Source organism: Lepisosteus oculatus, chromosome 2, assembly GCF_040954835.1.
Source record: "Lepisosteus oculatus isolate fLepOcu1 chromosome 2, fLepOcu1.hap2, whole genome shotgun sequence".
In the NCBI taxonomy this organism is placed as follows: Eukaryota; Metazoa; Chordata; class Actinopteri; order Semionotiformes; family Lepisosteidae; genus Lepisosteus; species Lepisosteus oculatus.
The window spans coordinates 37,539,249-37,611,337 of record NC_090697.1 but is presented as its reverse complement, the minus strand read 5'-3'; the positions used below and the strand labels follow the sequence as shown (position 1 = coordinate 37,611,337).

Below are 72,089 nucleotides of genomic sequence, written 5' to 3'. Positions count from 1 at the left end.
GGGAAAGAACCAGCTCGTACTTTGAAACGACTGTGGCTCCTGTGGCTGATCAATTCCTGTATACGTACTGTACATAATAAACTCACTGAGCCTTTCTCACAAACAAACCTGACAGAGAGTGTGGATTTTCTACACACAGAAGAATGAAAGTATTTGGGTACTAGAAGCACTCAAAACTAATCAATCTCCAGGGCCTAATGATGTCTTACCAATTATTGGGGATACCCTTAAGTATGTTGCTGATGTGACACCATGCATCATAGATCATTTGATTAAACAGTAAACAATGTAATGATGGAAACTGTACATTACGAATGCCTAAGGCTAGGTAACACCCACTGGTCAACACAACTAAAAGCTTCTTTTGATAGAACTGATTGATAGTTTTTTTTGTCTTTTGTGCAATCAATGTTGATATTGTTTGAGGCTGGAATTTTTAACTGTACATTGATGCTGTGAATTGATTTTCTGCAAAAAAAGGCCATTTGACAATTTGGCCTTGTGGGGCCTAATGAGGATGTCTGTGTAGTCCAGGGCACCTGTTACATTAGGAAATGCTGCAAAAAATGTTTAGATTATGACACATAGTTACAGATGTGAAATTGGGAAGGGATTTCCCACTGGGCACCACTAGAGGGCCCTCTAACTGTGCCCTCTCTAGCTAATTCTGCATAAGAACGTATATCAGCACCACCTGGGGTCTTTGTTAGAAAGCCTATATTACATTCTCATGCAATCTTCTGGTGTTCACCCTTAGAACCACGGCACCAGCTGAAAGGCTGCGGAAGCCCTTTACTTTATTTAGAGAATTCTCTACACTCATGTAGAATCTCACCATTCATTATTTCTTGCAGGCTGAAAGAACACAATGAGGAATTGTACTCCTAAGAAAAGATTATGAGTTTCTTTTAATGCTAAACTACGACAAGCAATATTAATGTACGAGCTTAAGAGATTGTGAATGTAAAGTGTACCCAGTCTCCTGAAATGCTACTGTATCTTTCAGATACAGATTATCAGCAAACTGTAAAGGGTTTTGGCTATCTCTAAACTTAATTATCTCTGTAAGGCTCTAATATCAACTGGATCTCTAGAGAAAAGTGATGTTTTCTTCATGGGATTGATTGGTGTGTGAATCTAGTTATCCATAAAGATTTAACTTACCCTGGAGCATAAGAATAGAGGATACAGTACTGTATGTTGCTGTAGTTACTTTATCCACAATTTACCTGCTTCAAGAAACCAAAAATCCAGACTTTTATGACATGTTTACTAATGTTATTCGGTTACTGAGTAATTTTGCTTTCTGAAACAGCCCCATGGTGTAATGAGATTTTCAGAAGACTTTTGAGAAAGTGTTGATAAACGACTTATTTTTTAAATTGGTAGGTGTTCAGGGAAACATGAGTGTTTGGTTTCAAAACCTGTTATTTAATAGAAAATAAAGGCTGCAGATAAGATGTGAATACTGAAATTGGGGTCATTACTAGCAAAGTAATGCAGGGACTGTACTGGGACATAATATAATTAACATAAAAAATCTGGATTTTAAAATAAGAATCATAAACTAGTCAAGTTTATCAATTTATTTATCAGTCAATTTAAGAGGATAAGCAAACTGTATAGAGGTAGCAAATTAAATTCAAAAAGATATCGAAAAAAACAAGACTATACAAACTCCTTTCAGATGACATTAAATGTAGACAACTGTAGGGTATTTGCATGCAGTTAATAATAATTAATAATATAGCACTTTTCTGGACACTCCACTCAAAGCACTTTACACTATCAATGTGCAGCACCCACCTGGATGATGCAATGGCAGCCATAGTGCGCCAGAACGCTCACACCAGCTATCAGTGGGGAGGAGAGCAGATTAATAAAGCCAATTCATAGATGAGGATTATTAGGAGGCCATGATTGGTAAGGGCCAATGGGAATTTGGCCAGGACGCCAGGGTTACACCCCTACTCTTTTCAAGAAACACCCTGGATTTTTAATGACCACAGAGAGTCAGGGTTTCACATCTCATCCGATGGACAGCACCTGTTTACAGTATAGTGTCCCCGTTACTATACTGGGGCATTAGAACCCACATGGACCGCAGGGTGAGCACCCCCTGCTGGCCCCACTAACACCTCTTCCAGCAGCAACCTTAGTTTTTCCCAGGAGGTCTCCCATCCAGGTACTGACCAGGCTCACACCTGCTTAGCTTCAGTGGGTTGCCAGTTGTGAGTTGCAGGGTGATATGGCTGCTGGTTTTCCAGTTAACTGGAAAGAGCTGCAAAGCTGAGTTAACAAAAGCTGCTTATGAAAAAGGCTTATTCTTTTACACCTACTAGTCAATGTCAAAAAAGAAATTAAAAAGGCAGCCATACTTCTAGGAAATATAGTTAAAATTGTATAATTTAAATAAAGGTTTTTTTTTGTTGAATTTGCAGAACACACTAGAAAGGCCTCATTTAGAATATTGTGTACAGTTTAGTCACCACATTGTAGAAGTCATATAGAATCAATCAAGGTAAAAATAATCACATACATTCTGAGGCTTAAGGGGATGTCCTATACTGACAGCCGGAATAAACTGAACCCTTTCAGTTTTGAACAAAGAAGGCTACAAGAGCATCTGATTATAATTCTTCAAAATAATCAAAGACATTGACACAGTCAATCTAGCAGGTTCAGAATGAATAGTGAAACATGAGCCAGTGGGCATAAGTAGAGGCATGTCTTTATTCAAAGTGTTGTGGGAGTATGAAACAAGGTGCCAAGCCATATGATATTGAAGCCGAAACCATTTTCTTTTAAGAAATGGCTGAATGAGATTATAGTATTAATTAACCATTACCTCCAACTGGGACAGATAAGCTAAATGGCATCCTCTCATTTTTTTAACATTTTTTATGTGTTTTCTTATGTTCTTATGACACAACTGGAGGGTACTGTGTCAAATGAGGATCGTTGAAAACAGGCTAGTCTGAAAGAGAGTGCTGTAGAATAAAATATTTTTAAAAAGATGAACAGTCAAGTGCTGATACAGCAGGACGTGCTCTACACAGGCTGATATATCCTGACAAATTATAAAACTGCAGCACAGTCCATTCATATGTACTGTATAATAACCTAAGTGGCCCTGACTTTGCAGTGTTTTCACTTGTTACTGTAAGTGTTGCATACTCAGTTACGCGTTCTCTTTCTCAGAATTTCCAGGAAGAGAATATCTATATGTCTAACTATATCTGAGTAGTTCATATCAGAGAAGAAATAAATCAATGGTAGAATGGAAACTCATATAAAAGTATCTATTTAAGTTTTCAGAAAAAAAAACAGAAAAAAACAATTAGGAAAGCTGCTTCATTTGTTTTTATAAATGTTTCAGGAGACTTTCAGAAACACATAAGCAAAATATTTTTAGAAATCAGTCACCAGCTAAACACTGCCCTACAGTGGTTCAAATCAATTACATCAAATGTGAATTATTTTCAGATTATGTGTTAATGAAATCACAAAAATATTATATTAAAAGAAAGAGAAGGAAAGAGGTATTTTAATCTTAATTTGCTGAAACTTGCATTCTTCAATAAGTAAGAAAATAAATAACAATACTTCAGAGATCTCAGTTAAATACCTGTGTATAGTTATAGAAAAAACATACTATTTTAATAGGTTACAGGGGTACAATTTGTATTTATATTGGTCAATGTTAAATACAGGATCAGTCAAAATGCTTTTGACAACTTTGACAGTTTATTACAAATTAATTACATGGGTCACTGTGACAAAAAAGGTTTCAAACGAAAGCATAAATATCGAAGTTTCTAACATGGCCCACAGTCGCGTCATCTGTGCAAGGATGACCTGTGCTTTTGCCCATGCAGATGCATACATGCCCCACAAACTGCCTGCACCACTTAATGATGGAGTCCTACATTGGTGGATGTTTGTGAAATTTAGTTTTGAATGATCGATGCATGGAAACACTTGATTTTGTTTCATGATAACAGAGAACACAAAATGATTTCTCCACAGGTGATGCTATTGTGTATACCGTGTGACTGTAGCACCACCTGTGGAGGAGAAAACAAAACTTAAACTTTAACTAAGTAAAATAATGGGCATTTATACTTGCCGATAACATGTTGACTAACCCTATATTATTTTATAGAAAGGTAATGTAAAATATAAAAGTAATTTTGCAGTACACAAGGTAATTTTTAAATATCACTGAATGGAGCTTATCCTATATTTTCATGACATTAGATATTTTAACAAATAAAATCATTTTGGAGTCCCTGAGTTTTTGGATTATTGTACACATTGTGTAGAATCTTGTGGAATACCAGACATAAAGTATTGGAAATGTATAGGTTGCAATAAGAACCTGTTTGAGTTTTTCCCCATTTTCTTTTTTTCAGATTTAATGTTTTATGTGATTAAAATTAAGATTACAATTACCACTAATGTTTGGCCCTACTTACCATTTTGTATGCTTTTAAATTACAAAAATAAGAGTCACCACTCAAGTGACAGCTCAAGTAGCACTCTACAGCAGAAAAGCACTGCAAAACCCTTTTTTAAACAAAAGTACAAGGAACAAACTTTCAACGTTTCTTTGCAAAAACATCTCCAAAGCTCAGTTTCTTGGACTGCCTAATAAAGACTCTATAAGAAATAATTTGCAGTCCAAGAAATTCAAACAGTATATTATTATTCATACAGTGTGCAATTACATTATTGTATTGAAAAATGTGGCACAAAGCACAAAAGTTCAAAATGTAATATCTGGTCAATGTTGTAATTCATTTTTCTTTAAGCTGCTGAACAGAACTTAATTAGAGGTCATATACTGTATGTTCAATGATTATAAAATATATAAATACTCTCAGACATTGAAGACACAATAACAGTTAAATTGTAGGTATAAAATTAATATGAACAACAACTGACATCTTAAGATACTGTAGCTGTGATGTAAGATCCTAAATGTTAATATCTCTTTAATTTCCTCCAGTACAGCTATTGGCACCACAACCAGTCCCATTTTTCTCTTTGGTAGGTAAAAGACAAAATTAATAATTAACATAGTATATGACCAATACAGTACTTCAAAAAAGTACAGTATATACTGTACAAGGGGAGCATAGTGGCACAGTGGTAATAGTGGCTACAGTGGGGCCCTGCATTCAGTTTCAGACTTAAGGTGCTATCTGCATGGAGTATGTTTATTCTCCATGTGTGTGCGCAGGTTTCCAACAGGTGCCCTGGTTTCTCCCCCCTGAGCAAAGACATATTAGTAGGTTAATTAGTTTCTGGGAACACTTGCCCTGGTGTAAGAGTGTGCACTTCCAGAGTACCCTGTGATGTCCTGCCCAGAGTGTATCCTGCTTGCAGGGCTTGGCTCTGGCTCCCCCACATCCCTGAATTGGATAAAGAGGTTAGAAAATGGATGGACATAAAGTATATATACATTTGAAGGTCAACCTATTAAGTCGGACTCATCATTTGTTCAATATATTAAGAAACACCAAGTAATTGCTTAAAAAATATTTTGTGATCTTTACCTAGTAGAAAGGTCATTGAACACGTTTGTATCATTGTTGTACAGTATATTGCCCCTTTCAGAAGTCACAGAAAAAAATATTGAACATAGATATACAGTATCGAGTGGCTAGGCATACTTTATAATAATGCGAAGAAACTATATTAAGCATAAATGCAACAAAAAGTTTATAACTGATGTAATCATCGGTTATTTCAATGTTGCAATCAACTGGTAACAGATAAAATATATCGGTTTTATTTAACTAGTTATTGTAAAAAAAACATTTGTAAATGACATGCCATGCTAGACGCAGCCCTACTTGTACTTTGTGTAGCTACAGTACGTGCACAGAAAACTTAATCTGCCGATTTTATTTTGCAGGTAGTACTAAAATTGATTAGATCTCTACACGACTCCAATGTGCTTTTATAAAGATATATTTCTTACATAATTAGAATTTATATTCACTGATTCGGAAAAAGTCTTAACTCTCCCTGCCTCGCTAAACCGTAATAATGTATTGCACCTCCAGTAGGAAATTATCAATTTAGACTTGTTTCTTGGGGGTTTGAGTTTTCTGTTACACAGGACCGGCGGAAATCTTGCGAACGTTTCAGGTTAGTAGAAGGTTGTTCAGAACACGTTATGACTATTACAATTGATATTAAAATATTCAAATTCCTGAGATATTTGACATCTAGTCATAAAGTATCCGGACGAATACAAGTACTTTCTACACAATCAGTTCATGAAGTTGCGAATTAAGATATCTCTTTTAGGAATATCGTACTACAATACTCTAAATGGAATGTACTTTAGCAAAAAAAGTAACACTTTATTCTTCTTTGTTGTCATAGTAAAAGTGTCGTGGAAGGAAAGTTATTGGAAAGGTTATTGTTCACTACTGCCCCATACTGTTTGATGGTAATTATACTGTACATTTATAGGTGTTCATGTTGTGCTCCATTCTGTATTTGTACGCCTATCAATTATGTACTATTTTGCAAAAACACATCCGTCATCTTGATTGTTTAGAGGGGCAAATCATGCTTTGCCCTTTTAAATATTTCATTTAGTTTTAATATTTCATATTTTTAGTTCACTTTTCATAAATTAATTGACAGCTGTGGCTGTGGCCCAGAGAGATGTACATTAATTCCTGCGTTCGTGAGCCTGAAGAAACAACAACAAAACGAATAATGGTCTTCAACTTCTTTAGACCTTGCCCTTTATCCCTGGCGGATAAGTGAGCCTCATATGAGAATATAAGGAGAAAGAAAGCAAATTAGAAAATGAAAAATGTTCTTTTGAAGAGAACACCATTCTGTTGAAAAAAAGTAGAATAAATTGCAAACACAAGTAAAAAAGATACTGCATTACAAAGGCCAAGAAATGGATAATAATTTGCAACAAAAGTATGTTTAGGCCAAAGGAAAAACAAATCTGTATAAACACATTACAGTACTATAAGTATTTAAGGTAAATGTCTAGATCCTTATGATATTCTACCACTTATAGTTAAGGAAGGTGTTATTTATGTTATTAACAAAATAGTCTGAGCAGTCAGTCAAGAACTTTGTAAAACACTTTGACAAAACCAAACCAAGGTATTATAGAGTAATTAGAAGAGTCTAATTTAATTGATACCTGGATATGCAGTTGTGTTGAAAAAAATAAGAGTACTTGTTTAGGATATTAATTAAAAGGCATGCAGGCTTATCCCTGTCATGATGTCTACAATTGTGGTAGTTGGGATTTCTTTCTTTACTATATATAAGTATCCTTCTCTGATATTATGTCTGATTCATTAAGATATCTAAAATAGAAAATATATAAAACTTTAGTAAAAGATACACGTGTACATGGAAGGTTAAGGAGCTGATAATACTCATGAAAACTTAACTCTTATACTGTAGATCATGTGTATTGTAATAGGTACACTAGATACAGTAGAGGTACGTCTTGCTTAACTACCTTGCCAGAGTCATTTGAACAAGAACAGCATTAATGCATACAAATAGTGCATGGTGTGGAATATTTTGATTTTGAAAAGGCTTTTGATAAGGTCCCTCAAAAATGTTTAATTCAAATAAAATAGGCAAATTGCAGATGATAGTCTGAAGTATGTCTTTGGATCAAGAATGGGTTAATGGATAGTAAACAGATAGATTAGTAGTGAATGCTCAGATTAAGGTGATATAATTATCGGAGATCTTCATTGGGCTCACTGCTCTTCCTAATTACAAAATTATTTAGATTATGGGATAATTAATTAACTATTTAAGATTGCAAAAATTACCATTATACAATGATTAGAAGGCACTGTAGAAACAGCTTAATAAATTCAAAAATAACTTTTCAAAACTGGTTATACTGTAGTTAGAAATAATTATGTAAAATAAGAAACTAAAAAATAATTTATGTTGAAATGTCATTTACATCTCTTGCTCTAGATAATGTGGGGAAGAAATTAAAACAGAAAATTAAATGGATTATGTGTTAAAAAATACAATTTACTAGTATGACTAAATTTAGAATATTGTGTCAAGTTTGATCATCATGTTACAAAAAATATTTCTGCTCTGTTCAAAGAAGGGTAACCAAATGCATTTCAGGATTAAAAAAAAAACACTAACAGGCTTAAATCCTGAACAGAGAATAATGCAAAGTGACCTTATTCTAATATTTAGAATACTCAAAATCATTGACCAAGTCAACGTAATTGGATTGATCAGCAGTAAAACAAATCAAAGGGCACAAGCGAAAACTACACGTAAGTGCATTTACAACTGAAACCAGAAGACTGATTTTTTCAATTGACTTTGACCCTGTCCTCTTTTAGAAATGATTTGACAAAATATCAAAATTGCAAATGAGCTAGATGGTATGAATGGATCTTTTTTTTTTAGTTTTGTTTTATGTTCTTATTGCATAGAAATACACAGATCAGTGGATTAGTGTTTGACATAAATCTATGTTGTTATTGCAGTAGTTTATGAGGTGCGGTTTAGGCCATTATTCAAACTTTACCTCTTATACACACACAAATTGCTCTCACATACACACAAAATGCTCTCACACTCTCCATTTTACTTCTCACATTCATATAAAATGCTCTTACACTCTCCATTTTACCTCTTACACACACATAAAATGCATCACATTCACTAGTTTTGCCGCTCGCGTTCACATTGTGAAGGAGTGTTTTATGTATATGTGCGAGGTGAAACTAGTGAATGTGAGAGTGTTTTATGTGTATGTAAGAGGTAAAACTAGAGAATGTGAGAGCTTTTTGTGTGTACGTGAGAGTAATATGTGTGTATATGAGAGGTAAAGTTTGAATAATGGCCTAAACGGCACCTCATAGTCTTTGCTGTTTGATTGAGCAAATTAAATACATTAAAATACTATTACAGTGATCACAAAAAGATAAGAAACAATCGGTAGGAGAAAAGGTATTTACTATCTTGTAGGCAATTCAAGGGACAATAATGAAACTAGTTTACCCCAGTTAATTAATGAATTGGTAAATCATTAAGAGTACAAACAGTCTAGAAACACAGACTAAAAGTTAGGCAGAAACGGGGAAAAGAGAGACAAGAAAGAGGAGAAGAGAAGAAGAAAGAAAGGGAGCAGAGAGAGAGAAGAATCAGAAGAATAACCTTGTTCTGATCAACCTTGAATCTAGCTATGTATTTGAACATTGAGAGCTTGCTGTCTTGTTTTAGAAAACTCTGATTTTCAAGTGAAATCACCAGACTAAAGACGTTCTCTCCTGGTTAGTGCATGCATTCCCATTCATATTGGAGCACCTGAATTTATAGGGTTCTTTAGCTTCAAAGGGTTTAAATTACAGGGTTAGCAATCTAGGTTTTCATGGAAAATAAGAAAGCAGGCCTCTGGGATGCCAATTTTGTAAATAGTGTTAGATTTAATTTTGTAAAATGATCAATGATGCTGTTACCTTTTTAAAATGTTCCAGAAGAACTGGGACTTAATATCCTAACTGTTAAGTTAGTAATGATTTAATCTTATAATGCATTTTGAATTTGGATCAGTTATATAAAACATAGTTTTTTTCATCACATTCTCCTCTCTAATATTAATTTATTATTTCAGAATGGCACTGCAGAATATTGGTATTCGCCTCCTTCAGAAAACACAGAATGTATTAGTAGTTTTTCAGAAAAGGAGCAAGGCCATCTACACAAATGCCAGTTGTTTTAATGAAGAAGAGATCAAAGAAAAGCTTCAGGCATTCCCTGGAGGATCAGTTGACCTCATCAAGCAGGACAGTGGCATTGCAGTTCTTACTATAAACAACCCCAATCACAAGAATGCATTCACAGGTATCAATGTTTTTGTTTGATCATTTCTCATTTAAAATTGTATTATAAATAAAGTTAATTTGCATTCTGTCAATTTATATTTCATTTTCTGTGACTTGTGTTTTTGATACATACTATAGAATATATATATTAAAAGTGAAGAAAAGTTAAGAGAAAATATTTTCATATTGAATTTAGTTACAGATTAACTAAAACAATTATGCATATTACACTAGTAAAATCATACAGTATAAAGGAGAGGACACTCAATGCTTTGTAGAGTTTTGGAACGTTTTGAGACTGTACAGTATAATACCATACATACTGCTTTTTTCATAAATACCCAGCAGTATGTATTGGAGAGATAAGGAATAAAGTGCTGATTTTGTGAGGCCTGTTCCAGTTAGTGCAGCAACTTCCAGGAATGAAAGATTTCAGAAACCATGTTCCTTACTTTGACAGGTACAATGATGATACAACTGAAGGACAGAATTGATCAACTTGAACAATGGACAGAGGGAAAAGGTCTTATTGTACAGGGAACAGCCAATACTTTCTGTTCAGGTTCAGATTTAAATGCAGTCAGAGCACTATCCAGTTGTCAGGTAGGACTTATTTTTTACATTCCTTGTGTAACAGTGCTTGTTGAACAATAGACAAAGCAATAAACAGTTTTTAGTTTATATTGTGCCTTACAGTTGTGAACATTATCTGAAAAATATTACAATATTAATATTTTTAATGTTAATATTTATTGCATTTATATAGCACTTTTCATCCCAAAAGATTCTAAAGCATTTTAATTATAGAACTGCGCCTACTTCATCCATCACTGAGCACCTGGGTGACACATGAGTGGTGTTATGCACCAACAGATCATGTAGAAAACTGAGAAATTGTTTCAACAATTTAGTTGTGGGAGCCTGGAACAAGTTACTCAAGCTGATGCCCTTTCCTGTTTCAATGAGTGATTACAGCCTCAGATCGATTAGCTAAGTGAGCTAGGTTGAATGTCAGTCAGTCATTGGTAATGTTTCTTATGGTTTTATGGATGTTAAAAAAGTCACAGGGCAGTGGTTTCATTTCTAATTTAAAATAATGTATATTTTTATTGTATCACATTTGCTAAAGTAATGTCTATCCATACAAAAGATCTAAAAAACATTATTAAAGGGTGGTAACATATAATTGTAGACTAATAAGCCTTGCTTCAAAGCCACAAGAATTAAAACTAATCAAGAGCAGGGGATCCAGCATGAACAAACTGAATGCTTTCAGCTAGGTTTAATTTGATTTTTTTATCATTAGGTTAAATGTGATTTTTACAAATCATTTTCAGCTCATAAACATGTAAAGATATTTCCTTTTAACTATTATATCATTGTTAATTTTTCATTTTCATGTTAAATTTAAACTAAAATGAAATTCCAGACTATTAAGTAGAAATAAAAACATGCAAATATTTCAATCAATCAACTTTTTAGTTCAATTAAGGCTTCAATCAGGTCATCAGGTTCAGCTGGAATGAAATCCAGCAGTTATGTGGTCCTTCTGGAGGATCATCTCTATGGAAATTGTAAATGTTTTCTTGTAAATATAACCAGTGCCTGACATTTTCTTCTCTAAATTGTCCCCTTCAGTATTTAAAATAAGTTTGTTTTAAAGCCATCCACACACTGTAGACCAGGGTTTGCCGGGAATGCCTTAGTCCAGTTATTCTTTAAATCAGTGGTTCTCAAACTTTTTGGACCAGGTACCACCCCTGATCAAACCAAAGCATCCAAGTACCACCTACAAGTCATCTTCTCATAGGAACCCCAGAAATTCTCAATGAGAAACATGAGCGCACGTGCGTGCACACACTCACATACACATATAATAAATATTATAGTAATAAACTTTATTTGATACAGCGCCTTTAAAGGTGGCTTCTCACAGCGCTTTACAGAAAAAAAACAGGAACAACAACAAATAAAAATAAACAATAAAAAAGCACCATTTCAGTGAGAGGGGTGAGCCTGTTTAGTCGAGCAAAGCAGATGTGAATTCATTTTTCAAGCCTTGATACAATTCACAACAGTCTAACAGATTTTAAATCACCTGCCATTTTCTTGACAGCAAAGGTCTCACGGTGGATGTTGCAATGCGTCCATTCATTTCTGGAGCAACTTCTCTAATTCATGCAACTGCACCACTGTGTCGGTTTGTCATCGCTCTAGCACCGTCCGTACAAACTCCGACACATTTTATCCAGTCTATGTCATTCTCTTTGATAAATTTATTCAGAAGCTGAAATATGTGGTCTCCTGTAGTTCCTGTTGGTACTACAGGAACAGAAAGTCCTCATTGGACGGACCCTCAAATTCGTACAGTATCTAACGTAAAACAAGCAAATTGGCCAAATCGACTACAGTCTCATCTAATTGTAGTGAAAAGCATCTGCTCATCTTAACGCACTCTACCAGTGTACTTTTGATATAATCCGCCATTTCAGTCATTCTGAGTGACTGTGTCTTTCAGAGGGGGCAGCAGGTCAAACGGGTCAAGCGCACACACCAAAGTTCCAGGGTCATATGGCGTACCAGCTGGCGGCGTTCCACGTACCACTCCTAGTACGCGTACCACAGTTTGAGAACCACTACTTTAAATCACCCTAAATCACTTCTTTAAGCATTTGATTAAACAAGTTATGTTTCAATGAAGGTGTAGTAGTATTTAACGTCTATTTAATATTCTGATTTTTATTCCAAATAATTTCTAAATTACTTAAGTGAACACATTACCTGCTAAATTGATCTTAGGCAAATAGGTGCAGGTCTCTCTAAATTGATAATTCAAAGGCTACCCAGAGAACCTTTACTAGGGCCTTCCAGACCCAGAGTTGGAGACGCCTGACAAAGAATCTGCAATATTAATCTTTTGAACATGTGGCTTGGGTTTATTTTATTTTTGCTGTCCACCAATCTTAACAAAGCAAGATGTTCTTTTTTCCTGCTGCTTTCTGGAGTTCTAGATGGAATGTTTAAGACAAATTACATTTTACATATGAAAGAAAACTGACATATTAAGCATTGCAAGAATTGAATTTTTTTCCTTAAAATCTTGTAGGATGGGATGAAGATGTGCATGTTCATGCAGAACACGTTGACACAACTTCTGAGGTAAAATACTGGGTTGCAAGTTTGGATAACAGTCTCTTTTAATTTTTTTTGCAAAAATACTTTTTCTGTTTTGATATTTTTGTAATCAAATCTTATGGAGTGCTGTAAAAGGACCAAACTTTATGCTATCACATTTTTACGCACAAATGTTCAGTTATAACAGATTCTGTAGTGCAAACACAGTTTATTTTCTACTTTAACACACTCTTTAAAATCATCATGTTCTGTTTTTACCTAGTAGAGTTTAGATGTTAAATTATTCAAAGCAGCAGAAGTGTTAAACGGGGAATAGATGTTTTTGGCCCTGTGTTCTTATCTTTGGGAAAACAGAAATCCATTTCAATGGGATGTAATTTTAATTTAACGTGAAGGAAAAACTGAATGAGAATTGATTGTAGGTAGGATGGAAGAAACAAGATAATATTGCCTAATCATTAATGTGACTGATTCAAGAAATGGTGTAATGTTTAACTATATTGTTCTACTGTATTTCAGTTAACATTTAATGAATTACATGCTACCAATATTTTTTTTCTAGTGCAGACTGCCTCTAATAAGTGTGGCTCTAGTGGAGGGAAAAGCATTAGGTGGTGGAGCAGAACTCACTACAGCCTGTGATTTTAGGTAAGACCAGGAGTCCCTTTTTACAAGTGTTACATAAAAAATACCTAAAGCTCCATCAACATGTACTGTATGATCTTGTCAAATCAACAGCTGAGGCTGGCCTGGTCATTACTGGTGTGGGAGACCTTTAAGGAGAATCAAGGTGCTTCAGTAATTGTTGCTGGTGTATCAATTTTCCAGTGTGGTGATCATGAATATTCTGATGTAAGAGATGTTGTCCTTAGGATGAGACATTAAACAGAGGTCTTAACTACTTGATCATTTAGGATCTCAAGGCAATTTTCTAAAGAGTACAGGTGTTTCACCAGATCTCTGATGTCCTGGCTAAATTACATCCTTTTCTTGTACAATCTGGCTTTCCTAAACTATCTTCTGGGTTCAATTAACAAAACATGTTCTTGTTTCTCTTCCTGAGCTGCTGTGTATTAGGCCTGTGGTTACATAATGGCTGCTAGACCGATCTCAATTCTTCATTCAATACAGGGTCATGGGGGAGGTGACGACTATTCTAGCAAGTCATAAGAACAAGGCAGTATACACCCTGGATGGAAAGACAGTCTATCACAGGGCACACACATTCACACACATACTCACACCGGGGCTAGTTTTCCCAGAAGCCAGTTAACCTACCAGTATGTGTTTGGACTGTGGGAGGAAACCAGAGAACTTGTCAGAAACCCACATGATCACAGGTATAACATAGAAGAGAGCAATGAGCACCCCAGGAATTGAACCCAGGGCCTGAGTACTATAAGGAGTGTCCTGTCCAGGGTGTACCCTGCCTTGCACCCATTGCTTGCCGGGATAGGCCCCAACTCCCCTACACCCTGAACTGGATGAAAGGGTTAGAAAATGGATGGATGCAAATAAGTCATGAGCTATGTCTCTTTTTAAGTGTTCTTCCTTGGTCTAATTCAGGTTTACCCGCTGAGGTGAAGAACAATAACCTGGTGAATCTGAGTGATTATTGAATAATCAGTAATTATACAGAAATATAGACAGACATTTTCTTTAAAAATGAGGCAAGAACAGTATACTAAAAATATCGCCGTTCATTGGTGAATAAAAAGAGAAACCATTATTTCTCCTGTAGCCTATTTAATAATTTATGGGATCATGCAGTGCCTTGGAAAAGTATTCACCTCCCTTGGACTTTTTCACATTTTGTGTTACAGCACGGAACCATGATATATTTAACTGAGACTTTTTGCAACTCATCAACAAAGTACTCTATAATGTCAAAGTGAAAAAAAAAATCCAGACATTTTACTATATTCATTAAAAATAAAAAACATATTGAAACAAATTGAATGCATAAGTATTCACCCCCTTGCTTTGACACACCTAAATTACCTCTGAAGTAACCAACTCTCTTTATATATACAGTTGAACACAAACTTTACAACTGTTTGGGCACCCCTGATCAAATTGCATGTTTCACCATAACTCTAAGTGAAAAGTAGTTAACATAACCTCTGCAGTGCACAAAAATGAAACGTCATATTTCTGCAAATTTTAATACACAATTACGATTTATTTGCTGAATTGAACAGATTGGAAAAAAAAGAGTGAATGTGGCATGTTCAAAAGTTTGGGCAAATCAGGTGTTATAAGTCAGACATTACTTAGTAACACCTCTTTGATGAAGTGTCTCAGAGATAATTATGGAAAGTTTTAGATATTGAGAAAGAAAAGGCTGATGTGTTAAATATTTCACTCATGAAATTTACGAAAGAAGATTTTGATAACACTTTCAGTCTATAGAAAGACAAAACTCTAACTTGCATAATATTTGCATTAGAGAGGCAGAGCTACTAGAAACACTTAAGATTAATTGATGATATTTTACCAATTAAACAAAAAATATATAAATATTTATAGACCATTAAAAAAACGTTCTTGCTAATATATATATTGATTTTTCTTATGCAACCAATGAACTAGTGAAGTGTGCAGATGAAACCAAAACAGGAGGATTAGCAAACACTGTAGAAGGTGCAATAGAAATTCAAAAATGCAAAATTTAAGACCAAGAAAACACCTGATGGATGTTTTAATTGTGGTTTAATATAGGCAGGCACAGAGTGTTACAAGAAGGTAGCACAAATATAAAATGGGAAACAGTGAATCCTTTTGAATTCCATTCTCATCAGCATTTCTATTGGAAAGTACGAGAAGTACTTTTAAAAATGAGAACAGGAGGCACTTTGATTGGTTAGTAGCACTTGCATGAACTTTAGTGAATCTTTGATTTTAAACTGTTATACTAGGTACTGTAAGGGTTTTTCACTGTTTCTAAAAAGTTTATTTGAACTTATCAAAAGAGAAATATTTCACAGAATTAAGTACTAATACTATAGTATAATTCTCATTAAGTGTCATCATATAGTGCTGCTCAATAGATAACTTTGTTTCTTGTGAATATCAGTAGTATTTGAAAATTAATGTGTGAATTTAGTTTATTTTGTACAGTAGAGTATAGTGCTAATATAGAAAATTAAAATATTGTTTTTTCTATTTTTTTTATAATGGACCTGATGTTTTCTTTCATAGGCTGATGGCACCCGGGAGTGAAATTCGATTTGTTCATAAGCACATGGGTTTAGTCCCTGGCTGGGGAGGAGGAGCTAGGTTAGTCCGCATTGTTGGAAGCCAAAATGCCCTAAAAATTTTGAGTACGGCATGTAAGGTGGATCCAGATTTGGCACTTCAGACAAGATTAGCAGATGATATTCTGGTATCTAATGAAGAGGGAAGACCCTTGGAAGATGCATTGAAGTGGTTAAGTGATTTCACCAAGGGACCAGCAGCTGTGATCAGATCAATTAAAAAAGTGGTGCTGTCTGGGAGAGAACTGACCAGTGATGAGGCCTTAAAAACAGAAAAAGAGGTCTTTGGAAGTGTGTGGGGTGGACCTGCCAACGTTGAAGCTTTAGCACAACGTCCAAAACACAAGTGACATGAACCAAATGATTAAAACCAGCTTGACAAATATTTAAGTGCTCTGGAATTGAATTTATTTTGGCTTTGATAAAGGAAATAATGTGTTGTAGTAAGGCAAATGATCTGATACCCATCTAGTTGAAATCATACAACACAACGGAAAACTCACCTGAAATGTGCTCTCTGTGTACCCTCTGTCTTCTCTGCTCTGTACTCTGTATCGGGAAAGTGGACCCGTGTCATTATTCAATGAAACCTACTGACCCTATCATTTGTATGCAGTATCTATATTGTTGTCAGCATACAGTGGTGCTAGAAAGTTTGTGAACCCTTTAGAATTTTCTGAATTTCTGCATAAATGTGACCTAAAATGTGATCAGATCTTCATCTAAGTCCTAAAAATAGATAAAGAGAACCCAATAAAACAAATTACACACAAAAGAAAATACTTTTTCATTCATTTATTGATCAAAATGATCCAACATTAAATGTCTTTGTCAGAAAAAGTATGTGAACCTGTGCTTTCAGTAACGGGTGTGACCCTTTTGAGCAGCAATGACTTCAACCAAACGTTTAAGGTAACTGTTGATCAGTCCTGCACATCAGCTTGGAGGAATTTTGTCCTCCTTTGGCATTCCTCCTTACAGCACTGCTTCAACTCAGTGATACTGGTGGGCTTTCTTGCATGAACTCCCCGCTTCAGATCCTGCCACAACATTTCTATTGGATCAATGTCTGGACTTTGACTTCTGCTTCAACCTTTCTTTGGTAGCCTGACTTGTGTGTTTAGGGTCGTTGTCTTGCTGCAAGACCCACCTTCTGTTGAGCTTCAGTTCACAGACGGATACTCTGACATTCTCCTGTAGAATGTGCTGGTACAATCCAGAATTCATAGTTCTGTCAATGATGGCAAGCCGTCCTGGTCCCATGGCAGCAAAACGGCCCCAAATCATGATACTGCCACCACCATGTTTCACAGTTGGGATGAGGTTCTTATGTTAGAATGTAGTATTTGGTTTTCTTGAAACATAACGTTTCTCATTTAAGCCAAAAGGTTCTATTTTCGACTCATCTGTCTATAGAACATTCTTCCAGTAGTCTTCTGGCTCATCCAGGTGGTCTTTAACAAACTTTATATGGTCAGCAATGTTCTTCTTTGGGAGTAGTGGCTTCCTCCTTGCTATCCTCCCATGCATATTGTTATTGTTCAGTGCCTGATGGTGGACCCTTGAACACCAACATTAGCCAGTGGAAGAGGCCTGCAGATCCTTAGACGTTACCCCAGTGTTCTTTGTGATCTCCCGGAATATTATACACCTTGCTCTTGGAGTGATTTGTGTTGGATGACCACTTCTGGGGAGAGTAATGAAGAAAGATGTGAAGACAGGGGTTTGAATTTAATCCTCTCTGTATGAGGTTTAGACTTCTAAGTCACAAGCTGGGGTTTATGGCAGGAAAGGGGGTTAACTGATAAGGATTGCAGATGCAAGCTAGGAACCCCCCTGGGTGTAATCTTAAACTGACCATTTGGCCAGGACATCGTAAACTGGCCAAATACCATGAACCCCCCTCTTTACCATCAGACCGAGTGACGTCAGAAACGGAGAAGAAAACACTATATAACCCAAAAGTTTGTACCAGTACGGCGAACAATACTTCGGTTTTGTTGTTTCTTGCGAGAAACAAGACTTCGGCTTTATTGTTCCTTGCATGCAATAAACTCATCTGTTTTACTTCATCTCGGGATCAAGAACCTTATTCCTTCTGTTACAACAGTAATAATAGTGTTAAATTTTCTCCATTTGTACACTATCTGCACTAGATTGAAAATACCTGTTTACAGGTACTTGACATGATTCTGACCGATTGGGAGACTTTTGTGGACTTGTTTGAATACAGTTTTCTAAAGCAGGGATTGGAAATTTGTTCCAAAAGTGTCCGAGGTAGGGTTAGGGTTAGTGTTGCAACAATACCCAGACATTTTCTAATGCATCTGCCATGCTTTAGGATGTATTTGCAGTGCAGGAAAGGTGTTGTTTTGTCCAACGACAGTGGATTGGTGAAGCCCAGAGTCTTTAGAAATTGTTTTGTAACCTTTTTCCAGCCTGATGAGCATCGACAACTTTCAGAAATTTCCTTTGATCGAGGCATGGCATGCGTTCACAAACCTGTGTGGTGAAGACCAGACTTTGAAATGAAGACAGGTTTATTTTTTTAAATAGGGCAGGGCCACCCAAACTCACACATGATTGTCATCCCATTAATTGACACTCCTGATTCTAATTATCCCCTTAACTGAACTGATCATTCTAGAGGTTCACATACTTTTTCAGACAAAAACATTTAATATGGTTCATTTTGATCAATAAATGAATGAAAAAGTATATCATTTTGTGTGTTATTTGTTTTATTGGGTTCTCTATTTTTATTACTTTGATGAAGATCTGATAACATTTTAGGTAAAATGTATGCAGAAATGCAGACAATTCTAAAGGATTCACAGACTTTCTAGCTCCACTGTAGATAACTTTCGCAATCAAGTATTAATGTTTCTGTGTAATGATTATTTAAATAATGATAAACTTTTGAAAACAACCAAAGTATATTAATGTTGATATTAATAAAGATGATGTATGTAGCTGTAAAAATCAATGTTGAAAGCATTTAATGAAACAACAGCTTCACCCTTTGAAGTTGACTGCCAACATTCATCAAAGGCTGTGAAAAACAGTGACTGCTCACAGCTCCTCAATATGCTTTCTCAAGATGTTTGATGAAGTTTATTCACTTTATTGGTAGTTGGCAGGACCTTGATGCAGATGTATTCATATTTTGCAATCTGTAATACAGAGTTAGAAACACTAATCAGCTGTTCCAACACATTTCTGATTATCTAGGCTTCTCATTTCAACCATAGAAGAGTATCTTCACAATGTGGTTCTTAAAATAATAATTAAGGAAAAAATATCAGATTAAAAACAGTTAAATGATGATCCTTATAATCAGTTGATATTAAATCTGTGTGCATTATGTGTATTTATTTAAATATGCAACATTGACACTGACTTTTCAATATTGTTACAACCCCAGGTGTCTAGGGTTTGGATGCAGGTGGGTTTCAGGTGAGGGACTTAGGAAGTGAGACAACAAAATTTCGGGGCAAAAGTGATTTATTTACAAAGTAAAAAAGTGAATAAGTGACTGGTACGTATAACAAGACACAAAGAACACACAAGGAAAAGAAAATTGAGTGGTGCCAAAGAAAAGAAAAATAACAAAACTGCACTAGCTAATACAGTGACGGTGAGATCTGACCTGTCTAACCAAAACCACAAAACAAAAGGTCTTCATATGCCCTAACTTCCCTACACTGACTAACCAGAACCAGAAAAAGACAAAGGTGGCACTCGCCCCTAAGCCAGTGTGTCAAGACAAAAATAAACCTTACTTGTACCTTTTCCCCTGGTGTACAACAAGTTCACAGTTAACAATAACACAACACAAGTGAAATAATTGCACAATTATGGCAAAATAATACAGAAGAAAATACACAAGCAAGGAATAGAGTAGCGCGTAGAAAGTGTGGTTTGAAAATTTGTATTTTGCTACCATTTTTTACAGGCACAAATAGTAAAAATACAAAATACAGTATGTCCAAATTTGTTTTTCGAGGAAACACTAAAACAATACCTTTCCTGCACTTAGAATACATCCTAAAGCACAGCAAATTCATTATAAAATGTGTAGGTGTTGTTCCAACACTAAACCTGTTACACAATGGCCAGAGGAAGGCCAAAGTAGGTACATTTTATAAAAGAATGCCTCCACTGCAAAGCACTCACGTATAATAAGTGCACCTTATTTACAGTGCTCACAGTCCCACACACCAGAAAAACAAAACCCCAAAAAGGAACAAAAATAATAATTCAAATAGACCAATCCTGTTTTTCTTATTGCTTTCTCATTGATTTAAGTCACACTACATGACTCACCAACCATCAACTCCCTCCAAGGCTGAGGAGCCAGTTTAAATAGCATGTAAACCCCTCCCCCTCTGGAACAAACCATTTCTCCAAATTTATAATTTCACAAATTATACATTCAAAATGAATTCCTTTCTAACCAAAAAACATCACATATCTTAACAACACAATGCTTTTGATCCTGGTTCAAATAAACAATACAAACAATAACATTTACCTCTCTTCACATGTATGTGGTTTTTCCCATCTCCATAAATAAACCTTGAGAAGTGGGGTTAGGTTTGGCCTTATGAGGCCTCCAGAGGCTAACCCAACCCAGAAGTACCAACACCAAACAAACAGTGAGAATTATCCATTTTGAGAGTGCTCTCCATTCACACTACAATACTCACTAATCCCCGTGTTAAAGAATGTGTTTTATGTATGTGAATGTATATGAAATTAAGTAATAGCAGTTACTAGTAAAGCCCTGAGTGTGCACCCTCAGGAGCTTATCTAGCAGCTGCTCAACAGAAGCTGCTTGAAAAGTATATTTCCTGTGCTACCTGTACCTTGTGACAGTCTACTCTGTCACAAACCCTAACCCTACCTCGGACACTTTTGTAACATATTTCCAAATCCCAGCTTTAAAAACTGTTAAAAAAAAGTAGACAAATGACTCCCGATTAGTCAGAACCTTAAAAATAAACAGAGTTTAACGACAGGAAATTTCAATTTTGTGGCATTGCTTTTTTTTCAACCAGCTTCTGAAATGATGTGTAAAATATGTAGTTATTGACTAGTTTTCAAGTGAGCATGACAATTACCTGTAAAGTTTGGCTAAACTTATTTCCTTTAGTTTTGAACACAGAAAAAAAGAAAGTTTAGCATGTAGACAGTGTGTTTTCAGAGTTTGGATTTTCTGGCCTTTTTGACGGCCGCACGGCTTAGTAAAAAAAATTGCTCACAATTTGTTTTTCGAGGAAACAACAAAACAACACCTTTCCTGCACTGCAAATAAATCCTAAGGCATGGCAGATGCATTAGAAAATGTCAGGGTGTTGTTGCAACACTAACCCTAACCCTACCTCGGACACTTTTGGAACAAATTTCCAATCCCTCCTTTAGAAAACTGTATTCAAACAAGTCCACAAAAGTCTCCCAATCGGTCAGAATCATGTCAAGTACCTGTTAACAGGTATTTTCAATGCATCTAGTGTGAATGGCTTTCAGTTTTGTGGCATTGCTTTTTTTTCAACCAGCTTCTGAAATAAGGTATAAAATATGCAATTATTGACTAGTTTTCACGTGAAAATTACCTGTAAAGTTTGGCTAAACTTATTTCCTTTATTTTGAACACAGAAAAAATAAAGTTTAGCATGTAGAAAGTGTGTTTTCAGAATTTGGATGTTCGGTCATTTTTGACAGCTGCGCTGTTTAGCAAAACCATCAAAATTTGTTTTTCCAGGAAACAACAAAACAACACCTTTCCTGCACTGCAAATAAATCCTAAAGCATGGCAGATGCATTAGAAACTGTGCGTGTTGTTGCAACACTAACCCTAACCCTACCTCGGACACTTTTGGAATAAATTTCCAATCCCTGCCTTCTGTATTCAAATGTATTCAAACAAGTCCACAAAAGTCTCCCAATTGGTCAGAATCATGTCAAGTACCTGTTAACAGGTATTTTCAATGCATCTAGTGTGAATGGCTTTCAATTTTGTGGCATTGCTTTTTTTTCAACCAGCTTCTGAAATGACATATAAATTATGCAATTATTGACTTGTTTTCATGTGAGCATTAAAATTTCCAGTATAGTTTGGTTAAACTTATTTTCTTTATTTTTAAACACAAAAATGAATATAGTTTAGTATGTAAAATGTATTTTCAAACTTTTACAATTCATTAATTCAGATATTAATAATATTACATGAGTAGGCATTGTTATAGGCTCAGGCAGATGAAAAAATGAATAAGAGATTAAAGGGAAAAAGATGTTCAGAGTAGATGAGATAGAGGAGAGAAACAATTGGAACACTTGGAACTTGAAGCTGGTCCTAGGCAAAAGTCCCTTCTTCATGATCGTCTAGAAAATCCAGATTGGAGTTATATACTTCCATCTTGCTAAGAGCTTGCTATTCTGCTGCTTTTAAGGAAGTTGGAGTTCATGAGTGAGGAATCCCTTGGTTTAAAACTGCAACTTCTGCTTTGTGGGTGCATTTTAAAATAGGGAGACAGGCTCCTATTCATTTAATGTCATCTGGGTTAGGGGGAGATTTAATTGTAGGTTGTATTCTATTTAGTTTGGAAGGCAACTTGTCTCTTTGGGCCTTATTTAATATCCAATTTCTTGGTAGGAGCCTGGGGTTTTCTGAGTGGTCTATATGTACTGTAGGTCCGTAAAACGCCTTTTCTGTTAACCTGTAAATACAGTAATTTGTGTGTTGTATGTTTGTTTTCTGTAGTGTAGTGTGTCAGTGTCTTTGTTAATAAATATTTGTTTAACCAAGTGTCTGAATAATTTTTTTCAACAAAGTTGTGGCAGAGAACAAAAAAATCACTTGCCTCTAACTACACCAACCATTTGGGTATATTCTTGGATATCTTTACAAGTTATGGATTATCATATGCAGTTGTAACATTTGAATGGATTTTAAATCTATTTAGCATACAAAGAAATCTTAATACAAAATGATTGTGCATACTGATTTAAAATCATGGCATTCATAATCAGCACTTTTATTTTGTGATTGCTAAAAGTCAACCATTTAATGCTCATTAATCATTACTTATGCATCTTGGATTGTCTGCAAAAAATAATTTGGATTGTTAGAGTAAAGCTACAGTTTTGAAGAACGTCTGCTCTTTTATCTGTCTTTCCAGCAGCAAAGGTCATTTAAGACCTTGGCAGCACATCAGGCACTAGTTCTGGAATAAATGAAAATGGCAATGAATGCAGTTTCTGTTGAACTGTACATGCCTGGAATACAAATTAAAAAGTGTACTAGGAAATACATCCATTCTAACTGTCCTGTTAGTAAATCTGGCAAGTTTCTAAAAAAATTGTAGTAAAACGGGACTGAATTGCATAATGCAGTCTATGCATATATGATTCAGATCTGTAGTGCCTACAACTATTATTCCGATCCTATGTTGTCCCATTTAATAAAATACCAAAATAATGTAAACACATTTTTAAACTATTCAAAACCTGAATGCTCAAACTAAAGATTTAAAAGAGCAAGAAGTGACAGTGTCAACAAAAGTTAAGTAGAATAAATGAAATATGTTGATTGTTTTAAAACCATGAGAACTCTATTTGAAGAATTTCAAGCTCTCTAAAGCTTGGGAATCGCTTATGGAAAGTGGTTTTTGTATAGTCTTTGCATAGATTCCCATTAGGATTTAAGTCAAGACTGACTGGGCCACTTAAGGACATTCTTTCTCATTCTAAAGCCACTCAAGGCAGCTTTGGCTTTATGGTTTGGATAATTTTCACCCCCGTTTCATGGGTACAGCAGACTGAAACTGAATTTCCTCTATTTACATAGCCCATTTTTTACTTCAATCTTAGCAAGCTTTCCTGCTTGATCATTAGAAGTCTTTGACCCCACAGTGGCATCCATCACCAGTTGCTGCCTTACCTGGCTTTTCAATCTGGAGTCACTAAGCAGTGTCTGGTTGGTACAATACACCTTCCATTACTTAATGATTAAGTAGGCTGTGCTCACGGGGATGTTCAGGGATGTTTGGATCCTTCTCCTGCTCTGTGCTTTTCAATGAATTCTCCCTGGCTTCCATTGCAAGCTCCTTAGTCTTCTTCATAGAGGTTTTGGAACCTCACAACCTTGTAATTTCAGAATAAAAACACTGCAAAGGGGCCCTCAAATAATTGTGTGGCCTACTGAAGTAACTTTGTATATCTAAATTTGTATTTACCACAGCAAATGGTTTGAGTAAGTACTGTACATAATCATGACTTTTCAATTTTTCTTAAATATAACCTATTATCCTGTTTTTTTTCTGAGTGTAATGTGCCATATATGAAGTAATGAGTAATGCCTGTATGTGAATGTTGTGCTGTGAAATAAGTTTAAAAAACCCTATGTGATCACTAAAGTTATAAAGGTGCAGAAAAGGTAACATAAGTAATTATAAGAAAGAGAATAAACAAACCGCAGGAGAGTGAAATGCTAGAATAGGAAGGGAGTAGCTACTGGTACCTCTCCATTCCCACCCACCCCATCTCCATCCAACAAAACGTCCTTTATGACCAACCCCTGAATGCAAGATGTCTCCAATTTTATTGTATGTGAAATAGTAATAATAATAAACTTTTTTATATAGCACCTTTAAAGGTGTCTTCTCAAAGCGCTTTACAGTATGACAATAACAATAAATAAGAAGAATACATAATTAAAACACAATTACAATATATAGAGGAGGCCGTGGATGCAGAGCAGAGGGGTGAAGAATGAAACCAGTTAAGTAAAGGCTTTTCTGAAGAAGAGGGTTTTGAGTCTGGATTTGAAGGAGTTTAGAGAAGGTGACTCTTTGATATCCTTGGGCAAAGAGTTCCAGAGCTTGGGGGCATAACAGGAGAAGGCCCTGTCACCAATACAATGTAGAGGGGCTTGGGGGACAGTAAGGAGGGCAGAATTTGAAGAGTGGAGGTTGCAAAGTGGGGAGTATGGGGATAATAGTTCAGACAGGTACTGAGGTGCCAAGCTCTGCAGAGCCTTATAGGTGAGCATGAGGATTAAGTCTACACGGAATTAGACCGGAAGCCAGTGCAAGGACTCCAGGATAGGAGTAATGTGAACACTTGCACTAGACCTGGTCAGGATTCTGGTTACTGAATTTTGGACATACTGCAGTTTGTTCAGAGTAGATTTAGATACCCCAGCGAGTGGAGCATTACAGTATACAACGATATTACAGGTCTTGCGATATTTTTAAGGTGAAAAAAAGATGTTCTGATAGTATGTTACACATGTGGGTCGAATGTTAAGCCAGAATCGAATATAACGATTTTCAAATTTGATTGAAGCTCAAGTACAGAGCCATCTACAGAAAGGGTTACAGGACTGGCTTTCTGAAGTTGATGGGGGGTGCCAATGAGCATGACTTTGGTCTTGTCGCAGTTGAGATGAAGGAAGTTTTGAGTCATCCAAATGTTTTTTTATGTCAGAGATGCAATTAGATAGAATAGAGACAGCCACATCAGTGTCAGGTTTGGTATGGATGTATATTTGAGTATCGTCAGCGTAAAAATGAAAGCTGAGGCCATGTGATCTTAAAAGCTGACCAAGAGGAAACATGTAAATGCTGAATAGCAAGGGACCCAGTATTGAGCCCTGAGGGCCACCAGACTTAACAAGACCAATTTCTGTACCATCAATTTACTTTCTTGTCTGTTATAACTGTGCTGGAATAATCTGTTACAATACAGTTGTGCTGCAGTTATATGCATTTATAGCAGCCATATAACCCCACAACTCAACTGAAAACCCAGTGAAGTTAAGCGTATTTGAGCCTGGTCAGTACCTGGATGAGAGACCTCTTAGGAAAAACTAAGGTTGCTGCCGAAAGTTGTATCGGAACGAGAAGGGCCGCTTATCATGAAGTCCCTGTGGGTCCTAATGCACCAGTACAGTCACAGGGAAACTATACTGTGAAAAGCCACCGCCCTTCGGATGAGATGTAAAACCAAGGTCCTGACTCTGTCGTCATTAAAAATCCCAGGGTGTTATCCTAGCATCCTGGCCAAATTTCCCCTTGGCCTTTACCAATCATGGCCTCCTTATAATTCCCATCTATTAACTGGCTTCATCTTCACTGCTGCACATTGGTGGCAGTGGAGGAGAGTCCCCATTACCTGTAAAGTGCTTTGAGTGTCCAGACCAACATGACTGACTTTTACATGACATTTTGTAACTTTTAGAATGGAAACTTTTGAGGACAGTTTAAAGATTTGAATTTTGCTTTAATGAACCACATATACAGTACATCATCCAGTATCAGAATTCTGCTGATTCTTAGTAACAAGTGCAACAACCTACAGTACAAGCACACGATGCAAGACGGGACTACACAATGGATGGGATGCTTATCCACTATAGCGCACACACCTGGTCCTCATGGGTCACTGCATGTGAAGGTTTTCATTTCAGCTCAGCTCTTAACCTATATTGTTACCACTTATTCAGGTAATAGTGTTTTTTAAGATCTGGAAAACCTGCAAGGCACAACAGCCCTCTAAGATCAGGATTGTATCCCTGGTACACACTGACAAAAGGACAATTGAGAGATGCCAATTAACCTAACAGCACGTCTTTGGGAAAAGGGAATATTTAGATCACCTATCAGCAAAAGTACAATATTTGTAATACAATGAATAAACAAAATAATTTTGGAAAATTATCTGAAAGAGGTAATGCAAGAGTCCAAAAATTGTGCTTCTTACCTCTAAGAGTATACTTCTAGTTGGTATAACTAACAAAACATCTGCAAAGTACTTTATCAGCAGCTTTCTTCATGAGGAATAAGTTTTACCTAATAAATGCAATATTTTTCACAATTTCTTATCCTTCTTGATTATAGCCCTACATATTTGTGGAAAAATACCATTGGGATTTAACACTTCACATACAAAATTTTCATTAGTCCATTCCTTATGTTGTTGAAATTAATTACATTATTCACTTGACATGCTGTGAAAAAGCTGATACCAGCCTTGACAAAAGTCTAGATAAACAGCATACACTCTACTTATAGGTATTATGTTAAAGAATTTATTAATGCCTTGGCACCCAAATGAAAGTGATGTTATGCTTATTACACTCTTAAATTACATCTTAAAGAGGCTAGAAATCTTTTATTTTGGGTTGATAAATTGACAAATACTTTATTTTTAACTTACAAATCCTGTAACAAATTACAGTAAAGCAAAATACAGCAAAAAATGTTAAGATTTTTAAAAGTTTTAAAAAGCAGAATGAAAGGGACACATGACAATGAAATATGATGAATGTAAAAATCATTACACTGAAATTTTCAAAATGCAAGAGACAACCCATAATGTTTCAGTTAAGCAGCCTGTACATGACATCTGACCTTGTCATTTTGCAAAAAAACAATCTGCTAGGTACACAAAAAGACTCCAATAAAGTTAACCAAACTAATTCTAAAACAAAAACTTTTCATCTTTCTGACATTAGTGTTTAGTACCCTCTCTTACAATAACACATGCACAAGTAATGGTAAAGACAAGCATATTATGATGAAATATGAATTTAACACTGAAAGACCATGCTCTGATTATGAAACACACCAATTTAGAATGCTTATTTGGGCCTGAACAAGTAATCAGGGAAATTCTTTTTTTCAGTGTTTTATAGAAAAAAAGCTGATAAAATCAGCCTTATTAATAACTTCTGTATTTTGTTGGGAGGTAAGCTACATCCAGACCAGGCCTCCAGATGTTTTTTTTCCCATTGCGAATTATGAGTGCCCTTCAAATTTACCAATAAAGATAGAAATGAGAAATGATCTAGTTCTGAGTGCAATATTGGCCGAGAACCTCAGCTCCCATTCCAGTACAAATGTTTAAAAAAAGCTCAGTTTAAACTTCAGTAACTGTACACTGTCCATCAGGCCTTCTTGATCTCACACTGTTGCTGCTACTGGCAGACTCACCTCCTGGAGACGGCCTCTCTGCCTGGCTCTCCCTAACCCGGTCATATGGAAGGAGTCTTTGCCTTGTACGTGACACGTACTGCAGCTGGTCACCAGTCACTTCTTCTGCATCATCCCCTCCTTCCTCCTCTTCCTCTTCACTACTGGATTCTGAGTCTGATTCATCCACAGATGTGTTTGGAGCAGATGAACCATGAGACAGTGCTGTATCCTCTTCCACCTCCTCCCCCTCTCCATTTTGCCCTCTGTCATCACTGCTTTGATGACTAATCTGCATTTGGGCAAAGGAGTTCTCTATAGAGCTGCTGGCATCAGGGGATGGGGTTGAAGGACTTGTTGGCTGGCCACCAAGAGATGTAGGAGGCCTCACAGAATTGGCTGTACGTATAGATGCAGATGCAGCCCCCTGAACAGCTGTTGTATCAGCCCCATCTGCTGAATTTTCACGAGCCACAGCCAAAGCACTGGAGTCAGTGTCCAACCGAAGTCCAGCAACACCCTTTTTGGGGATATCAGCAATGTCTCTTTTCATTTTTCTGCGGCGCCCATGCTCATTCCTTCTGTACTGAACCATATTCTCCAAGTCTGCCACATACAAAAATCCTGCTATGAGCATCTCGGTAGTCTTTTTACCTTTTGAAAAAGCATCTTCTAGCTCTCTGCTTGTGCGCTCATCATACTGCCACCAGCCATTCCTACCTTCATAGTACCAAGCATACTCTCCATTGCCTCTTCCTGCTGCTTTGAGCTCCTCTGGGGACAGCAGAGTAGGCTTTTCAAGAAAGTCTTCAGGAATTTCTTGTCGACACAGCGCACAGCGCTTACTTTGCCAAGATGCTCCTTTTACACAAAGATAACAAAAAATATGTCTACAAGGGAGTCGGACAGGATGAACACAGGTTTGTAAGCATATAGCACATTCAGGGACTGAGAGCGCAGGGGATGTACTTGAACAAGGCTCATTCACCTTCTTGTTAGAGGGAAGCATATTCAATGTATGGTCAACCTCACCACAGCTAGCCATTCTGCAGAAAAACAAAACAAAAAAAGACATAAAAGAGCACAGACACATTGAAAACTGTTTTCTCACGTATAAACAAAACTGAATAACAGGCATTTGTTATGAAGATTGATTCACTCTCATTTTCATCTAGATTTTCCGTTTAATTCTCAGTGATGAGAAAATAAAGCTTTGCGATAGACAGATGTTACAGGTGCCCTTCAAATGTATTTACATTTTAAAATAGGAATATATTTTTTGCATTACAGTCAAGCAATTGATATTTGTTATCATTGTACTAATACACACATTAGAAACAACATGTTTTATTTTTAGTAATTCAATATAAACATTTCATCATAAAGAACAATAACATATTTGGCATTCAACTCTATTTTGAGTTGATTGTACATACTGGAACACATTCAGTAAATCTTAAGAGAGAAGTGTCAGTACAAGACTGAATATCCTTTTGAGACAATAAATGCTTAATAATTTGCGACACATTGAGCTCACCAATAATGGTGTAATTATCTGAGATGCTTCATCACAGTAACTGCAAGTTCTTGAATATTCGTGGGATGTTTTTTTTATTCAGCATGTAAAATACATGCTGAAGTGGATCTTAATCTGGAGTTTGATTTGTCTAATCTATGATTTTCAATTCTTTTCCTAATAAACTTGGTTGCATTGGCCATATATTTTGGGTGACCATTAAACTGCATGGTAAAGTGCTGCTCCATTAAGTGTGTTTCTGTAAACTTCAGAATTCATTGTTTTTCTTATTAGATACATCAACGATACATTTCACTGAGCCGTTTTCAGAAGAGGAGGACATGTCTTCATCTCCACCACGCTTCACAGATAAGGTGATATTCTTTAAAACATTTGCAGTTCCTTTCTCCACACTTAACAGTTGAAAAGATTGAACTTGGTCCCACTATCTAAAAGTTAATGATGATTTCACTACCAGCTCTTGTAGGATTTTCTTATCCAGTACTGATCATTTTTGTGTTATCAGCTGCAGATGATTCCCTTGGCCAACCAGGTTTTGTCTTATTTGTAATTATGCCTGGTGTTTTCTTCTAATTAAATTCCAAATTGTTAATCTTGGAATCCCCAAATTAGAGTTCATATTTTATTTACCTCACAAATATATAAATATTTGCATATGTTTGGGGGCTTTCAATGCCATGGGTTAGGATGCTAAAAGTGATTAATAACTTTAATAATGTCAAAATTGTTTATTTTTATGTATTGAAACTAACTTGATTTCTATTTGTTCATTTCGTAATATGCACATTTTTTTACATATGAAGCAAGTTGTTGATTTTTTTCATGTAAAGAGCATAATATCCCATAAAATATGACTAAAGAAAGACAGATGCAGAACTTACGATATACACGGTAGTTACAGCACTTTCATCAAGAGGATATTTTTCTTCTTTAAGATTCTCCCTGATAAAAGAAAATGTTAAAACCTATAACATGAAACTGATTTTTCCATGCCTCCCACTAGTTAGACAACTTGAGACCTGCCCTCTAAACCCAGGGTAACTATATAAAGATATGAAATGCATGTATATACACAAATATAAACAATTATCAATCCACCCTTTTAAAATCCTCATCATCACATAAAAATGGTAGGCAAAACAATAATCAAACCTATCTACACCCATCTGAAACAAAAAAATCAAAATGAAAAAGTTTAGACAATTATCATGGTGTATCATGTTTAGAAACACATCGGTAAAGAAAACTAGCACCTTTCAATAATCTTTCAGGTTATTAATATTTTACATAAACTTGCAAATGATTCTTCATCAATCATCTCCCACTACTTAGCTCATGATATTAAACAAATTAGTTTTTTCCATTGCCTCCTGCTGTACATGCAAATTAACATCTGTCACATAGATATGAATACCTTGAATCCCTGGTCTTAAGTACGTTTATTTCTTACTAAACATTCCACATGTAGTGTCACTATCTCCAGTTTCTCTCAAGGTACTAGCCCACTTAAGAAAACGCTTTAAAAACCTACTAAAATAGGTCTTCCTTTGTTAGAAAAGAATTTACTTTGTTTCACCCAAGCATTAACCTACCATAACTTATTTAAATATACATTTATGTACTGATAAGGCCATACAATGTTTTGTTTTCTGCCCTGTATATTAACGCATTCTGTTGCGACTGTCTGCATGGTGTCATTTTCTTAATATATAACTACATTTTCTTCAAATTCGTGATGCCCGTTTTAGAGGACTTTACTTAATGTAGTAACAAAGAGGTCATAAACAGATGAACAAGTAAATCAATCTAATCACCACTATCAAACCTACTATATGATATATATATAAGAACTATAAGTTCTTCTTATGAGGAGGGAGAAAAGCATTCAGAGGAAATGTGAAACTGTTTAAACTGTTTTCTTCCTACAGAAATGAATTGTCTGTAACTTGATGCATTTATAAATTCGAATATTTCATATCTGAATATTAAATAAAACATGTTATCTTTATACACTCTATCAACAGAACATTAAAAACGTAATTCCCACAAAACATTAATTTTATCAATTATGTAGAATACTTAAAAGTACATACGTCACTGTTTCAACATTCTTTTTAAGTTGGTAAACCAAATCAGGTTCTTTCAAGTCCTCTTTATAAGGAATACTGTGTTTTGCAAATTAAGTTGTTTGGGATGAGCTCAACCACCTGTATTTTTAGTTCCTACACCAAACGGTAGCGGAGTTAATACCGCGTTCTCTAGCTATCAATTGGATATGTGCAGAATTATCTATCACTACTGTGCTGCTCCATTTCTTAATGTGTTCACACCCTACGGTAACGATGTGCATGTATACATACACACAGAATCGAGACTCAGGCTCAGCATTGTTATTAAAATGTAAACTATGCTGGTACAAACACAATCTTCACAGTAACGAGGTCTTCCTTAACAACAACGGATTTTCAACAGAACTCAGCCACCCAGTTCCGGACCGCTTGAAGGACCAAACTGCATTCTCTCTGAAGCCACTGCCCGTGAGACTCAAAGACTCGCCGACACTCTTCGTTTTTTAAGGTGGCTACAAAAGGACGTGAGGAAACCGTAGGCTGACCATTAAACACGACGGAGGCCCGACAGGTTAAACTTGAAATAATTACATTTCACGAGGCCTTCACGCAGGCGGGTAGTATCATCGAGAAGGCAGAAGTGGTTAAAAAGACAGGTGTCGTTTAGGATTGCTTGATTTCGTACAACGACCACTCCCAGGGCCCACCACAACAACAATAAGATATGTTGTCTGGTCAGGGTGATGACAGCCGCTGGTAATAGCCCGGCCAAGCAGCGCAGACCCCGGCCGCTTCCCAGACCGTAAATAAAAGGGCTTCTACTCATCGGCCGAACATTTCTGTCTAAAACAACGCCCCCACCATCTTATAACAAATTCGAAATTATCATTCGCCCTATTTACAGATTTCTCAAAATACTCACCAGCCCTTTTTTCTCCTCCAGCTCCTTCACAAGACGCCGAAGCCACCAACAATACGCATCATCCTCAGCGTGCTGACGATTAGGGCGTTTTGACGTCATTACGTAGATACGGAATGCGTAAAGGCGGAGCATCCGGGTGTTCCAGTCACCTGGAAATGAAATAAAATTAAAAGTCACCTGGAAATAAAAGGCAAAGGAAAGGTGTGCTTATTGGGTGGTAGTCTCTGAGATGTTTTAGTGTTTTATTTTTGGGGGGTTGAAACGCTTAAACATTTCGTGAGTTTGGTTTGGATATGTTTAATTAATGAGTTTTCTATTAACATCATTGATAACGTACAGGAAGCATTGTCCTGTTGTGCTTGATCCTTTACAGCCTACGCATACTAACGCAGCTACCCACCTGAACTACATAATCCATTATTTTTGTTCTCTTTCCCGTTTGCTATATACTTTTAAAGGTGAACACTGATCCATTTGATAAGTAAATAATGCTTATATACTGTTTGAATTAGTACTTATTTAAAAAAGCGAACGTTAATTTGTTTTATGGTTTAGTAATACGTTGATAAAAGTAACGATCGCAGCCTGTCGTATCTTAAATGTAATAAAAGAGTTCTGACGTAGGAATTATGTTTTCGACTTCAGTACGGTTTACTGTAATAACTGGAGTGGCGGGGCTCCCTGCAATAAAGTAAAACTACCAATTTCACGATTTGTACTGTGTAAATATCAAATCACATATCAAACACATTAGACCTTACCCTTACACTGTAGATCTTTTAGTTCTGCTTTTGTTATCATGAATACTATTTTATTTTGCCGGTCTTTGTTTGAGAATAATGCCTTGAAAATCAAGGATTCTGTGGTCTACTGACTTAACCAGTATGTTGTGGCCCGTAAGCACTTGCTGACATTTGGTAACCTGAATTTCTTGATCTAGAGATGAGCTGAACTGAGTTCTTATGATGGCGATCTACATTTACCTTCTCCAGTGCTGTCATTTAAGGATATTTAGGACTAATAGTTGTCTAATGAATTCAAAGGGAAATCATTGGCAAACTCTGGTTGTCGCAACTAAATTGCTTTTCTTTACTGCTGTTGTATCCTTAAGCAAAGTACTTCAATAAATTACTCCAGTAAAATGCCCTGTTGTAGAAATGGATGTAAATAAAAGTAACTTTGGACGGCTTAGGGTGTCATCTACATAAAGAATGAAATGAACATGTTTTATTAAAAAAATACTAATCTTGAATAAAAAGATAAAACCATTTTATATGATAAACATTTGTACTGCATATTATAGAGTTTGTCATCACGTTCATTCTCCTGTATGTTGAGTAAACAGAAGTGGGGTTTAGCTTTTCCAGAGCACTAAAAGGCTGTATTTTTAAACTACATTACAACAGTGAGGCCTAAATGAGTCTTGCAATCACAGAAAGGAAGAAGACTTAGGTACATGATTTATTTTAAAACATTATTTTTACATTATATATATTTTTTCAGTTCTAACCTTTAGCTTTTATCTCCTTTAAATATTTTAATCATTGACATTTTAGGACTTAACACTGCAGCAGTGACTCATTTATGGCTCAGGAGAGAGGAGACATAAACTGTCCTCTGATGCCTACCAGTAGAATTGATTTGACACAGTGCACAGCGCCTTGTTTTTTACATTATTCTTTAACACCATAGCACTATACACAGGACATTTGTGTAATAACTTGGTGTCGTAAACAAAAGTAAGTGCCATGCATAAATCAATACATGCAGTACAGTCCATGTAAACATTCTGTTAGAGCATCTCACTCATTACCATATAAAACCATTTTGAGTATTACAATGATATTAGCTGAACAGTTGCAGTACCTTTGAGCTATACAACTTCTATAATATCATTCTCTTAAAGATAATTGTGATAGGTCATCCTGTCTTTAGCTGTCTTGTGAGGCGTGAGCATATGAACTTTCCAAGCTTATATAATCCAAGCAGCCAGATCACCCTGCAACTCACACCTGGCAACTCACTGAAGCTAAGCAAGTGTGAGCTTGGTTAGTACCTAGATGGGAGAACTCCTGGGAAAAACTAAGGTTCTGCTGGAAGAGGTGTTAATGGGGCCAGCAGGGGCGGTCACCCCCTATAAAGTATAATGTTAAAATGCACCATCCTTCAAATGAGACGTAAAACCGAGGTCCTTACTCTTAGTGGTCATTAAAAATCCTAGGGCGTTTTTTAAAAAGAGTAGGGGTGTTACCTGGGTTTCCTGGCCAAATTTCCCACTAACCTTTATCAATCATGGCCTCCTAATAATCCCCATCTATGAATTGGCTTCATTACTCTGTTCTCCTCCCCACTGATAGCTGATACAGTATGTGTTGAGCATTCTGGCACACTATGGCTGCCGTCGCATCATCCAGGTGGATGCTGCACATTGGTGGTAGTGGAAGGGAGTCCACATTACCTGTAAAGCGCTTTGAGTGGAGTGTACAGAAAAGCCATATATACGTGTAAGCAATCAATTATTGTTATTATTATATTGTAAAAATATGCCAAGAATATACCCGAGCAGTTTGTTTAGTTAGAGGCACCTAATGTGTTTCTTCTCTTACACACTTCTGGTTAAAAAGTAATGAATAAGGGGCAAACAGCTGTGAACTAATATTTATTAAAAATAACAATAACTAGACAACACATACAACATAAAACATAAAAGTTACCCTATTAACAAACAAGGCCTTTCAGAGGTCTGAATCCTGACCAACTAGAAAAACCCAAACTGCTAACCCTGTATTCAGAAATTCTCTATCATACCTATATCAGACCAACACAAGAGATAAACCTGCATCTTAAATAAAACAGATTTCAACCCAAAGCTAAATTTATCTTCCCATAGATTAGAAAGCTCCCAGAGTGAATGGGAATCTACCTCCCTGTTCTAAAACATGTACAGAATATATTAACCAGAAGAAAACATCTTTAGCCTGGGAAAAGGAATGCGAGGAATGTTTAGGAAAATTCCTCTTGTTTTTTAGGAAATTAGAGTTTCTTAAAATAACAGAATGACAAGCTCTCTGAAACAAAGTTCAAATACTTTTTGCTAGAATCTTGTCTTTAAGACACATTTGAACAAAGTAGGTCACCTACTGTAGCATGTTTCGTCTCCTCTGTCTGTTCCTTTTTCTGTGTGTCTCTTTTTGTTTCTGCTTGTCTTTTATCCTGTGTTTCTGGAGTGTGGAAGACTCTTAATGTAAATTAACCAAGGTAAACGATTCATTTTGATCAATGTCTCTCAGACCCCATAGAGCTCAGCAACTGCTTTGACCTCTGTCCATTGTTTCTGCTATAGGTCCTGACACACTTTGATAGTCATAACAATATATAGAGAGATTATATATACATCCGTGTAGTTTGCACCTGTGTCCTTTAATTCACATTTCATTGTTTTTTTCTGAAGAATTCCACTGGATTGACTTTGTTGATCATTTTAAGGACTTTGAATATTTTCATATGGTTCCATTGTTTTCAGTGTTTAGTTTCTTTTGTCTGTTAGTGTTCCACATTCTGGGAAGTAATATCTACAGTATATTGTAGTTCTACACAGTATTGTGATATAAGGTGTTACTAGCACATTTTACAATTTGAATGTAACATCCCTTAACATTTCATAACTAGATATTCTAAAATTTTTATTATCTTTTATTTCTTATCCACAGTGTCTGGAAAACATAAATAATATGTCACCATGGACACCTTTTTCATGAAGTCCTGTCTTCACTAACCTCTTCAGACTTAGTGATTTCCAATTTTACAGCATATATACAGTAACTTATGTTTTTGCTACCTGTGCATTATACTCTGAATTAAATATTCAGTCTATACTAAAGATCATCAAAATGTTTAATTGTTTTCATTCAATGTCTGCATGTATATTTTAAAAAAAATAAGATTATTGAAGATGGAGAAAATGTTTTGGTGTCATTTTGATAAACTGATAATTCATGACTGTGATACACTTACAGTATATGTGGCTTATGCAGTAGTCAGAACTATTTATGTCACATTATTAGTGAGTAGGTTTATTGTGCAAAAAAAAGTTATGAGATCAATCTTAGTGAAAATCAAGAAAGAAAAGTATTTTAACCAATATGTTTATCAAGAGAATGTCTTTGTGTCATACATGTGTTAGAGCAATACTTCAGACTGACTCAACAGAGTCAAGTCAACTTTAGGGATGAATCAAGGACAGCAAGACAGCACATGTCCTCATGAGAGTGTGCCAGTTATGCCATGAATTCCCTTACATGTCATACCTCGGCTCTAGTGGAGCATTTGTAATGAAGTGAATAAAGAGGCACATGTCAGTCCATACATTTGTTTATAAAAAGACAGAATCCCACAACATCTTCTATCTAGAGCAAAATATGCATCACAGATGTGCAGCTTGTATTGGCTCAGGACATTTGTAGAAAGAAGGTTAAACAGTTTAGAAAGAAAATGTATTTACTTATATACAGTATATACAGGATCTCCAGTACATTTTCTAGCCACTTCCTTCAATTCAGGGTCATGGGAGAGCCAGATTCTTATCACAGCAAGCAACAGGCGCAATGCAGGAAAGACCCTGGATGGGACGGGAAAATTGAACGTTGTGTGAGAGTGTGCATGTCTGTGTCTTTGTGTGCCCTTCTTCCCATCGAGGGTGTACCCTGCCTTGTAAACGTTGCTTGCTGGGATGGGTTCCAGCTCCCCCACGATTCTGAATTAAAGGAAGTGGCCAGAAAATGGATAGATGGATATCTTTGGATTGTTGGATGAAACTGGAGCACTTGGCAAAAGCTGACGTTGAAAATGGGAGAACATACAAACTCAGAAAAGGTACGGTTTTGAACCCAGGGCCACAGTGCTTTAAGGCATCAATGCTAGCCACTGCTCCATCATGCCACCCTCCAGTACATTTAATGTGATTAAATTAAATTTAATGTGTGTTTGTGTAGGCTAATGGCTTTATGATGAAAGTTACTAGAGTTTAGCCACACATCACATGTTGGAAAACTGACCGTATTCTAGATTGTGAATTTTTAAAAATATGTGAGCTTCAACTCATTTGATTTGATTCTTTTATCAATTTGAATTGAAGGTCCTCCTTATAGGTCACTTTCTGCAATATCAGCACCACTAAATAAGTTTCCTATCACATCTCTGTTATTTGTGAGTAGTTTCATCAACATCGATAGAAAATTTAAACAGACATACTGTACAGTGTACTGCAGAATGAAGCAGTGCCTTTTGTTTTGGTATTGAGCATGCTTTGACTCCTACTAAAGTGAACTGAAACTTTTGTAGATAACATTGTATTCAAGGTAGAATATCAATTTACTGTATGTGGCCAAAACAATTCTTTAAATCAAGTAGTAAACTATATCAAGTTAACCAAGCTAACCAACTGCAATACATTCCTAGTTCTTCCAATTAAATGTCAGGTTTTACTCAGTGCTTGCTCCTTACCCCAGACTAACAAAGCAGGCTTAAGAATCTGAGCTACCATTCTGAGACGTGGCATATTTTGAAGACAAGTATCACAAGAAAATTAATCACATGGTGTTTCCACAAAACAAAAGGATACAACAGATAGAAACATTAAGCTAATTAATATATACAAACCTATGTGTACAAAGGTAAATTGGAAAGTGGAAAAATATAACCATTAAGTTACAGCTATTTATTGCAAGCTTTGGTTTGAACCAGCTGTATATTTTCTGATGAGGTAAACATTTTGTTACACTATAGGAAGAAAAACTCTCAGCCTCAAAAACCATTTGTTACTAATTATTAAGCATGATGTAATGGAAGCACAAATAGCAAACTGTTATGCTTACAACAGACAAATAAGGTACACAAACCAAAAATATATTAATCCAATATAGTTTATTTGACATACAGGTGCTTTGATTTGTTTAGTGGCTTTTCATGTCACATGAAATAATGCATTGGCAATGTACCTATTTAAACTAAAAGGTAAGCTTTCTCTTTCTGTGGCATTGAAAAAAAATATCTCAGGGAAAAATATTGTGCATTTGTGAAGAAAAACCATCATTAAAATGATGCTTTTTTATTTTGCCACACAAAACTATTTATCAACATGCAGTCATAGAATCCTGTTGTCTGTATGTAAATGACACATTAAGCACATTTTATTTTAATTTACTCAGCAATTATTAGACACCTACATAACTCTAAATAAAGTCACAATACCTACATTCAAACCTTGATGTAGTGATGGACCTGGGCCTCACCAAATAAAAAGTTAACAAGAACCTCATCGGTCACAAAGGATTTATAATTTGTCACTCCATTGTGCTCCTTTAAGCCTGGAAAGGTGGTTTCTAACTCACTCTTAAATTTGCCATCCAAATTGGATAATAAAAGTAGATGAAGTAGGTTGATGTCCTCAAAGTTTGCACCAAATCAAAGGTGCAGGCATCTTCTTGTCTTGTGCATTTAAGTCTATATTTAAATTATACAGTTAGCAGCATCTTCAGTCTTTAACATTCCAGTGAGTCTGTTAGTGTGCAGTGCTCCCAGCTGTAGAGATCTGTTCCTTGTTTTGTGTTTTCCGTCTCCTCTGTTCAGTCTTGTTTTTGTTCTCTGAGTCCTCCCTATTGTGGATATCTCTTTCCTCTTGTCTGCTGTCCTGATGTTCCCTTCTGTTAGGTCGCCCTCTCCTCTCACCTTTCCCCTTCCTCCCTGGAAAGGAAAAATAGTACCCTTTTTTAGCATTAGGTACAGAGCATACATTGTAAGTTAATTTTATCTTTAATTTCCTCTCATTATCTGTCTCACCAAGTCTCTTTGTTTGTACAAGGTGCTATATTATTGTACTGTATATAAACCATAGATATATACTGTAGTATATGTACTGCTTATATGTAATATATTTAATGAACTCTTACTATTAAACTATATCAATCCACAGTTGGGTTATGCAAAAAGTTATATATTACTGTAGATAAGTCCATACTAGTGTTGCTATGGAGTGTGCATTCCTCCTTCAGTCAAAAAGTTGAACAAAGCTTTCAGAACCTCAAATAACTGAGTTACTCACTAATATTTCATGTGATCTGACATTGCGCTGAGCACCACATTAGAAAGAGTAAATTGTAAGCTTTTTAAAATTTTTAAAAGTCAAATAAAAATACAATAATTGTGGAATTGCTTCACAAGAAACAGTAATCTGTAAGAGATACAAAGTGGCCTTGGCAAATTGTTCAGATTTTCAAAGCTAGTCATCTTATATAGACCATTCATCACTGTAAGTTGTAAGTTAAAGTGCAGATCAGACCTCAAGATATGATGTGAAACAGTAAGCAAATATCTGCATAAAGCTGATATAACTAAGAGAGCTGGCCTCAAAAACATTGGCTTATGCATCAAAACAATTACAAATGCCTAAAGAAATAACAGTACATATAAAGATTGGAGAGAATTGTTCCTGTAGCTTAGAAAGGGAATGGTTAACACTGGTATTGAAATTGATGATGTAGGGCGTGCTTGATAATTTAATTATTTTTAAACATTTTGTGTTAAGCAAACATATAAAATAACACTCTTCATAAAAATAACTGGAAATTCAGAAATTTCACATATTGTTTTCATATACATCAAAACAAAACCAACACTGAATCATGAATTAATATTCTTTTTTTTAAAACATCCTTGCCTATAATATAAAAATGAATTTTAGCCATGGTATTGATTATAATGGTTAGTAAGGGAATTATTTCTGCCTACCAATGATTTTTCATTTTCATTTCTGTTCTAAAGAATTGTGTACATACTGTATATTGTCATTTTAGTTTTTTTTGTCTTGCAGCCTTTCATATAAGTCTCTTTTAATTAATTCTAGGGATATTTAATTTTTCCCTTTTAACACTCCAGGCCTTGTGTTTCTGTTTTTCGGTCCTTAAATGAGGCCCCATGCTCATGAAGGAGTATCATCCACTGGCTGACTAACTACAAGTGGAACACATCCAACAGAACATTTACATTTTTCTCTGAGTGATATGATAAAATTGTACAGCTGTCAAACTATTAGGAAACTGTTAAGACATCAGATTGCTTTTATCCTGGTTACCAAGTTGCCTTGTTTGGTTTTATTTTCTGACAATGACAGACATCTGAATTTTTTGTTTTTGTTTGTATGTTTTTGTTGTAGTTCTTCTTTGAAGCAAGATGGTTTGAAGGGAAAGGTTTACATCACAAATAAAGGACTTAAATGAAATGCTACATTCTAGGGGTAATTTTCCTTTGGGATCAGTTCCTTTCTTCTACCACTTTGGGGAGCTCTTTTACCATGTAAAGCAATAGTGTGTCTGCCAGGAGTTTAGGAGTGTTCCTCTCATTTTAAATGCTGTGGGTTAAAATTAGTTTTATGGGCTATTAATCCAATATTTCATTTGTATTAATAAAAATACAGAAGTGCCGAATGTAAGGCTGACAAGGGTTGTACATGTGATCCAAAGCTTTTTGTAATCTCATTTTTTTTTATTATGTGCCATGATTTACACCTATACTAGCATTTCTGGTGCACTACAAATGTACTGAAATGTATATACCCAATGAACAAAGTATCCTTATCTGCCATGTAATTAAGTTTAAATGACATCTTGATGACAGTAGAATCCAATTCATTCCTGGCTCAAACATGCAGAACATTTCACAAAAAAATGACAAAATACATTTCTAAATAACATTTGACAGTTCAGATAACTAACTTAATTACATTGTTCAGCTCCATTCTAGTTTCTCTTTTACATTAAGAATATTTACAAAATATCTAGATTACTTGCATTTTGATTAGAATAGCCATACTTACATACTGTATGAAATAAAAAAATGCTATAATTTTACAAACTAAAATATATTGGGAAAACAAAAACAACACAAAAGATACTAGTTTTGATTTATTTGGTGTTAGTGTGTAGGAGTCGTTATGTACCACTGAAAGTCTGTTTTATGTTGAGCAAGATTTCTTTGGAAAATACAGTACACACACTTGCCATTAGTGTTACATTCTGTGTGTCAATGTAGAATCAAAGATTTAAATGGTCTTGCTCTGCTTTTTCCTCTCAGATGTTGTTTGGTTCCATAAATCTCAGAAGGGTAACTGTTTTGACCTAGGACCACTCACATCAGCTGACACAGTCTTAAACATTCCAGAAATCCAAATGATGTTATGCTGTGGTGTATCACAACTCTATGTTTAGTCTGCTCTCTAGAAATAACAAGGAGAAAAGTTACTAGTGAAAAGATACAACTGGAACTACTCTGGAAACTGTTAGGGTACACTCATAAAGTGACTTTTTTCTGTTTATTTAAAACTCCCTTCCCACAAAACCATAAGAAATAAGGCTGAGTCTAGTTACACTAACAGTTTAATGCAGCGTGAAAGAACTGCTATTGAAAGCAGTACGAGTTCTTTGACAGCATGGAGTTACAGAATAAACAAAACAGGAATGCTTCAGGGGTTATACAGAGTGAGTCATCCTTAAGAAGGGGATATTATAATAGTTTTTTTATTTAAGCTTTCATTATTTATTTATACAAAGTCAACATATGAAATTGATTATTCCCATATCTTGAATTTCAAAACCTGTAAGGGCAAGGGAACTACAGTTGTGCTCTGGAAAATGAATAGGAATCAAGGTAGAAGAATGCTTTTAAGCTTTTTAAATGTTTTAAGAACGTTTTAAATTTTTTTAAGCTAATACTGAAATTAAAACATTCTTTTATTTCTTGATAGTATTTAGAATTTTAGGATGAATACAGATTTTAAGATGAATGATATTTAAATGAGAACAATATTCAGCAAGGAGCATGGTGGCAAAACTGGTGGTGAAAACCACAAAAAAAACTAATGTAATTGTTTCTAATCATACTGTGTAAGTACTGTATGGTATTTAAGTGTTTCCAGTGTTCCAATGTTAGCTTAAGGAGATGTAATTGTGCTTTGTAATACAGCCAAAGGAAGAAAAAAATACAGTAATTGTTGTAAAAGTTGACAAGCACAAGTTTAAAAAATTCAAGAGGGGGAATTCAAGAACATAATTGTAGTTTTAAATTTATTCTCCTATTTAAAACATTCATCAAGGTGAAAGAAGGTACTGCATACAACATCACCCCCTTCATTTTGAACTGATGTTCCACTTAAACGAAGTAGACATACAAATGCTGTATATACAGAACAAACTCGCTTGTTGCAAGTTATCAGTTAAAAAGGGATTATTTACAATTGCCTGTATTTTCCTTCAATTGTAATATTTTCTTTATTAATTCTCCTGTTTTAAAACATGGCAAATACAGTACTAACTCAATGATAAAAAACAAACTTAAATCACATACATTTTAACAATCTAAAAAATAGTATTTTAAAAGTTGATGTAGAAAATGATACTGCTGATGAGGATTATTCTTCAGCAGATGAAATGACCAAGAAATTACATAGCAAGAGATGGCAAGAATAAATTGTTTACTTGAATAAATCTGATGAGGAATTTGGTGCTTATATAACTATTAAAAATTACTTGTGTGTATCACAGTTATTCATAAAATAGTCACTTAATTAAAATGGTGCTAGAAACATTTAATCAATATCTAAAATATCTTCTAAAATAATACATGCTGTGACATCTCAGCTTTGGATTTGTCATAAAAGGATTTTTAAGAATAAAAAAAGCACAGCCAGTGCTCTTTATTCACACTGCAGGAAATAGAAAAAAACACAAACCAAAACCAAAGGTCTCAGCTCCTTTTTGAGGTGCTAACTAGAATTCTGGTCCCTCTTTATTAATACTGCCAGACAGCTAAGCTGTTTACGGCTACTGAAACAACTCTCAAACATGCAAATTACTCTCTGAGACTATCTTCAAGAGTATTCTAGAGTTACTAAGACTTCCAATTAGTTAGTCTGTCACTTTGCACTCTGGTGATTTCACACACAGTGGATCTGTTTTCTGTCCTCCAGTCAGCAGATTGAAAATCAACTCAGCTAGCCTCTTATTCCTGGTTTTTAAACACCTGACCAATCGTTTTCTCACAACTGGTCAAGTGATTGAGGGCAGCAGATTATTCCCTAAGGCTAGAGAATGTGGCTCAAACAAGAATCTCCATTTTGCCTGAAACTACTGCCTTCACACAATGCACAAGTATACTGATTTTCTTTTGATGCTCTGTGTATATTCAATATAGACATTGAACAAAAATACAGAAAACATCAATAAAATTAAAGGTAAAAGAATTATGATAAGATTCCAGTATTAAATGTAAGACAATGTCAAAATTAAAACAAAGATGACTAATTAAGATTAGTGTTAGGTATTACTTCCTTGGGCATTAACAGATTCCTGACAGCAATGATGTGTAGACCTGATCAGCCCCTAAATAGACTGCTGTGGGATGTTCTGGCACTCTCTTTGTGTAGCTGCAGTCTAAGATTTGCTGGATGCAGTTGTTTCCAATTGACGGTATGTTCATGTTGTTCCCACAAATGTTTTGTTAGAGTCAGATAAGGAGAAAAGACACAATTTTGCCTTCTTTATGTTTAATTTGTTTATTGGTTAACTTGAAGTCATTCTGTTGTAATTTTATCACTGTGAGCTTTACATTGTCCTGCTGGAAACACTTCAGGATTGGCTTGCAGAAGTAGAATTACTATTTGATACTACTGGATCTCTGAGCTGCTAATTCTTAAAATATGCTTTCTAATGCTTACAATAATGCACCCCACACATACTGCCACAAAACCTCTTCTATCAAGTCTCTCTAGAGTTGTATGACATTTATTGTTGAATACATTACTCCACCACCTCTTTCTTCTGCCATGTCAGATGTTCTCTTTTCACTTGAAGAGAGCAATTTAATTTTTCAGTTTTAATCTACATGTTAACAGCCTTTGATCAAGAGGATTTGTTTTATGTAAATCATAAGATACAGTCATTCTTCAGTCATTCTGTAAAGGTTAGCTCTTTTTTTGAATTTTTGTGATGTAGTCAGAGCAATTGAGAATAATTAGGCAGATGTGACAATCAAGGGCTGTGTGGTGACACTGTACTGGCCAAGATTTGGCCTGTTCCTCAACTTGTCTGCCGCCATCTAATTCTATAGGTAGTTTCTCTCATAGACAGGCTGTTTTCAATAATAAAAATAGTAAGTAGGCAATCATCATAACCCAAGTGGGTCATAGTTCCTCTTTTGTGTTTCTCTATTGATTAAAACCATGTCTTTTTAATGCCTATTTAAATAGGTTTTTTATCAGCTTACCTAAAAATACTACACATTAACATATGACAATTTTATATGAAATCATGACTTGTCATGTAGATTGTGCTCATGGCACTTATAATGATCAATTAATATAGGTTATATACTGTACACAACCTACTTCACACATTCAAAGAAAAAAAAAGCAAAAAGAAGCGATAGATAATTAATAAGAACAAAAAATGGAAAAGTCATGATTGCATAAGTATTCAAACCCTTTGCTCTGTCAATTTAGGTGTACAAAATTGCCTTCAAAAATAAGCCATTTGGCCATATTTGTGTGCAATAATAGTGCTTCACATGTTTTCACAATAAATACACCTGTCTCCATTAGTTCCCTCAGCTGGGTAGTGAATTTCAAGCATGGATTCAACTATGAAGATCAAGGAGCTTTCAAAACAACTCAAGAATAAAGCTGTATAAAGGCAAAGTGCATGATAAGAGTATACAGAAATTTCAAAACCTTTAATATTTCATTGATCACAGTGAAGTCTATCATAAAGAAGTGGAAGGCACCCAGATACTGCCTAGATCAGTTCATCCCTCTAAGTGAGCTGCTGGGCAAGCAGGAAATGGGTGATGGATACTGTTTTAAGGCCAATGACAACATAGAAATAACTACACAGCTCAGTGGCTAAAATAGACAAAAATGTGCATCAGTCAGTAATATCCCAGTCACCCCTGGTCTATATGACAGAATAGCAAACCCATCTTATAGCCAGAAACTCTATCACCCTGCAACTCACAACTGGTAACCCACTGAAGATAAGCAGGTGTGAGCTTGGCCAGTACTTGAATGAGAGACCTCCTAGGATACCTAAGGTTTCTACTGGAAGAGGTGTTAGTGGGGCTAGTAAGGGGTACGCACCCAGCAGCCTGTGTGGATCCTACTGCCCCAGTATAGTGATGGGGACTTTACACTGTAAAAAAGATGCTCTCCTTTGGATGAATAGTAAAACAGAGGTCCTGAGTCTCAGTGGCCATTAAAAATCCCAGGGCATTTCTCAAAAAGAGAAGGAGTGTTACCTCAGTGTCCTGGCCAAATTCCCCCCTATAAATTTACTTCATTACCCTGTTCTCCTCCCCACTGATGAGTGTCTTCAATGTAATTAAAATCTTACCCAAACGTATTGCACCTGAAATTATTGCTAAAAGTGTTTCTACCAAGTATTGAGTTCACGGGTCTGAATTGTTATGCAATCAACTTTTTTTTCTGTTAGTTCTTGCTGACATTTACTGTAACTTATCTTACTTTAGAAGTCTTCAGTTTTAGCATTAGGGTTTGAATGAAATATTCAGCATAACATATTAAGATATTAAAATAGTATAAAGATCCAGTCATTTGCACTTCACATCTTGCACTACTCTATACTCAAGGCCTATCCCAGAAAGCTTCACAGAAAAAGGGTATCAATTGAAGTGTAGGTGGGCTAAGTAGATGGTAAACATAAATGATCAAATTCTTGTTAATTAACTTAATAGTAAATCATTAGAACCATACTGAAGAATAAACACTTAATAGCCATAGGGCACAACATAAATACAGAGACAAACAAAGAGAGGTCATAAGGAGGAAGGAAGACAGAAAAACAGGAGAATACACACCTCTTCTTCAAACATTTGCCATGTGAGAGGATGTTGTTCTGATCAGTAAAGACTAGATTCTGGCTATGTAATCTGAACATTATTTTAGATAAGTTTTAGATCAGTTTTCTGTCGTATTTATTTTAGAAGATTTAGTTTATTTAATGAATTCTCATACTAAATATTCTAGTCTAATTTTGTGATGCATTTTTAGAAAAGGGAGATTGATTCCTGTTAACTTTCTGGCATCCATGTAGTAGGAAGGGAGATTTAGTTCTTATTGATATTCATGTATCACTGTATTAGGACACTGGATTATTCTATCTTTGGCTTTTTTAGTGCTGTAGTGCTTTCAGGTGATGGGGTAGAATTCTGGGGTGCTAGTTCTGTGAATTTAGGCCTCTGAAATGCTTTAATTTGTACATGAATCTTTGTATGTTGTGTAGCTGTCTTAATTATTAATTGTAAATATATGTCTTGCCAAGGTATGACACTGATTTATTACTCTATCACCAGAACTGTACCAGAGAAATAGAAGAACTCACAGCATTTTCAAACATGGCCAAAATGTATATATCCCAAACTTTCTAACAATATTAATTTAAAAAAAACATGTAATTTTACAAAATGGCATATCATTGCGACATACTGTACAGTAGGAAGGGTGCTTCCTATTACCTTTGCTAGACACTGTAACTACATAAGATTTTGTTCAATTCAACTGCTTCTTAAATTTAAAAGTTAAGTTTCCTTAAATTATAAAACTATGTCTTCTGACATTAAAGAACTATAAAGTTGAGCAAGTATGAAGTATAGATGCAGCCTGGACCTTTCCATTTCAGGACTGTTTAAAGGTAGCATATAAATGAATTGTGGGTTTCTCTTGATAGCCAAAAGAAAATAAAGTTTGTAGAACTGGGAAAAGGTGCCAGAATCAAAGTGAAAATTGGAACACTGGTCATGGCCCCAGCCTAGACAATTTCCTTGCTATAGTAATTGTGATGCAGAGGAGCACAATTAAGCTAATGACAAGGGGCAATATCCTTGTACCAGATGTGGTGTCATCTCTGGGTTTTTCGGGAGCCACACAAAGATTAAAGCCTTTGGTCTGTCATGTCTGAGGAATGCTTTAACCTTGGAAGCCATTTATAGCCTGTTTTCTTTTAAGAGCTAAAACCTTCAGACACAGATAGGAAAACAACACTTTGGAGAACAAATTAGGAAATTTCGTGTAAACATGCAAAAAAGCAGCTGGAAGGAACACAAGTGTAAATATTTATAGCTTTCTTGCTCGCTGAGATTCAGTCACTTTGTACAGGATGTGCAGTATCACTGAATCTTATTGAGCATGCCAGTAATCTATAAATTACTGAACTACTATGAACCAGCTATCTTGGATACAGTTTACTACATTCAGTATAAGTATTATGTTTCAAGCACCTAGTCAAAAAGCCTATTATGGCTACAAAAGATCTGAACGTACCAGTCTAGTGCAGCCTGTGAACTGCTGATTGTTTTTAAATACTGGAATATTTGGAAATCACGCAAGGTATTAAGTGTTTCAAAATATTAACTTCCCTCTAATAACAACAAAAAAGAAGCACTTGGCATAAGTAACAACAAACAAATGGAGTGGGGGGGTAGGTTCTGTAATAGAATACTGTTTCACATTATTACAAGGATTGTTTGTTTTGGTTGATCTTCTAACCCTGTGGCGTATGCAGAATATAAACACCCTTGGTCCAGAGGATATAGTAATTAGTTTACAGTTCATTTTTAAAGTGAGCAGCCTGCTGGATAATCACAAAGGAAGGTCATTAACCAACTCTGGTGTCTTTAGAATATACTCATGGCTGCAGCCCTCCACACCAGAACTACCGTGACTCCATCCCAAGACTTCAAGCTCCCTGAAACTTCTCTCTTGTGTTTGATTCAGAGGGCACCTAAAGGGAATTCGATGTTTTTCTTTTGATTTACGTGGGGGAAAATATGAGGCCAGAGCTGCATTTCAAGGGGTCTAAGTTGCAGACATAAAACATCCTGTAGTATTTCTTAACAAATCACTTCCTATTTCTACATAATGCAAAGCTAAACTTTTGTACCCTAGAGAAATTAATTGATATGATCTGGATGGTAGCTGCTTTTACTTCATTTGTACTCACTGTACTGAGGTGTTTAAACAATAATAAAATATTTTTGACTGTGGGGCCTCAGGATTTATTTACATTGTCTCTGACTAAACAATGTACATTTTTCCTTTATGTAAACTCCCACCAGAGATTAAAAACCAAAAAAAACAAAAAGAGTGATTAAATATTAATTTCAAAATGTGAGTTATTTATTTTCTGGAATTCTAAGAACGGGACACCCATACTGTAGACCACAAAAACCAAAACAAAAATCTGAATCTGAGTTGACATTGCATCAGTTCAAGGAAATAAAGTTGAGATCAGGTATTTTATCTTGCTTCTTGGACAGGTATACCTCTTTCCACCAGAACGTCCTGGCCAAACTGACGTCATTCCTGTATATATTTAAAAGTTGGGTGGTGCAGCCCGTATATTTTTCACTGCACTCCGCAGATTTGTGATGCATGATGCCATACGTCTTGGAGAGAGCACTGATTCACATCTTACACAAACTGCACTCAATTCAGATATAAATCAAGAGCCTTCACTTGGGTAGAACATTTCCTTTTTCTGCATCATTGCTGAATGTCATCTTCTTTCTCTTCTTTCTCTTATCTAATATCTCAATAGATCCCGTGAATTTTAAGCGCATTGTAAAATATCTGTACTAAAACTAGTTGCTGGAATTTAGTATTAATGAATGTAGTATTAATACAGTACAGGAAATATACAAGGATAGAATAAAACCTGTGATTTGGGAAGGCTGTCAAAAAAACACTATTTAGAAGTACTAGGTACTGTATGTAGAAAGTGGTCAACTCAAAACAGATTCACACTTTATAAACAGAAAATAATATTTACCTTTTACGCATTTCTGCCTTTGTACAACACACTTTCTCTTTTCAATTGTAACTGGGCAGGGGTCTCCATGAGCAGAAGGATGTTGGAGGATCTCTCGACTCCGGTGTTGCTCTCCTTTTCTGAAACCACAGGTCCTCCCTTTCCGAGAACAGTTGCTCCATGTGCTCCACTCACCCACTTCACAGTGCACTGAGGGATGATCAGAGAAAAGATTTATAAAGTCTGTTTTTTAGTGGCACACAACATGTGGGTTATCAGTCTTCCCGTTTTCCAGCTGCTTCTTGCAATTCAAGGTTATAAGGGAGCTGGAGCCTACCAGGGCACAAGAGAGGGTACACCTTGGACAAGATGCCAGTCTATCATAGGGCAGATTTACAGGCACACACCCACAACTAGGAACAGTTTTCCCAGAAGCCAATTAACCTACTAGTATGTCTTTGGACTGTGGGAGGAAACTGGAGCTCCCAGAGTAAACCCACACAAACACAGAAAGAACATATTGTATAAACTCCATGTAGATAGCACGCCAGGCTTAAAATTGAACCCAGGGCCCCAGTGTTATGAGACAGCAGTACTAATCACTACGCCAATGTGCCGCTATAGCATGCGTTATGCAGTATGCATTTTGTATACACTGATATACTTCTTGTTAATTTATACGGTCTCACTCTATTAAATACATAATGGTAATACATTTATGGTAAAATTCTAATGATTTAGAGCTATTGTACTAGCATGTTAGAAAGACATTAAATACATTTCAGTCTTTTAAAGGAGAAATCAAACAGCATTCAATGGAGCAGTCTTGGCATATTGTGATACTGTGAATTATCAAATAATAAAGGCTAAGTTGATGAGAGATATCAAGTAATTAAAAAGACAGAGCAAACCCAAGATGTAAAGCCTTGAAAAAGAGAATGTTCCTAACCTGAACTATTTGTGCTACAATAGAATGTGAAATTTCCCTTTCAAAATCAGCTTTTTGCAATTTTGATTACTTATTGTAAGGAATTTATCTGAATTGAATATGGACATTTCCATTTTTTATTTTACAATAAATTAATTTATAAAGTTGGCTGTCTTTTACATTTCTGGATGATTGGTCATTGAAATTGATTTCAGCTAACAAAGTAACAAAAGGAAAGTTGAGAGAGGCACTGTTTTTATTTTTATATTTTTTACTTGTCTATTCATTGTGGAAAATCTTTCCCCTGACTGTTACTAATCCCCTATTTGTCACCTAAAATAAAATTTATTTGGGGTTAACAAGTATCAGTTAACATGTGACCACTCTCCTATATTTGTTTTCATTTCTGTATTTATTTAAAGTAAAAAGAATAATGTCAAATTACAGTATATCTCAAACTGCTAATATTAACAGCATAATTCTTTATTGATTTTATTTATCATTTATAATTTATAATTAAGATGCTGGCACGGGCATAGGACATTATTTGCATTAACAAAAGATACTATAAAATCATATCATTTCATCTCTTTAGACTTGTCCAGGTGAATTGTGAAAATGTACCTTTAATACTGCACTCCATTAATCGATCATTTGGCTCAAAGCCATCTGGACAAACATGGTGGCATCTTCCTAGATGTAAATAAAGACCAGCTTTACATCTGGTGCATGTATTTTTGTTGAAGCAGGACTCACAATCAGCTTTGCACTCTGAAAGAAACACAGTACATACCAGACAAATATTGTTATTCAGTCAGCAGAACTAACGAGAACCGTTAATTATAAGACCTTACATATTGCATTGCATTATTAGCTACTGGCATTATCCTTCAGGGTGTCACTGTTCTACAATGCTTAACTTGCTGATTTTCCTGTATTGGCAGCAAGCCTGGGGTAGGTTAGCAGTGTGTTGCTACCCATCCAAAAGCAGGTGGAGGCGGGGGAGAAGGAGGCAAAATACAAATGCTTAGGCAAGAATGATTACTTGAAGTAACTTTAAAAAATATATTGCTTCTTATGAGATATCACGTCTGCTGTGCATTCCATTGATGCATGTGGTGCAGGTACAAACTGTTACACTGATGATAATAGCATGAATATGTCTGAGAGATCCATGTTATGTTCTGATTTTCATTCCAGCTAAATTCTGAATGACTTGATTAGATCCATCAGTTACAGCACTTACTAAGGGGAGTTAACATACTTTCCAGATTGCCGATCATTGATCAATTAAGGCTGCCTATAAATCCTGCTGGACTGTAGTTGCTCAAGACTAGGAATGACAATCTCTGCAATAGTCTAATAGAGGATCACCCCAACAATGCTGGCACCCATCGATACAGCTGGATTTATTGAACAAATTGAAGTTCAAGTATATAAAAACAGTTTCTGTGGTGGGAATTTATCCCATAATCTTTTAGTCCTCATTATTCTATGCTACCTCTGAATCTTATTCAAAGCAATCTTAGCAAATGCAGTGTGTATCTACCATAAAAGACCTACCACACAAATAAATGGCCTATGAGTGTATTTTCAACATATTGTTATTAAGGAAAACCTAGGAATTTCAAAATACTTCCACTGATGAAATAATTCTATTTATATGTGGGACTGTTTGATATCATTTCTACAGACAAGCAAAAACTTTAGGAGAACTTACCAATAGTGGTGCATTCCATCAGTTGGTCATTGGGACCAAGTCCTTCTGGACAACTCTCTAGACACCTTCCCTTATATAAATAAAATCCAGCTTTACATCTGGTGCAGAAATTTTTGTTGAAGCAAGCATCACAGTCTGATTTGCATTCTGAAAAACAGAGGAAAATTAAAGTAAACATACTGTATACAAGTACTGTAAGTATATTGCTAATGTATGTATGTAATTGTTAACTCTTATGAAGTGTGAACTCTGGAAATTTAGAAAAATAACTTGAAAGTTCACAGGATTTCCCATTCTCTTTGGAAAGAAACATTTCATTAATGATATGAACATCGTATTATGAGTGCTTGAGAGTGATAATTTCTGAATAATTGCAGATAAAATAGTGCTCAGAAATATGCTGTTAGTAGTCTCATCTCTATTATTACCATTAACATTTCTTGGACTTGAATGAGTTGAAGAATTTACTTTACAGACAAAATTAGCATTGCACTTTTTTCTACATTCCAGAGGCACATTAATTCTGTAACAATGCACAGCAATAAAAAAACACTGATGAAAGCAGTTTCTTTTTAAAAACTTGTATATAGTTTTATTAATTGGGTACATTTAGCCTTTACACTGTCAAAATCCTTGGTATTTTTGTATTTTTGTCTCTTTTACTTTCTAATCTTTAATTTCACATCAAACATGGGTTATCATATTATATATATACTGTATACTGTATCATGTGATAATATAATATTATAATAATTTCAAGATAATTATGCTGAAATTAAAATGAAACCCTAACATGCATATGTCTTCACAATATTCTAAGAATAAATACAACTACATTTTCACAGTCCATGACAGACTTGGAAGAAACCTTACTAATCTAAAGTTCTTATTTTCCTGTATTCTTCCAAATTTTCAACATATGAAGCAGATGTAAAACAACATATTAAGTTACTTAGTTTTACTTCAGTTTTTTTCATATTATGTCAGAATTCCAGCTTTATTATAAGAACCATCTTTTCTGAAAGATATCCTTAAAAGCTAGTTTGATAGTTTTAAACTGTGGTATTTTTGCTATAGTTCTCAAGTAACTTTCTTCAGAAGTTGTGCAAAAAGTTCATTGACTTTTGCAGATTTCATGGTAATATTGGGCTGTTTTTGTCTTTAATAAAAATTGCAACTTTTAAAGGCTCGCATGTGCAAAATTATACTCATGACTATTTATGATTGTATTAACGAAAAAGTATTTATACAATGTCTTGAAAAATTATTCAGACCCTTGTACAATTATCATCTGTTGTGACTTTAAAACTGTAGTCATGACATTTTGAAATAGCAATTAATATCTATTACATATACAACCACAAGTTAACACAACAAAAAGTAGCAAATACATAACATGAATGAAAAACTTAAAGTCATGATTGCTTAAGTATTCGAACCCTTTGCTGTGGCAAACTTAAATCAATTTAGCTGCACAAAATTACCTTAACAAGCCACAAACATTAGTTAGTTGAGAGGGCTCTGTACAGTAATAGGTGTTTTTATTCTATTTCAAACAATTAATGAAAAGTCAGTGAAAAAGATAGATCAGGAAAAGGTATAAGGTAGCATGGTCTACCCAAAGACCTAGTTTAGTCAATTAGTATCTTGATACTCAATTATCTAGAATTGGGAGGTATATTGTACTGTACCATCCAGTCACTGCCTAGATTAGGTCATCCCTCCAACCTGAGCAGTTGGGCAAGGACAAAACTGGTGACAGTTGAAATTAAGAGGCCAACAACAACTTTGAAAAAACTAAAAAGTTCAATGGTTGAAATGGGAGAAAATGTGCATCAATCAACAATACCCCATATCAACAAAATGATGCTATGATGCTAGAAACACATGGCATAGCCTATTGTATGTGGTCAGATGAGACAATCTTCAAACTGATTGGTATACACTGAAAGTGTAAAATATTACATCTGGCACAAAACCAATATAGTGTATCACCTAGCCAATACTATCCCTACAGCTAACCAATACTAAATGCTATAGTTATTTTTCTCCTAAGAAGGCAATGGAAAGCTTTTTAGGATTGAAGAAAAAAGACTGAAGACTGAAGAAAAAATAGAAAGAACAACATACTAGCAAATATCAGTCTTAGTCTGTAAACTGGGGTGAAAATTCACCATTTAGCAGGAGAATTATGAAAAGCACAAGGCTATAGCTGCATTTGAAAGTCTTGACTTGAATCCAATTAAGAATCTTTGGAAAACTTAAAAACTGCTGGTCATCAGCAGTCCGAACAAATGCTAGAGATCTTAATCAAATCTGCCAAGAAGAACTGGCAAAAACTGTACCAAGCTGGTATGCAAACAGGGTAAAACACTTGCAGCAGTAATTGCTGTCAAAGGTGTTTCCACCAAATAATAAATTCACGGGTTTGAAAATGTATGCAGCAAACATATTTTTTTAGTCTTCAGTTTCAGCATTTTGAATACATTAAAAAAAATGTTTATGTATAATTTTGTGGTTTTAAAAAATGGGAAACCATAAGAAGGGTGTGAAATCTTTTGAAAGGCACTGTATAGAATATAAGTTCATGCTTTTTGTATATAACGTACTGTACTGTACCACCAAAACACTCACTCATTGCTCGGTCTTTCATTTTGTAGTCTTAGTATAAATGTCCAGCAGTACACTGATATGAACTCATGGTAATGACAACATTATTTTGTTATGTTAGAAATTGCAGAACTCTTATTTAAGGTATCAAACCAATGAAGCTTGATTCTGGGAAATTCTCCAGGTTTAAGACAGATTAAGCCTGATGAAGAGACAGGGAAAAGTGCAAGTGGGTTAATGCAACAGGGGTCAAGGAAAGACCAAGGCTATTAAAAAAAGAAACACAGCAGTATAAAATAGGTATGTTCTCATTTGTATTGCATTCAATGACCTTTAAAAAAATGACAAGAAATATCAAAGACAAGTGATATTTTTACTTTATTATTCAACATAATTCAGTGTAATCAGAGCTATAATGTTATTCTGCTTTTCTATTTACTAAGTGTTTTATTTACTGTTTTTATTTCTATGTTTCGCTAGTGTAAACATAATTTGATCTTTTTTATATTTGTTTGATCAAGTTCAATAATGGTTTTCCACTTTAATAATCTTCATTATCACTTACTTGTGCATTTATTTATGTCAGGTGACCTTGTGCCATAGTAACCACTTGGGCAGGAGGGCAGGCAAACTCCAGTCTGCCTCATCCCATTTCTCTCCAAGAAAAAAAACAGCCTTGGCTTGCATGACAGACATCCATTGTAATCAGAACATGTAGCACATCCCCCTTGGCAGCCATGGCTAACGCCAGGATTTTCTGAAAAAATAACAAAGAGGAAGAAAATGAGTGTGTGGTGAATATCAGCTTTTTCCCTTTACATGTAATAGTGATGCCTGAGGAATATTCTCTTTGCACAATGATAATTGAATGGCTATAGTTTAATATGTTTTTGTCAATCACTTACTCGTGTGTCAGAGTTACTAAAGGAATGTGGCTGAGACCTATGAGCTCAGCTGACAGCAAAGTCCCTCAGTAACATTAAATTGCAGCATATGTTTAACTTGCATGAAATATGGAACACAATTATAAATGTAAATAAAAGATAGCTGTAGTAATTTTGCAGTGAATAATTACATTGTAATACAGCATTAGTCATTTCTTTCATCAAGAACCTATCATAGCAGGTGTTATAATATACATACAGTACGTGCTGTACTAGAAGTCCATCCATACTTCTTTTAACAATCACTTAGTTTAATGCAAGGTTGCAGTGAGCCAGTGCCTAACCTGACAGACAAAGCTGGTTACATCCTGCAGAAATGTATTGCAGGACACTTCCACCCATACAGGGACAATTAACAAACTTTGACAAATTGTCTTTGGACTGTTTGAGAAAATCAGAGCACTCTATGAAAACCCTCATGGTCATGGGGAGTATACCTGACTGTACTCAAATCCCAAGAACTAAGAGCTATGAGGCAGCCATGCTAAGAGCCGAACTACTGTGCCATTCATTACTATAAATATTTAAAGAATAATAATAAAATAGAACAAAATGAAAGTGCAAAGTCTTAGCTAGTGAGGGCTGTTCCTCTAGATGGATTGTGGCCCAACTCCACTTTAATGAGGTTACACAAGAATGGTACTATTGATAATACAAAAGTTCAAAACAAAAAGCTCAGACTTTCTAAATGTTATGTTAAGTACCTCAGGGTAGTTTGTCTATATGATAGGTGCTGATCCATTTTAAAGTTCGTAAATATGGTCATTTATTTTTTTAAAGATCTTTGCATCCCAGAAAAGTGAGCAAACAGTATAAAACTACGCAAAACCTACCCCATGTTCTAAGTCAGGGTGAAGACTTCTGATATAAATCACTTTTCAGATCCCAGGTGTCTTGGTTTGGGTGATTTTCATCCATTTTATTATTTTCACAGTTGTAATGAAGAGATCTAGAACCCGTCTTTTTAATCTTCCATACCAACTACCTGGGCTCTCTTATCTTGTCCTGTCATTTTCCCTACCAGTTCTAGGCTTAAATCTTCTGCTTTACATTGTTTTGTAACATCTTGCAAATTTGTGTACTGAATATTCTTTATACTTTATACAATTAATCTCACCATTAGCCTATCAGCATCTGACCTCCTCTTCACCTCTTCTTCTCCCCCCCTTCTGATCCATCAAACTATTTCTTCTGACTGTACCATGTTATTTTCTTTAATCCCTTATTCTTCTGATATGATCTTCCCCCTAATACACTCAGCAGAGTCTTTCCCTGGAACTACTCAGCTGCAAGACCAGGCCTTAGATCTGTTTGAACTGCAGCAACATTCTCCTGGCAGGGCCTGATTCTGCAATCCCTCTGAATCACTGTTGCTTGTACTGTATATACTGTACATACTTTGCTTCAGTCTCTAGTCCAGGTGGTGGAAATAGCTGAACCTGAACTTCAGGACTGCACTTACTCAACTGTCTCTCACCATCATTCTATTCAACTTATCCTCTAGATCTAATTATCTATAAAGCCACTGATGTGTAATTGCATTTTTATAGAATCAGTATCTGGCTAGATGGGATGGCAATCCAACATACGGACATGAAGGAAGAGACCCTTTAGAGTAGCCATTGAAACCTATCAGCATGTCTTTATGAGGCTGGGATCAAATCAGAGTACCTGGAGAAAACCCAGTCAAACACAGAAAGGGAATACATATACAGAACTGTAGACAAATACCTACTAAAATTAAACTCAGGTGCAGTGATACAGTAGCACTAAATGCCATATCACTGTGGCATGCTAAATGAAAAACTGATAAAACAGTACCATTTCCAAAATTAATAATAATGCTATCAATTCAATATAATGAGATGTTCTCACATCTCTTCTGTTGTGTATAGTGTCACTATACTGTACATTGTACTGCAGCAGACACAAATGTAAAATTGACCAAGGGCTGCAGTGGTGGCTCACTAAATGGTGAATGGGATGTCTGTACATTTTTTTCAGTGCTGGATATTTCTAGCGGTCGTGAAACATAATAGCAAGTGTAGACATAATGAAAATACTTGACACTCCATAGATGTTTCACCAAATGTGATGCTGACATGAGCCAATTAAGCAGGAGATGTAAAATATTTTTCCCACAATCTATCAACATAGTCACTAGTGCAAAAACAAAACAATGAAGCAAACTTAACCACAACTTTTTAAAGTGGTAAATAAATGCTTTTTCCCCCATAGTTTCTCAATGAAATTCCTTGTTTAATTAACTTCGCATTCCAGCATTTTATCAGAGTCTTTTATCATTATCAGTGAGAAAACTGGCAATTTAATTCTTAAGAAAAAATATTTCAGTAACAGCTTTTAGACTGCCACAAAATGGCTTCTGTGCTGTTGACAGCCCATGGGTTGCTTGTACCCCTAGTATAGTGCACCTGTTTTTAGCTTGGCTTAGCTAGAGAAGAAGGTTAGTATTATCACGTCCTACTTAATGTGAAATATATTTTGTGATTTCAAAGTAACTTTTGCTTCTCATTAGACAACATCATAAATTAACTGTAAGATCAGACCATTTTGTACTTGTCCTATAATACCTTTTTAGGTAGTGATCCTTTATTGTATTTTATAATTAACTTGAATGTTAAAAAGGTTATTATTTAAACTGTAAACCAATATGTAATCAAAAAAGAGACTCTGTATGGCTGTGTCTATTGGTCAACTTGCCTGAGCAATGCTAAATCTGGAGTTTAATTGGCTAAATAGTGAATTGGGCAAGGCATCCCCCAGAAGACTAAAAAGCAAGACTGAAATGTTGCAAAAGGTTCTTGTGGTATAAGTATTTTAATTAATGCTATAATTTAATCTTGCTATACATGTCACTGCATTTTCTAAGGTGATGGTACTTTGCAACTGTAGCAATTGGTTACATAATTCTAATAATTGTCATAATTACATAATTGTCTATAACCAAAAACGTAATGTACATTGTGATACCATTTTCTAAAGACTATTTTTAATTTGATTTTAATTAAATTAAAACTTCATTAGATTTGTTATAGAATGTTTAGGTACATTTGACTACTTTGGTGCAATAAATATGATTAATAAATTATAAATACCAGTAATTCAAATTTTATTACAATAATTTATACTATGATTTCCTGTTGAACTGAATTTTTATTGCTTGGTTTTAAAATTGTATTCATGAATAGTCACTGAAAAATGTGGCAAAATATTTGAGGGAAGGAATTTTTGCAGATACTTGCAAACTTAAAATAGTGAATAGTGAATATTTCAAACAGTTTCTTATCCTTTGTCTTGTCTCTGAACCTACAATAGTTCTTCTCCTCATATGTGATAGTGTTAGAGTGATAGTTAATACTTAATGTTCAAAATTAAGTTAATCATCTTTAGGCTGTTTCCATATTACAAATTAATGTGTACACCACATTTTAGCTAACCAGTTAAAACTGATTGTATCTCAGGGAACAAAGTACTGTACACTTTCAAACAGTCACTGTGTTATGCTTAGAAATAATTAATTCTATCATGATACTTACATGCTAATAAAAATACATGTTCCTGTAGTCCACTGGGTTTAAAAGGAGCTGCTTTACTCAATATCTTTTTGAGGCCCAATCCCATATTTTGCATTTTTCATTGCTCTACGTCAGGTACAATAGGCATGTCATGATGGGGGTTTATTTAAAGTTTATCATTTCTAGATGAATCAGTAAAGCTGTGAACGCAGAGTATTGCCTCTTTATGTTGTGATTTAGTTGACCATGAGTGCCAAAGCCATTGAACTTAATATTCCTGCTGTATATACATTTCAGTTACTTCAAGCATTGGTGCAGATTCTATTTTTAAGTTTCTTCAATACTTTATGTCATTCTATTTTTATATTTTAAATAAATAGGATATTTCAAATTATTGGTAGAATAGTCTTATTTCATACTGTAGTTCACTATAATTCACTGCATTTTTACCACAACTAGTGAACTAGTTGTGTTGTCAATAAACTGAAGCCAGGGAATCCAAGTCAAGGGGTCATTCTTGTGAAGGGTGGTGCAATGTAAGAATGAACTTTGAAGAGCTAAGACTATTTAGAAAATAATGAAACACAGTAGAGTACACTTTTTTTTAAGAAAGCCTTTTGAAAATTACTGAATTTTCAAATTCAGTGAGTACACTGAAGAGCATTGCATGTTTTCTATTAGAGGTTTTTGATATGCCTAAATTTTACAATCGATACTCTTGTTCTTATTGCACAATACTCTAGTGGGTCGTTGAACAGTAACAGCCATCACCAGGCAAAACAGCCAATTGTGGATGATTAGGTTGCACAACTTTCACATGTTGATGTTAATAATGCTAATGAAAATGTAATGTAAATAAGAGAGAAAATAAGCCACTTATTCAGGTAATCTGCAATGAGTAAATCTAATTAAAACTCATAATACAACAGGGAAGCATTTCCATATATGTAAGCTTTAGTTTTACATTGTGTTTTATTCACCTCAATTTTTCAGTCTGTATACTTGATCAAATGCTTTTGTTAATCTTCTGGCTGAAATGGGGACAGTTCCTCATCTGTCCTGACCCTCATTAAGTAAACTAAATTGTCTTCTTTATTTCCAATGTTTTTCTTTTTTCTTGAATTTGTAGGCTTTGCTGAAGCTACCACAGAGTGTTGGTTGGCTATTTTGAAGATATACAGTGCCTTGCAAAAGTATTCACCCCCCTTGGACTTTTTCACATTTTGTTGTGTTACAGCATTGAACCATGATGTCTTTAACTGAGAATTTTTGCCACTCATCAACACAAAGTACTCTATAATGTCGAAGTGAAAACAAATCCAGACATTTTACTAAATTAATTAAAAATAAAAAACAGAAAATAATTGAATGCATAAGTATTCACCCCCTCCCAGAGTTAATACTTTGTAGGACCACCTTTGCCAGCAATTACAGTTGTGAGTCTCTTTGGGTAGCTCCATTCATTTTTTCATTGCCACCAGCATACTTTACTGTAAGGATGGTGCTCTCAGTGTGATGTGCTGTGTTAGGTTTGCGCCAAACAAGAAGTTCAATTTTGGTCTCATCAGACCATAGAATCTTCCTCTAAATTGTTGAGTCTCTCACATACCTTTGGGCAAACTCCAGCCGATATGTGATATGAGTTTTTTTCAACAAAGGCTTTCTTCTTGCCACCCTTCCATACAAGCCAGATTTATTCAGTGTGCATGCTATTGTTGTCTCATGCACAGTTTCTCCCATCTCTGTCATGAAGGGCTGTAACTCCTTTAGAGTTGCAGTTAATAATTAATTATAATTGCTTACACTTATATAGCGCTTTTCTGGACACTCCACTCAAAGCGTTTACAGGCAATGGGGACTCCCCTCCACCACCACCAATGTGCAGCTGGATGATGCGACGGCAGCCATAGTGCGCCAGAACGCTCACCACACACCAGCTATCAGTGGGGAGCAGAGCAGAGTAATGAAGCCAATTCATAGATGGGGATTATTAGGAGGCCATGATTGGTAAGGGCCAATGGGAAATTTGGCCAGGATGCCGGGGTTACACCCCTAGTCTTTTCGAGAAACAGCCTTGGATTTTTAATGACCACAGAGAGTCAGGACCTCGGTTTTACGTCTCATCCAAAGGACAGCACCTATTTACAGTATAGTGTCCCCATCACTATACTGGGGCATTAGGAACCACACGGACCACAGGGTGAGCACCCCCTGCTGGCCCCACTAACACCTCTTCCAGCAGCAACCCAGGAGGTCTCCCTGGTCACACTTGCTTAGCTTCACTGGGTTGCCAGTTGTGAGTTGCAGGGTGATATGGCTCTTGGTTTCTCCCTTACTACGGCTCTCCACTCAGTTTTGGAGGACGGACAGTTCTGGGCAGATTCACAAATGTATTTTCACTTTTTTAATGATGGACTGCACTGTGCTTTGAGGTAAATTCAATGCCTTGGAAATTTTCTTACATCCTTGCCCTGACTGGTATTTTTCAAGAACCTTGTCTCAGATCTGCTTGGAATGTTCCTTGGTCTTCATGGTGTAGTGTTTCCTTGGAAATGCACTACCTAAGTGGGGAAGCTCCCAGACACAGGTGTATTTATTCTGAAATCATGTGAAATACCTCAACTGCAAACAGGTGGACTCCAATCAAGTAATTATGTGACATAAAGAAGAGAATTGGTTACTTCAGAGGTAATTTAGGTGTGTCAAAGCAAGGGGGTGAATACTTATGTATTCAATTATTTTCAGTTTTTTTTATTTTTTATTAATTTAGTAAAATGTCTGGATTTGTTTTCACTTTGACATTATAGAGTACTTTGTGTTGATGAGTGGCAAACATTCTCAGTTACAACCATCATGGTTCCATGCTGTAACACAATAAAAGGTGAAAATGTCCAAAGGGGGTGAATACTTTTGCAAGGCACTGTATATGTATATAACCTTATTAATTAAATTAGTACAATTATGCAAGTTTGATGTTTGTCTTGTAATTAGTTTGCCAATGTAATTGCCTGGTTAAAGTAAATGTACTTTAGAAAACCTGAAAAATAAAAAAACAATACGGTGTAATATGTCACTAAGCTAAATCTGTTGAAGCAAAAAACATCCAATATCTGATATTCTTTATGGCCTTGTTCTATATAATTTATAAGCTTTTAAAGTTTTTCAGGGCTGGCAACCACAGTTTGCAATACATCATTGTAAATATGTTTGACATATCTAAGAAAACTTTACAACTGCAGTCCATTTGCCCTCATGTATTCCTGCCAAACTTTCCAATGCACAGAACCCTGAATTAAAAGAATTCCTACTTCTGTTCTGCTATTGGGCAGACCCCTTTGAGCTTTGCGTAGCAAGAGTAATAACATCACGAGACTGGAAATTCTAAAACATATTCAAAACAAACCTCAAACTGAAAATACAGCATGTAAAAGCTTCCAATGTATACAGTACATTTACCTAAAACAAAATGTCAAAAACAGGACTGCCTTAATCAGGATTCATCCCATCAAAGTTCATATGAGTTGAGAAAAAGGATTATAGATTTCAATCTTAGGCCTACTTTTTAACCTAATTACAAAAGTAATTCTAAAGATGAATGATCAGTGTACCTGCTGTGTTATTTTAATTTATGGCACACGGCTTCTTATACTTGGAATAAAACACTCTTCCAGACTCAACCCTGATTCATGGCTGTATGAGTAACCAGAGACCCCAAGTTCCTTTTTGTTCTTTATTTGAGACAAGGGGCACTGATTCTATGAATCAGTTTATCATCTGCAAAGTCTTAATAAGCATTAAACATTTCCCTGTAATGTTTTATAGGGAATAGTAGTTCTAAAAATATGATACTATGCAATTGCTGTTTTTAAAATACTGTTAATTTTAACTCTGTACAGTAATAAATAAAATGTTGATATTTTGCAAAATAATAAAACATATTACATTGAACTGAACTTAAATATGACACTGATTAATTGCATTTCTAATATGTGCTAATACATGTTAGAAAAATCATTGTCTTAAATAAGTGATACTTAAGGAAGATAAGATTATAAAAGAACCGATTATATGCAATCTACAAAGTCCCTGATAAAAAATTAAAAAATAGCTAGACTGTAGCCAAAACATTTTTGGTATATACAGCACTTGGCAAAGAATATTAAGCAATCAGTAATATTCAGCAGTAAGTCCAATTGATAATTGTCAAAAATGTAAAACAGTTTCATGGCATGATATATTTAATTTTAAAATATAATTAATATTTGCAATTGTTTGTATACCTTCACCAGGAACAAGTGAGCAGTCTCAATATTAAATTATCTTCTAAAATATTTGCAATAAAAACTTTAAAATACTTTAAATATGTTCATGTTCATTTTAAACTGAAATTGTAAAGTGCTTAAAACATACAGTATTACAGTATGTAACTTCCTAAAGTGCTATAACTTATGAAATAATTGTTGAATGTACCACAAGGCACACCTGTGATTTGCAAATCAAAAGCAGAGCAATATTTTGCATTTCTATGAAAATCCTTGCTAGTTAATTCTTACCTTGTACCATTAAAATGTGCTGAGGAGAACAGTGAAAATTACATCAAATTAAAAAAGCAAAAAATAAAGAAACTAGATGTATGTTAGCTTAAAGATCTAAAAATGTTGTTATGCTTGGTTTATCTCTACTGTCACAAGATGCTTTTACTGTATATCCTATATATAATTGATGGAGACATTATGGCCTGTGATGTGGTACACACAATCTGGATCTTGTCAAAAGTAAAGGAAGTTAAAAAACCAACATTATTGTTTGATCTATCATAAATACAGTATGATTGTAACTCCTTCAATAAAATTGTGAGTTGTGAATTGTAAAAGTGTGAGTGTGGATAAAAAGATTTATGTTAATATAGGTAAAAGCTTATACCATTTCAAAAGGCACTTGTTATTACTGAAGTACATTTTAAAGTAAAAGTGCTGCTTGAAAGCAATAAATGTTTTATCCCAATTTCATAGGATTGCTGAAATCCTAGGAGATCCTAGGAATGACGTCTTTCGTTAGCATTAGAGTGCTTGTTGATATCTGAGAGGTGATAAACATTCCTAAATCTTTTCAAGACCAAGCTGTTTCTTGTAATAGTTATCATGTTTTATTTTAAAGGAACCCTTGATCATACATCCATACTGTACGTAAATATCACCTTTTAAATAATTAAATATAATTTTACCTTTTTCTACTAACCTCGACCATTTAAATAATAGGTCTGAAATTGTGGGTTTACTTCAGTTACAATAAGCTTAAAAAGTATTAAAAGTAAATAGTTTGCGTTGGTTGTGTATAGTGCGGTGCTCATAACTACGCACGCACATTAAAGTCTGCATTTACAGTCTCATAGCTGCAGATGGCGCAATACACAAGAATACCGAAATGCGCAACTAAGGAAAGAGTGAACGTGCGGCGTCCCACTGACAGCGTTAGTGCAGCGATGTTTTATCTGTAGCATGTATGATACATACAGTACAGGACTATAGACTGGACTGGTCAATACTATTAGAAAGTTTTACTTACAGTTAATAAGACAGATACACTAAATGTAAGGTACAGAGATCGAGATCAGAGGGATTCAATGTTAATCAATGGGTTGAATTTAGCAGCGCGTCAATGGTGCTTTTGATAAGAAAACAACGAATTCTTTCCACTTATTAGTTTACTCATAGCGAAACCTTATAGTTATTTGTACTTAAAGACAATAGGGTGTCTTTAGTTTTAAATGTTTCACATATATCATTTCAAAAAGCATGAACTGATTTGAACAATGTTTATAAACAGTTAAAACACCAATTTAATTTTTCATTTTCATTAAATGATTGACAGGTTTTCGCTTATGATAATGTAGTCTACTACTTTTGCTTGGAGGTCATGATTGAATATTTATTAATACATCTGTCTGCTGATCTTAAGTTTATTGAAGGAGGTGGTAGGTCTTAGTAATGAAGTTATCCATACAGTATATATATTTTCAGATAGTCTGTTTCTGGATCCATCAAATTGCTTTGTAACTGAAGGTACTGTATAAGATACAAACCAAAATGAAAAATATGCAGAGTTCATACGTTGTTTAAATAAAAAAAGGTATGCAGAACATGCAACTAACTTTTGTTAGATTCCTAGAAAGAGGCCATATCATACAAACAAGGTAAAATTCCAAGAATAACAGCGAGGTTCAGTAGCGTGTTGCGATTTAAATTTAACTTTAGGATGTGTATATAAACGTCCATTAATATTAAGCAGTTTTTGATGCACTACATATACAGTATCAGTAATTATTAACTTATTATATTTAGTCCTAGCTGAGTTGGAGTCTTGTACAACGTGAGAGTGCATACGTTTTTCGTCTGATACAGAGGATTAAATAAAATGTCAGATTAATATGCATAAACTATATAACAAATCTTCAATATGTTCATTTATTTCGACGTGTTATGTTATTTGCTTTGATTTTTTTATATACAAATATGGAATACTTATTATCAAATAACATGTCGGAATTATAACTTGCAGTTTGTTACATTAAGGATTAAGAAGGAATGTGTCATTTCTGTTTTATTAATTAATAAACGTATTTTAGTCCAATAACCCCCTTGCAAAACAGGATAGGGGAGACGTACTGTAGCCTCATTGAACATGTATATCATACTCAAACACAAACCGTGAATAGACGTGAAGAAACGACATCTTTTCAAAACAGGTGAATAAGCATCATATGAAGATTATACTTACGTCTATGTTGCCTGCTTCTGGAGGCGTGCTGGCTGTCAATGTATTCCATACAATGTAAGAAGATCAAAACAAAGGATAACTGTCGTAATTGCATAGTAACCTGGAGATGGTTCTTCTTCTGTTTATATCAGTACCTTCAATGAGTTTATCCGTCGATTTACCTTTTTATCCCCAAAAGAAGCAAAACTCCCAAAAAATCATAGATGTAAGAGAAGTATTGTCAAGAAGGGTCCGAAAACACCGTGACCGTTGTAGAAGTAACATTTTCAAGTCATAAACATAATAAAATCCATACGTATATATGGATAGTATCCTGCAAACGAAAAAAAAAATCTTTAAAATATACAATTGCCTAGAAACTGTGGTTTTCTTTCACCATCCAATAGGAAAATATTGGGAAGGACTTGAAAAGTGTTAAATTGCGACTAATCGGAGCAAAGTAAGGAGGCTTGGGTTTAGTTTCTTCTTTCAGTATTTCCACCCGTATGAACATCAGTGACAAGTAATCTCTATCGTCCAGCTAGTGAGATGCTCTATTCAACAAAGCTCCGTGTGTGTTTAGATTTAGTTTCCATCACTTATTAGAACTTCGATCTTATTAGAATTTCATCTTCTTAGTATAATAAATTCTGATGTCTGAATTATCCACCGTCGAATTTGTTTAGTTTCTTATCCTCTTCTTTTGAGTATTGCACTCCAAAAGCATGACTTCCATTCACTAAGTCTGGGATCTACTCAGAGATGTGAGGCTTCAACTTACTGCTGTCTCCTGCTCGCTTCTGAAAGTTTATTTGGAGGCGAGACCACAACGTCAGAGCATTCTACACCCCATTGACTGTTTTAACTTAAATTGAAGCCCTCGTACATTTACAATTTATAGATCGAATTATGGGGGACCTTCCTTCACAATGATATTTTTCCGTTAATTTATTTCAAGTGATTCTGATTCGTTCTTATCCATTTCCTTATTTTTTGCTCACAAGTTTATCATGTACTGTCTGTCTGTGTTGTGATATATTTTCCACGATTTTTTTAGCCTTGATACCAGAATAAACCACTGTTAACAGTTTTGAACTTCAACTTTCTATTACACAAATGGGATTTGAAGTTTGTATAGGCGCATCAGTACCATAGATGCTAAAAATATCGGAAGATAATCATATTCTAACAAACATCTAAGGCAAGATGTAGTTACTTTTTATTCCTTTTAAATCTGATGGCTTTTCTTTGTAAAAGAAAAATAATAGGTATTTTTGTATCAAAACGTATCTCTTTGTGGTAGTTTGGTAAATTGATGATGTGAGATTGCAAACCTTGAGGAGTTGAAGAAATTTGAAAGTTTAAATACAGTAAATCCGAGATTAGACACTTGGCACAAAGATAATATAGAACGAAGCTATTATATTCATTTACTAACTTTTTTCTTGCCAGCAATTACAGTGCTCTAGTTTGTTTACAAATTGCTGTAATTTAGAGATAAAATACGAGCAGATTGTCAGTCAGCTAGAGCCAGCAAATTCACAGAAAAAGGGAAATCCCTTGTGATACACGGGTCTTTTTTGAGATGGGGAGGGGTCACATTTGTGCAATGAATAATCACGAGGAAATAGTTATTAAAAACCCATGCTTACTTTAAATGAGAATAATATGGGTCTTTCATCCCAGAATGTTTTCAACATAGGCTGCTTTAAGTATATTGGCTTACTTTATATAATTAATCTAAACACCAGCTTTACTAATACTCTGAACAACATTCATCATCAGTGATATACTATCTCTTATTATTTCCTGCCACAGTAATGAATCAGAAATCATCTTGCTCATCATAATTTGTTGAAAGAGGCTATTTTGTGCTTTCAGACTGTTAAACCAATGGCATTGACCCTTGATTAAAACAATCAAATTATAATCCTGGAATTTAATATTGAACAGAGAGGGAAATTCGTCTCCTGTTAAATATTAGATACAGTATATGCTTACTATGTACAACTAAATTTAGCCTAGTTAAGATTATTTGATGTTTAAAGATATGCATCACAGTGTTACGAAAAATATCCTACAGAGGACATTGTCCCCATTCTTGTGCATCACTTTGTCTCAACCTAACAATTTATATACATTTGGCCAAGTCACAATTCTGTTTTTACTTGTAAATGGCCTTTCTTCACCAGTATTACCTTATGAAGCTGCTGAACCAATGGATATAAGAGGACAAATCTGACCTTCTTTTTTCATTCCAGCCTGAACAGATTTGAGATAAAGAGCAGTAGTTTGTAAAGTATTTAAATACTTCAGTGCTTCTTGAACCCCTGACCAATTTGCTCAGGCATTGATTTAATGTGCATGTACTGTAAGGCTGAGCAGAACAGATCAATTTTTCTTCAGTAAACTGCTACAACCAGTCTGTTATCCCTTGTTTCCAAAAGTTGCTAGCTCCTTGCTTACAGTGGAGATTAGAGATTACCTAGCATGAACATCTCAAAACCCCCGAATTTCCGGTAGATGAAAATATTGGTCATTGACATCGTAAATCATACTCAGAATTTTATATTCTCCATTGAAATTAATAAACATAAACAGAAGTAAGGAATTCACACTTAGAAGGAAGGAATTCACAATCTTGCACTTACATTTTTTTTCACATAAATATTTGTCTGCTATGCACTCCTTGATCGTGACAGATACCTTTCATAATTCTATATTGCTGGACCTTACCTTTGTCAATCTTGCACATTTCCCTCCTAAACATCTCCTCTGGCTTGCTTGCCTTTCTACCTCAATCTAGATCAGACCTCTTCCAAGCCAGGTTTTGAATCAGTTTTATGACTCTTTTTAAACAAGCAGTCCTGAAATTTCAACCTCTTCATGGAAAACAACCAGATCCTTGTGACTGCCATGATTTGTCCTCTTTACTTCTGATTCTCCTGATACTCTGGAACAACAATGTTAGCTTTCTCTCCCATTTCCAATTTCTCTATCCTTCCGTGCTCTCTTTTATACACTCCACACTACATCTGTTCTCTGCCTTCCCCCCCCTCAGATTTTGGTCAAGCGTCCAGTCTCTCATCTCCACTCCTCCCCAAGAGTCTGAGGACACTGGATCTATCTGTATTGGGTCAAGGCTTCTCATTCACAGCCCTCACTGTCCACAGTACCCATGCCCCAGTTGCAGTACCAGCAGCAGAGGCAACAGGTCTATACTTGAACAATTGCCTGCATTATACACAGCCTATGTTAATTCCATGGCACAGTGCACATTCTCTGGTTGAAGATTGTACTTCCACTGTTTTTTAGTATAAACATCTAACTGCTGTGCACTGCTTAGCAAACATCAGGAAAACATACAAACTCCATGCAGATAGCACCCCAGGTCCCAAAATGAACCAAGAACTGTAGCACTAACCTGTAATGATAAACATTAAGCCTACATGTCACCCACTGTCATTTCCAAGCACTAAAATATTAAATACACTCCTCCTTATATTTGTCTCATTGTCTCCTAACCCTACATACTGGGTTAAAACCAACACAAGACTGCATGTGATTTCTGCAGTTTTTGTCAATCCATAAATTTTGCAAATCCATAAGATAAATTGTTGGATTTCTTTAAATTAGCAAGCTTTGTTTACTATATTTGAAAAACATCATATTTTTATAATATTTCATTTATAATAAAAAAAGAGAAAATAATTAAATGTAATATACCAACTGACCAGTTAGCTATAATTAGTGGACTAGGAAAGAGAGAGCAAATGTTGCATCACTTGGTAGAGAACATTGGTTACCCCCGCTGAATGATGGTATTATGCTCAGGAAGTGTGTCTGAATACAGAGTACTCACAATTATCTCAAAAGAACAGGAGGGTGTGAGTATTCATGAAAAGCAGAAAAATGTCTATATAATGAACACATGAATGTGTGCAGTGTGTACAATTGGAAGAAAAAGTTAGAGGAATATCAAAACCTTAATGAACCAATAAGATTTTGGAGTACAGCAGTAAATGCTGTAGCCATTGAGCAAAATGACCAGATAATTCATGCAGACAAAGTTTTATTAAGTACGTTACAGGTGGTTTAGAGATTAGCTCATGCGCTAGAACATACTCTGAGGTAATGGGTAAATGCATGTACTGTAGGTGTAAAACAGAGAGAACACAAGCAGATTAACTTGTAAATAAATGTAATCTTACTGATTTCATCATAAATGTAATGTTTTATTATATTGCTCAATTCCTTCATTTTCAATCCTAGCATGGATGTAAAATGCCCTATTTATTAAAAAAGTAAAAGTAAAAAGGGCTTACTTTAACAGTTAAGATATATTTGTAGTGCAGGACATAAATGTTTTGTTCGTGAATTGAAATTAAATTGAAATTGAAACATCTTTAAATACTAAGCAAATATTAAACTGAAGAATATTTGAATGAAACTTATATACAGTATAGCTTAATATTATTATACAGGATTTTCACAGATATTATTTTTGAAGAAACATACTGACTTACAGTATGAGAGATGACAAAGATTGTTTTCCTAACTTCTCATTTTCAAGATTACTGAGAAATATCATTGTTTAATCCCACAAAAACACTAAAACAAATTAGAAAAAGCATCTGTTAATAAAAAGACACCTTACTGATAGCCACCCTAATTTTAACAAGATGTTTAAAACTACTTGTTACCATGGGAAATAAATTGAAGATTTATCATTTTTCTTTTTGTTTTGTATTATCTGTGAAATCTAACTATCGTGACAAATCTCATATTTAATAAAATGACCATTGTAAGAAAGAATGCGGGCACTGTGGTTGTTTTACTAATAGATAGATGAACTGTAAATTAACTGAGTTTGAAAGCCACTTTTGCACTGCATTAAACAAAACACCTGAATAAATAGTGGTATTATTTGAGTCACAAAATCCCTTCTTTAGTATATTTGTACTGTTGTTCTCCAGAAATTAAACTAAACATATGAAAATTCTGGCAGAGTATATTGTCACTGTTTATACAAGGGATACTGTGTGACAGAAAAACCGTATGGAAGAGGAGGCACTGAATGCCTCAAAATATTAATTAATAATATTTTAATAATTAATTTAGATTCACTTAGCAAAAATAAAATAAAAACTCTGACAAAAAAAGAGGATTTAAATCCTTCACAAGCCTGAAGATCATGAATAAAATTCCCAGATGTGCTTTGCTGAGAAACTTGATCTGACTGGTAATGTCACACAGTTCAATATTGTTTTGTTTTATTAGATCATTATAAAGCAGGAATAAGTTGTCTACTAAGGACTATTTACACCAACAACTTTATCACTATTAAACAATAAAATACCAGTATTCCTGACACAACTTCTAAATTTGTAGTTTAAATCATGTTTAATCACTTCATTAAAAAAAATACTGTTCTTTCTATTGACTCTAGAGGGAGTCAGTGTTATGAAAGCTACTCCAGTCAGTTTAAGAACTGAATGTTCTCTTAAAACCATTTTAAAATACTTATTTTTCAAAAATTTTACATATGAAGAAACTTAGCTATTCAAAATACTATATATGTTGCTAGTACAGAACAAATACATAGACACTCTGAGAGTCAATGATTGTAAGAATGGACCACAGCAGATTTACATAATTGATTGAGGTTTTTTAATACTGTAGGAAAAGTGAAAGATGCATGATGGTACTTCTTTTAATTTAGGTCTGTGTCTAAGTACTTTCTTGATCAGGAGTAAAACCAGAACAGTAAGATATGACAGGAGTCAAAAGAGTCTAACTTTAAAGAAGTTTATTATGTGTAATAAAGAAATGGAAGCATGTGCTCAGTCTTTACAACTCCTTTGTGCTGTGGATACAAGATTTTACTAGGACAGTAACATTCTCATATATGGCAAACTAAAAAAACTTAAACCTCTAAACACCTGTTTATATAGTGTAGATGT

The 72,089-nt window shown here is 35.1% G+C and overlaps 3 protein-coding genes across 5 annotated transcripts; 1 reads left to right on the top strand and 2 right to left on the bottom strand.

Annotated features, from left to right (window-relative positions):
- Positions 1-6,086: 6,086 nt before the first annotated feature.
- Positions 6,087-23,071, top strand: echdc1 (enoyl CoA hydratase domain containing 1). 3 transcript variants are annotated; one of them, XM_006626016.3, is made up of 6 exons: positions 6,087-6,159; positions 9,662-9,891; positions 10,333-10,475; positions 12,979-13,031; positions 13,575-13,655; positions 16,209-23,071. In XM_006626016.3, exons 2-6 carry the CDS (start codon positions 9,663-9,665, stop codon positions 16,612-16,614), a joined length of 912 nt encoding a protein of 303 aa, XP_006626079.2. In that variant the 5' UTR covers positions 6,087-6,159; position 9,662; the 3' UTR covers positions 16,615-23,071. The 3 variants fall into 3 exon arrangements, with proteins under 3 accessions (XP_006626079.2, XP_015205142.2, XP_069034749.1); XM_015349656.2 differs by lacking the exon at positions 6,087-6,159 and adding an exon at positions 6,400-6,466; XM_069178648.1 differs by lacking the exon at positions 6,087-6,159 and adding an exon at positions 8,218-8,315.
- A 3,456-nt stretch (positions 23,072-26,527) lies between these two features.
- rnf146 (ring finger protein 146) lies at positions 26,528-32,856 on the bottom strand. Its single transcript, XM_015351184.2, has 3 exons — positions 32,768-32,856; positions 30,658-30,718; positions 26,528-29,285 (listed from the first exon to the last, which is right to left on the bottom strand). Exon 3 carries the CDS (start codon positions 29,282-29,284, stop codon positions 28,187-28,189), a length of 1,098 nt encoding a protein of 365 aa, XP_015206670.1. The 5' UTR covers position 29,285; positions 30,658-30,718; positions 32,768-32,856; the 3' UTR covers positions 26,528-28,186.
- Positions 32,857-38,672: 5,816 nt separating this feature from the next.
- Positions 38,673-66,924, bottom strand: rspo3 (R-spondin 3). Its single transcript, XM_015349810.2, has 6 exons — positions 66,148-66,924; positions 55,456-55,647; positions 52,281-52,427; positions 51,185-51,331; positions 49,654-49,842; positions 38,673-39,508 (listed from the first exon to the last, which is right to left on the bottom strand). Exons 1-6 carry the CDS (start codon positions 66,239-66,241, stop codon positions 39,327-39,329), a joined length of 951 nt encoding a protein of 316 aa, XP_015205296.1. The 5' UTR covers positions 66,242-66,924; the 3' UTR covers positions 38,673-39,326.
- Positions 66,925-72,089: the final 5,165 nt, after the last annotated feature.

Excerpts from the sequence above, each read along its gene's own strand:
- echdc1 (XM_006626016.3), top strand. The coding sequence starts at position 9,663 with ATGGCACTGCAGAATATTGGTATTCGCCTCCTTCAGAAAACACAGAAT. Across the intron at positions 13,032-13,574 it reads ACGTTGACACAACTTCTGAG|ACTGCCTCTAATAAGTGTGG; the intron begins GTAAAATACTGG and ends TTTCTAGTGCAG. Across the intron at positions 13,656-16,208 it reads ACTACAGCCTGTGATTTTAG|GCTGATGGCACCCGGGAGTG; the intron begins GTAAGACCAGGA and ends TTTCTTTCATAG.
- rnf146 (XM_015351184.2), bottom strand. The coding sequence starts at position 29,284 with ATGGCTAGCTGTGGTGAGGTTGACCATACATTGAATATGCTTCCCTCT.
- rspo3 (XM_015349810.2), bottom strand. The coding sequence starts at position 66,241 with ATGCAATTACGACAGTTATCCTTTGTTTTGATCTTCTTACATTGTATG. Across the intron at positions 49,843-51,184 it reads AATGGAGTGCAGTATTAAAG|TGCACTGTGAAGTGGGTGAG; the intron begins GTACATTTTCAC and ends ATCATCCCTCAG. Across the intron at positions 39,509-49,653 it reads AAGGCAGAAATGCGTAAAAG|GGAGGAAGGGGAAAGGTGAG; the intron begins GTAAATATTATT and ends TTTCCTTTCCAG.